Raw genomic sequence first — 72089 nt, forward strand, 5'->3', positions numbered from 1 at the left:
CACACGTTTCATTTCAAAATTTTTCAGTGGCAGAGCTTCAACAGCATGAATTGGTAAGCGAGAGAACAAAAAAAAATTATTTTTTGTAGATTAGTGAGACATAATAATATTTGCATGTACATTTGAGGGTGATTATGGTATCATTTGTGTGCCACGGGGATATTAGTGAATGGTTCTAATTATAGTAATACAGATAATAAGCTGTTAATGTACATGCTGTGCTAGTTGTGAGAAAGGTTCTTATTTCAATGAGCTTTAAAGTTTTAAAAATCTGGGACATCAAAATACAGGAAATAATCTTTAAAGTCTTTCCTTTATCCTTTAACAGGCGAGCCATTGAAGACGGCAGTCGAAGATTGTGTGCTGATCGCAACATCACATTAAATGTTTACACAGGAACACATGGCGTCATTTCAATGGAAAACTCGGAAGGTCTACAACAAAACATTTATCTTGATATGGACAACAAACAGATTCCAGTTCCAAAACTTTTCTACAAGATTCTTATCAATCGGAATGAAAATTCTGGAATTGCTATAGTCTGTGCGAATAATATACACATAACAATTGATGAGATCGAAGATGATTATGTAATTTGTGAGGATGTATCAGACAGAATAAGGTATATTAAATGGAAGAGAAAGGATGTCAGGAGAGGATATTGTTATGCATGTAATGTTAATGAATTTTTGGAAGAAGTTCCACATTTTAAGGAAGTTCAAATAAAGAAGTTGTTGATTTAGGAAGGATATTTGAAGGATATAGAATTCCTGAATATTAAAATTCGATTAGTTGTTCCTTATCCCCCACTCCATCCCCTCCCTCCCTTAATCGCAGTCTAAAATCGTTCAAATTTGAATTTATTTCAAAAATTTTAAATATTTAATTTATTTAAATTAATGCGCTTTTGTAGATAGATGTAAATGACTAAACTAGATTGTAATACATGATTTATAATTATGCTACCCAGGCAACACCAACAAATAATGTAGCACATTATAGATTTTTTGTTAACGGAAAAATAAACTAATTATTTTAATAATACTCGATATAAAATGTAATAAAATTGATGCTTTAATACTACTTCAAACATATACATATATACAGGGGAGTAGCAAGGAGTGGGAAGGGCAGGGGTGGTATTGAAGGCACCCTCCTTAGAAAATAGGATAACCGATTATTATATAACACTTTTTTATTTTTGAATTTTTTGTTTGTATTTAAAAAAGTAAAATTTTCTGGCTACGCCCCTGCATACATCCAAAAGTTAGCAATCCTAATTAGTACCAAAACATATCAACAAACAAAAAAAAAAGTTTGAAACAATTACGAATGTTGTTATTCAATATTTTATCATCATCTAGTTGATCTAATTAATTAGGTTAAACAATAATTTATGTCGATAAGTTTATTAATAAATCACCATATTGAATATTTTTTATTATTGTGTAGCTTAGCAATCAGTTTCTATTGTTATATTAGGATTTATTTTTTGAGTAAACCACAGCATTAAAATTATTTCAACTAATTATTTTAATGAACAGACTTATTGTGGTTGAACTACAGTTGATTATGTTGACATATTAATGCCATTTTCAAAACTAATGAGCATAAATAATCAAATATTTGCTTGATTATTTGAGGAAATTGATTCCTATAAGAATCTTATATCAATTGCATCATCTAATTTTGAGCAAATATTCGGCAATGCAGATCGAATAGATTTTTGAGTAATTGACACTTTTCATTCTCACTCGAGAAAAGTCTTGATTGATACTCTATATAAACAAAAGTGTTGTTGAGCAAAGCTAATTTAAGTGCTGTTATGATATGATAGCTGCATAGCTGTGTATGCATTGATACTTGGAAATGGCTTTTAATAAGAAAGTTCTTTTTATTTTGACAAAATTTATAATCTTGTGCTTTTGGAAATAATGATTGCTTGATGAAGACTGAATTCTTGGTTGAAACTTGGTGAACCTGGTATCTTAAGGGTTAAACACCCCTGGTATCCTCATATCCTAATGTGAGAGTGATCTTCAAGGGGTTTGAAATGATCATCAAACCCCCTTTCCCCTTCTAGGTCCCTGAAATCCTAGCATTTTAATCCTGCTTAAGAAGAAGATTCAGAATTGAATCCGCCTGAAAAAGGATATTCAGGGAGGATGGAGGGTTTTGAGGGTCACCTACTCCTGGTATCCGTGTGTGAAGGGGATAGATTGGAACCACCTAAAGAGGCGTCTTCACAAGAATCAGCTTCTTCCAACTCAAAAAATTGAATATTGTTCATTTTCAGGTGGTAATCTACTCAACATTTACACAAAAGCTAGTTAAGTCTTCTTAAATAGGCATTTAAGCTAGAGTAATCAATTTCCTGCAATTTTCATGTCTTTTAATCCATCTACTCAAAATTCCCAAAAATAAATCGTCATAAAAATCAAAAATCGTCACACTTTATCGCAAATTCCGTTCAACAACCACAACTAACAATAAAGAACTGCCAAGAGGAAATTTTTTGGTTGATAAGATTTCAATTTTAAAATATCATCGACACTAATAATAAAAGTGTGATAATGTAAAACAAAAAACGTGATTTGTTCAAGTGGCACGAGTGATTGATTAAAAGTGGGAAAAAATGTCTTATCGAATATTTTGGGAAGGTAGCACATCTGTGGAGTAAAAGTTTTGATTTTTAAATTTTAGTAGATAAATAGGAATTTATTATTGATTAAAAATGGATGCATTAATACTTTTGTTGACGTTTATTGTGTCTTGAAGTTATTAATTAATAAAGGAGATGATTGATTGGAGAGCTTGCTGGGAAACAAGTAAGGAAGTAGTAGCAGTTGATAGCTAAAGCGCAGTTTCTGGTTTATATTTTTCCAAATTATGAAATTTTAAGGTTTACAGTCATATTTGATATTGCTGACCAGTGTTGAATTGATCAAACCAAGGATTAGGATTGTATGCAGGAAGACGAGGAGAAAGGGTTGACCCCCATTACACCACCTTCATCTCCTCCCAACTGGGATGATCCCTATCAACCCTCAACCCACTTCCCAGCTGGGTCGACCCCCAAATCACTTTCCTTTGGCTACCAACATTGATTCGTATCAAGATCGTACATTGAACTAATGACGCAGCAATTTTTACATCCAGTATTGAATAAACCTTCAACCTAGAAGTGCCAGTTAATTAAATACCTGCTGTTCCACTACTAATCCTCTCATTGTATAATAATGACCCATCCTGAAGCTCAATTCACCTTCAATCCCGATTTGTGTTGCAATTCTAGGGAATAAAGCTTTCAAAGCTTAAATCCATATCCCCAACTTCCATAAAAAATGCTAAAAATTAATCAGCAACTTCAACAGCCTTATCAACTCACCGATAAGACAAAGCACCTGAAAAATCTGATTGGTAATTGATAAAGTCTATAAATAAAGCTTGTAAAAAAAGTTTTCTGTTAATTTTCAGTCATTAACTTGACCGATTCACATCGTTTATTAGTGATAAAAAAATTCCCCACAGCTCCGAGGTAGTTTTTGAGTTTAAACAAATAGCAATCAATATGTGGAATAATAAACTCGTGATAATTGCGGTCGTTCTGTGTCTCTGGAATTGCAATGCAGGTTGGACATACAAAATAAAGGAATTAATTAAAATTCATTAATATTTTTTTGTTTTTTGTTAAGTTCATGCTCAGTGCACAATCAACGTTAATGGTGGTCTCGGTGAGCCTCAGCCAATACTTATTCGACCCGGTACAACCACCTTTTATGAGCCAGTTGATGCCGATGGCATTATACGGTTGGGATTGAACAGTCAAATTGAACTTTACTGTCAAACAGGATTTACGTCGCCATCAACAACTGCAACTTTAATTAGAGTCAATTGCACATCTGGAAATTTATTCTCATGGAGTGGAGTTTCCATGACTTTTAACAATTACCAGTGCCGGGCATATCCTACTCATATCGCAAAAGAGACTGGCGGTCGATGCTTTAACAATGGATATTTGGTTCAAATTGGATATCAAGTTGATGCTTCTCGTTTCATGAAGGTCCTTGAAGTTTGCCATGATAAGGTCACTGAGGAGACTTATTATGCTAAACACAAATTCTCACCAGCAAACTCCAAGTATCAAACAGGTATGTAGTACAAGGTTGACTTATACCTTCCAATAGCCTATCTTGAGTGGGATTAAAGGCCTGTTCTTATCAGTCATTGTTTATAATTTCACATTGGGGTTTAAAAATAGCAAAAATATTGATTAGGCAGAATCTTGAACTTATCTTAAGTTTTGGTCGAGTTAGGAATTCGATGAATGTTAAGAGTTGTTGTCCCGAGTAGCACAATCAGTTGTCATGGTGTTTCAGGGCAACTTCGACTATTATCCTTAATATGACGACGTAACGATGCCTAAGTGAACACACTGTGCTGCTCGGGTTTGTGATAAGATTGAGGACTGAGGGGGTTATCTATAATCTAGTTAGAGAGCAGAGTATATACTGACTGGTTTCAAACGTAAAGTTTACGTGATTCTGTTATATCAAATCCGAAATCAAGTCAGAGTCAAGTCGGCTCACGTTTTGATCCCAGACAACCCCTTTCCCCCAGAAAACGCCATTTCTCTCAGACAACCTCTCTTTCGTCCAAATCCCCCTCAATACGCTACGTTCCTACCTACCACTAGCCATTAAAAGCTGTAAACTAAGACTTCATGTCCCATTCCATTTCCAGGTTTGATCGCACTGGCTGGTACCAAGGAGGCTTCTTCGGCACAAAGAATGTCGACAACTTATACTCAAGAAATACACAACGCACAACAATCGCTAAAATTCTCAACTGCCAAACCTGCGCTGACAATTATATTCATGCTACCAACGACTTCTTTATGGGTCAGTAAAGCACAAAAATTTCATTTCCATTTTGATTGTCTTAAAATTTTTTTATTTTTATATTTACCACTTATCTAGCTCGCGGTCACTTGGCTGCAAAAGCTGATTTCATTTTTGGTAATCAACAATCAGCGACGATGTATTTTATAAACGTAGCACCTCAGGTATGAATAAAATAAGCACATTTTGCGAAAAATGTCTGTGGAAATGAAATAAGACATTTTAAATTTATTATCACAATTTAGTGGCAGAAATTTAATGCACTCAACTGGGTGGCTGTTGAGGATTATACGAGGTAGATAAATTATTTCTTCTACTGACGCAAAAATTGTCGCCATAAAAAAGTTTATTTTTTTTTATTTGTGACCTTGCAGAAGACTCGCTGCAACAAGGCAAATCGATTTGGATGTTTATACTGGAACAACTGGACGATTGAGGTTGAAGGATGGTGGCAATGTACAGCGTGATATCTATTTGTCTGTTAATGGAACTAATCAGATTCCAGCACCTAAACTTTATTATAAAATGCTTGTTAATAATGCTGATAATTCTGGAATTGTGTTGATTGGTGAGTAGGTTGGGGTTCGTTGGCATTCATTTGAGACATTAAGGATTTGTGTACGATGAAGAAGCTTTGGGGGTGCAAAATATGCAACTAATTACAATTTGGGTTAAGAGGCTTCAGGTCTATTGAAATGTTGTCCATATAGCAGTCAAGTGAATAGGATGATAAGAACCAAACAGTGTCTGATTGATAGTTTTTTACTAGGATGCTTGACAGTCACATGGTAGCCTTTTGAAGGTCATCTGCGTGATTTGAAAGCAGCTTGATGATATATGCACGATTATTGATCATAAGTTTCTTGCCTGAATGGCACACATCGTTTAATCGATCAAAATTCCGATTCCAGACCAACGTGACTCTGACGAATTCGATCTAAATCTGGCAATAGTCACGCTAACCGGATTTTGGATCCATTGACCGACCTGTGCTCGACTCGTGTGAACTTACTGCGAAGACCCATGGATCCTAGTATTGCTAAGACTATTTAACAGTGGCATGACAAGAAAGGTTTTAGTTAGGTGCTGACTTGGGATACTAAAGTGAAATCAAAAGTATTAGATGCCTCCATACGGCTTAGTTTCTTTCTTAAAAATTTTAAACACTTACTTTGTCCACTTGCCATGTCCATAAACTCCGATTTGATATCACTAACAAACTTAATTGCACATTTCAACAAATCTTTCCATTTTTTCTACAAATCTCTATCATGATACAAAACTGTATCGATCATTAATATTCCCCAATGCAACATCACGTACACTGATTTTTATTGTCCATCCAATCACTTCGATTCTCTTTCTCAGTTTAGAGCTCATGTTGTGACTCTTTAAATGCATCTCCAAAATTAACAATTTCTTTTCTTTTTTGCAACATCCATTACTTAATGTCTATAAATATTTCAGGTGTCAACAATCCATACTTGACTCTAGCGGAAATCCAAAGTGAATATGTCATTTGTCACGACATCTCAAGCCAAATCACATGGACAATCACATGGCAGAGAGATAATATCGAACGAGGCTATTCATATGCATGTAGTGTAGCTGATTTCCTTCGTGTTGTTCCACACCATTCAATAAGCGTTAGTAGACTGCTCATTTAATGCAGCACTCGCAATGGGACTCGACTAAAGAACAAAGAATTTTTTTTTATACAACAAAAAAAGTAGAAAAGTGAAAAAGGAAGGAAGGAAGTTGAATTGTATGAATGTGTATGTATGGATGGTAGGAGTAAGTGTGTGCAAGTAATGCTGAATTAGAGAATGAAAATGAATTATGTAAGACATAAAAGTGCAGTGCAATAAATTTTATTCAATTGTTCACATTCAATAGCAATGTCATTTTAAATTCATCGTAAATCTCTTCTGTTTTTCTTTCTTATTCCTCTATTTTTTTTTTTCATCCTCAAACTATATCTCTAATACAACCATTGAGCTTTCAAGAAGACCATGGTGAATGTCACATAGAATAGTGACTGTAAGACGATAATTGCATTTTGCTGTGAAATGAGAGAAGATGAGAATGAAGAAAAGATTTCTTTTGTCAGTGTCTATAGATTGTTTAGGTCTTATTACATCTGTGGAATGTGCATATTGCTGTATTTAATGATTGACATTTTGTCTATGGTTGGGAAGTTTTAATTTGAATTTCCAGGAATTGATTATTTGAATCGTTGTGTAAACTTAGTTACTTGCATTACCGTAACAGCCTCAATTTCCATTTTGTAAGGCACACAGAGCTGAGAAGGCTAATAAATTCTCAGAAGGTACAATGCTGCAGACCGAATTTTTGTCATAAAAATGGATCAGCTGTGATGGTGATGTGAAGGTAACATCGTGACCTAACAGCCTTAGAAAATGCCTTGGGCTTTTCGGGTTTGGCATATGCTAAGCGTCAGACTAGCTATATTGTTTGGGATGCTAGGCCTTATTTCAGAACTACTCAGCCTCAACCTCAGAGCCTAAACTCAGCACCTCAATATCAGAATAACCTTTCACCTCAATTTCAGCATCAACTTCAACCTCAGCATCAGCCTCAATCTCAGCATCAGCCTCAACCTCAGCATCAGCCTAAATCTCAGCATCAGCCTCAACCTCAGCAACAGCCTCAATCTTATCCTCAGTCTCAGTCTCAGTCTCAGTCTCAGTCTCAGTCTCAGTCTCAGTCTCAGTCTCAGCCTCAGGCTAAGCCTCAGCCTGATGTAACTTGATCCTGAAGCCATCAAATCACTCGAATCAGAGTCATCAGCCTCATGCCTCAGCAAGTCAGCCTCAATCTTTAGTACCTCAGCCATCAACCTCAGATCATGGGTTTCAGACCTCAGTCCTCAGCCCGACATATGTGATTTGATCCTGAATGCCATAAAATCAAAATTTGTCCCCACTATGATCAGAGTCATTGAGTGCAGTGGTCTCGCAATCACCCAATTAGGCAGCCGGCCTTTAAGTCTGATTAAAGTACGTGCTTATTCCTTTTGCCTACCTTATGCATTCTAGAATGATTGTGGGCAAATGAATTGATAGTTCCTGATCCAATTACAATCACTCTAGTTCCATATTGAATACTCTTTAATTATAAATAGAGTTAAATGTTCACAAAAGCTTGTTTGCATGATATCCAAGCAACAGCTCTAGAATTTGCCATTAATCTTGAATTCTTATCCTATATACACCTTAACAAATAGAAACAAATCCATTTAATTATCCTTCCAAGAAGGACTTTGTTGACAATCGTTTCATTAATCCTTTTCATCCGATTACAAAAGTATTTAAATGCGAGTTGCCTGGCAACTATAATGAATGCTCTTCATTTCTATTTGAATTAAAAGGTTTGATCCTCACTTGTCATACTCAAAGTCTTATTTTTCTGTGTTTCAAATAGTCACGATGGAAGAATAAATAAAATTCAATTAATTCAATTACATTTTTAGCAAGCAACACTTTTTTTGTTAGTTTCTCATGCTTCTACTGATGGACGTGCGATTCATTCCTTTTGTCCACAAAAATTGAAAACTTTTCCATTCCTTTAAAAAACTTTTACATTGTCAAGAAATTAAAATTTTCTCTTTTAATTCCTGTTGATTTGTGGATAGATGCGTTTGGACAGAAGAGAATGAAAATTCAATTAAGTCGTTGGCATCTTTAGGAATCATGCACATCATACTGATGAATAGAAAAATGAAAATAAATGCTAGACCAACTTGATGTCATCCACAGGAAAGGAAAGTCATGCAAAATGATGAAAATAAGAAGACCATCGACTATTCAACAACACTGTGGCAGCAGTGTAAATGAACTTTTGAGATTGGAGCTGGATGTTTGCTTTGGGAAGTGACGTTTAATTTGTGATTGTGGTTGAAGGAGGCATCTTGGTGGCTTTAACATCATATTAAACAGCTGAAGTAATTAAACAACCATTTATAGTTCACGGCACTCTTAGGTATTGAGTCTTAACCGAAACCGCACACGGTTCATGACATTTCCTAGAATTTTGGGCGACATGCTAGGGTACACTGGAACAATTGTTGGGCAACCACTGCAATAGAAGCCAAAATGTGAATTTTTGTTGAGTTTCATGTGACATTCCGAACTGGCAGAAATCAACAAAGGATAGGACCGGCTTAAGACGTTCTCTCTGCTTGACAATGACCCCACGCACGAAAATAAACAGGCATGTCTTGCGACTTAAATGCCATAATGCGTTAAATTCAACATTATCCCTCACTTCAACTTCAAATCAGTTGGGGGCTGAATTCTTGGCTATAATTTTGTCTTCCTATAGTCAATTGTTAGGGTGTTCTAGAGAATGGGAGGTTATAGGTTTCCAACAGAGGATCAATGTAGAGATCCAATTATTTACCCTAACCTAAATGTGGTCTCTTTGCCTGTTAGGGTTACTTACTAAGTTCGCTGACCATACAGATCAATTGTAATTCATGGCCTTCCATAGATGCCGCCTAAAACTTGCTCTATCACTGGCCATCACTTGCCATTTCCCAATTTCAAGTGCAATACTGTCAAGAGCTGCAATTAAGTAGTTAATAATATGATCAATTACTTCCACACATGTCCATGCAAACTGAGCAACACCACAAAAAAGACGTTTCAGTTCTCAAAGCTGACCCACATCCCCAAACTTTTTTTGTGCATACAATTATCATCATTTTATAGTCCATAATTATTTTTTAAAACAGATTAATTTAACTCATATATATTATTTTGTGTGATAATTACACACACACACCATACAAAGTGCAAAAAAGAATAAATATGAAGCGTTGCTCAATTAAATTCAGAAATCGAGCTTAATGAATGCTGGTTGCATAAGCTTTAGGGGTGAGCGTGAATTTAAATTAATTTTATCAAGCCACAAAAAGGTAAAAAATGCTCACAAAGGGAAATAAACGTTTCTGGTGGATAGTTTTGCTTCTGTATATGCTACTGCTGCTCTTTCGTTTCCTTTGTGCTGGCTTAAAACTGAGAAATGTTTACAAAGCTAATTAATTCTCGTGTTTTACTCAATTACAGAAGCATTAAGTTAATTAAAGTGAATATTTAAGTTTTTTGCACGTCTTGCACGTCCTTTGTGCTTCTTTGTTGTCATTTGGTGCTTTTTTGGGTGCATTCGGTTGGAATTATGCATTTATACTGATGGACTAACTTGACTGCTTGAACCAGAAACGACAATTCCTAGAATTCATCCTTAATTAAGTCATTCTTCAAAGTAAGCTCAACTTAATCCATTCCAAAGCATTTAAATCAAATCCATCCACAACAACTCGTCCATAAAAAAATGCAAACTTTTAATAAAGTTGTTAAAAAACAGCATCCGAGAAATAAATAATGACAGAATAATCCTTAAACAGAATAATAGATGGCTAGATAAAGGAGATATCGAGTGGAAGGAAAAAGAAAAGTTGAATTACGAGTACAATGGAAATAAAATCCTAATAAAATAGAGTAATGAAAAGTAAATGAGATGAAATATCGGAATGCAGTTGATCTAAGTACTCTGTGCATTCCTAGTATTTTCCTTGTTAAATCCTTTCTGGCAATAAAAGCTCGAGTTCAGGGAGTGAAAAATTTATTGGAATTTTCATTTTAGTTCTGATTTTGTGCTTAGTGCACATCCTCTATTTAGTGCCAATCCCCTTGTTTAGTGCCAATCCCCCTGCTTAGTGTCAATCCCCCTGCTTAGTGTCAATCCCCTTGTTTAGTGTCAATTCCCCTGTTTAGTGACAGTTCCCTGTTTAGTGCCAATCCCCTTGTTTAGTGTCAATCCCCCTGTTTAGTGCCAATCCCCTTGTTTAGTGTCAATCCCCTGTTTAGTGCCAATCCACATGTTTAGTGACAACTCCCTGTTTAGTACCAATCCCCTTGTTTAGTGTCAATCTCCTTGCTAAGTGCCATTCCCCTTGTTTAATGTCAATCCCCCTGCTTAGTGACAATTTCCTGTTTAGTTCCAATTCCCGTGCTTAGTGCCTATCGCCTTGTTTAGTGTCAATTTCCTTGCTTAGTGTCAATCTCCTACTTAGAGCCAATCCCTCTGCTTAGTGTCAATCCCCTACCTAGTTCCCCTACCTACCGCTTACCTAGTACCCACCCCCATTACCTCTACAATCCTCAGCTCCATGAAAAAATCTTCAATTTGAGCTCATTCTTCCCTTTTTTATTTCTTTTCCTTATTCATTCCTTTCTACTTTACGATTGTCATCGACAAATTCAATAACAACGAATGACATTAAATTTCTCCATTCACTGTGAGTGGCTCTCTTGGACACAAACAGATGAGTAAGAAATATGATGATAGGAAAATGAGAAATGAGATTTTCTGCAAATGCAATGGATTTTTCCTTTTATTTCCTTAAACATAAAACATGTATTTTTTTTTATAGTTTATAATGTGATTTAAGGAACAAGATATGAATGGAACTTTAACTTATGGCTTGACATGATTTTTTTTCTTACTGGTTATACAACATCATGCATTAATTTAATGACATGTCGTTTAACTGAGTAAAATGCTGCTTATTCGTTTGATTTTTGATTAGGGTAATTAAAATTAAAAAGTTTTGATTGTAGCTTTTCTGGAATTGAGTGGGAATGGCCAACATTTGGAGAAGTTTAGAGCGCATTTAGTGATATTTGACTTGCAAAAGTCATCATGAACTTCAATTTAAATTGGTTAAATTTCGAAAATTAATAAAATGATGGACCTTTGTCAGTGGTCAAAATGGTAGAGCGATGGACTTTCGTGTCAATGGTACTAGGTTCGATTCCCGGTCATGTTATGCTGCAACATACTTTCAATTTGTGGCTGATGTCTTTGGTATAACCACATCACTGGAACATTGTAGTTTTACATCTGAACCGTACCCCATACCAGTACCCAGTACTTCTTATTCTACTTTGAATTATAAGGCTGAACCAAATCTGCAAGCAGGTATAGTAGTCGACTGTCTACAAAATTCACTGATGCGAATACCTCAACTACTCTTATACGACTAGACGTAACCTAAAAATCTCGATTTTACAAGTCAATTCGAAGTCCATTAAAGCAAGGAACTTGACTCGACTTCAAGCGCTGCCTGAACTCTTCACAAATCAATACCAACAGCACTAATAGACACGTCATCAATTTTTAAATCATCAACCAACTTCCTACAAATAAATTCCAAACCAAACTGCCTCAATCATCAACTTGTAAGCCTTTCCAGCCCATCCCAACACAAAAAAAAAGTTTTGTGCTATCATTAAAAGTTTAAAAGTTGAAAATCATTGAAACAAGTGCCTCATCATGAGATAATTCTATGTCCCAAGTACAGTCTTGTAAATTTTTGCACCATTCAATTTTTTGAAGCAGGAAGGCACATACGTAGGAAGGGAAGAAAATAAAAAGAAAACTTTTTAATCATCTTCAGACATTTTTTTCACTTCCTTAACTCGGCAGAGCATGTAGGACGGAACAATTTTTTGAAAACTCAAAAATTTGTCATTTTTTTTAAACATCAGCATGAAAGTGGAAACGATTGAATGTAAGATGCTTATGCAAAATACATAGATGCATCATTGCAGCCATGGATTATCAAAAAGAACACAAAAACCAGAGCATTCATTCCCAACATATTCATGAAAAGCTAAAAGTCACGTCGCATGTGAAAATAAGTTTTAACAAAACTCTCAGCATGTCTTCCTACTTATTTTTAGCTTATATTATGGGGATGTTGATTGAGTGATCATTTTGAGCTTTTTATTGGCTAAGAATTTGTTTCTCAAAGGTGCGCATCACTTATCAAGGCTGAGCTTCAGTCATTAAGTCTAAGCGTCAATCATTAAGTCTAAGTGTCAATCATTAAGTCAGAGCATCAGTCATTAAACCTTGAGCGTCAGTCATTAAGACTGAGCGTCAGTCATTAGGTCTGAGTATCAGTCATTAAGTCTGAGCATCAGTCATTAAGTCTGAGCGTCAGTCATTAAGTCTGAGCGTCAATCATTAAGTCTGAGCGTCAATCATTAAGTCTGAGCGTCAATCATTAAGTCTGAGCGTCAATAATTAAGTCTGAGCGTCAATCATTAAGTCTGAGCGTCAGTCATTCATCTAGAATCTCAGTCCTTAAAGGTGAGTGTCTTCTGATGTGGCTGAGCGTCATTTTGTGTCACCATCACTAAATTAAAGCGTGACTTTAAGTCTGAGCGTCCATAATTTGACCACATCCAGTAAAATGCGCCCAAATTCACATTGAATAAAAATTTATCAGCAACACATCCATTTTCTCTCTTTAGTTGGCTTATACTTATGCTTCACTTTCACATTCGCATGCGATTCGATGAAGAAAAAATTCCAGCAGCAAAAAAAAAGGACGAGAATGAGGAAAAAGTTCAGTAATGTCATACATACGAAACATAGTGACGGATTAAGCTTTTCCAAAATGGAAAAGTGTGGTAATAATCATGTAATACTCGAAATACAGCTTTTACTCCTTCCATTTGTCATAAGAGAAAAAAAAACAGTTTAAAGCTTTTTTTATGTGTCTACATGCTGGAAAAAGTTTTAGAAATTTTCGTTATTGCATTCTTTTTATGGCATGGCACATCCAGCAATAAAATTTGTCAAAATTTAATGAAAATATTTTTTAATAAAGTTGATGAACTTTTTTCTGCTTTTACGAACGGGAAATTAACTCTATTCAGTCCTTCCTTAATCATTCTCAATATTTTGTGATGTGCTAATCCAAAAGAAGACATTTAAGCTCTTTCCGACTTTCTCATTTTCTTCTACTTTTTGTGCCATCCTATTGTGATAAATTGTCGTGACTTTCAATGTTCGTTGGAATAAATAAACGTGAAATGTTCATGGATTAGTGACTAAGACGATGAACGGAAGGGATACCGAAGTTCATATGTGACAGTTTTGTTTATTATAAAAGGGAGTGTGATTCATTGAGTTTGGTGACAAAATGTGTCATTTTGGAGATTTGTTGTGGAATTGCTGAATTGATGGGGTTGAGGATGGGAAGTTAGGTTATGAAGTTTCATGTGCAGTTGGGATGGATAGAAGCTAATTTGTGTTTTTTGATATTTGGAGCTATTCTTTAGAGGATTTACCTTTGGAGCCTTATTTTTAGGACCTAGAATTGGACATGAATGATGTCAGATATATCCTACAAGGCACACGACATGGAGAAGGCAAAAATCATGTCCAAAAATGACATTTGCTTGATATTTCCGAATCAGACTCGACGCTGAAGTCATGTGACACTCAAATCTTCAAGGAACACTGCATTTCGTCTTTTCTACATCCCATGCCTGTCAACTAACCCCACTCTAAAGCTATTAACCTTTATGCGACCATAAAATCACCAAATCACTCCAAATCCACCATCTTCTTATTATTTTAAATAAAACTTTACTTAAAGCTCCAAGAATCAAATGAAAATCTCCACAATATGACTCAAAAACTTAATAAATTTCATTCCTTTTTTTATTTTAACTCATAAAACAAAAGAGTGTAAAAAAAAGACATAAAAAAAATCCTAAAGTGTACTTTATTTCATGTCCATGTCATCTAAATGCATCTTCCATATAAATTTCTTCTATTTTTCAAGTACTCACACAAATCAAGTGAACATGCAAGTGTAAAGGAGTTAAAAGAAAGGAGAACAAAAATGTTTTTTAATGCCAAAGCTTATGTCCTTGTGGGGAAATTGGTGAGGATGTTCTTGTAGGCTGGCTATTCGAAAAGGGACACGGTGTAGACAAGGCTGAACATCTCGTTTAGACTGACATGACTCTGGTCTGTAGCCGGATTCGCTATAACCTGGTTTAAGGCCAGAAATTCGGCTACATACTCATAGCCGGATTCGCTATTTTCATATATCTGACCTGCAACCGGATTATAGCGAATCTGGATACAGACCAGAATCATGTCGACCAGGAGCCAGAATTTTTGACTTTCTATGCGATGTGTCTTCCGAGTATGTGTCCAATAGAGCTAAGAGTGCTATACCAAGAAGGAAGGAGAGGGGATTTGAGGACTAAACCCCTAAAATACGCTTATGCCTCTAAATAAGCCTTATATTGGGTTTGTGACATTTGTGTAGATGTATCAACTGTCCAAACAAAGTGTGGTCATGAATGTCTTTACAGCAATAAGCATGCTATCTATACATTAATGACACACAGTAGACAAACATCGGTAGCCCGCACTAGACCACTATATCAACCAAAACTTTCATCTCATCAAGCCAAATCTCAAAAGAAACCTCCCAAAATCACCACAACAACTCAAAGAAGAAGACAAGCACCAAGAGAACGAACAAGAAGCTTCATAGCAGAAAGCTTTTTTATGTTTCCTCAAAGGATTATAAATTAAAGTGTTATGCGTCTTTAATATCAGACGCCATAAAAAAGAATAAACAAAAAATTATGTCCGCATGGGGGGAAGCCTGTCCTCTCCTCCCCGCTACTTACTTTTTTTTTCATTCCTTGCATTGGAGATAACTGGCATGGATATATAAAAAGGGATAAAAAAAACTGTACGTCGTCGACTAAAAAGTGTCTTTAATTGAAGGCAGTAAGGAGAACGAGAATCTAATAAAACTTTATTGTATACTTGACATCTCTCAAGCACTTTTGTACATACATACATATATATATTGTATCTAGAAGGAAGAAGCAGTTCCAACAACATTTGTCGAGTAAATAAATCTCATAGCTTCTTTTTCATCTCCTTTCAGTGGAATTTCAGTGTGAAGCACTTCATAATCGTAAAATGTAATGCTGCAATAGGGCGGAGATTTTTAATTCAATCTCTTTCTTTCTGCCATAGCCTGCCTAACTGTGCTCCGTTATTTTTTTTCTTCCTGAATGATATGAAACACTTTTTTGGGCTCTCACTGATGATGCTTCTCCGAATAAAAATGGATCTTCTTTTTTTTTGGTGCTTTTCCCCCTTTTTTCCAGCTTGTATTACTATAGATGTGTACTTTTTGAGCTCTTACCATCGTAATTTGCAGTACACAAGTTTTTAGCATAAATTTTGTTCCTCTTACTTACTCTTTTGGATTGGTGGGGAAGGTGGATGTGATGGAGTGGTGGAATTTGTGGTTATTTTGTAGGGTTTGGACAAAATTGCAGGAATCAGGCATAAATGGAGGATAACCTCGATCACTGATCTTTTGTAGGGTTCCTTCGTAATTCCAAGTTTGCAGCCTTTGACAAGCTATAGGGTAAAGTCGAAATCTGCAAGCCTACGCATCTAATACGCAGGAAATGCAGGTCTGTGGTTCTTTAACGAACCCAAATTAGAGACTAGGGTACAGAGAGGATACTAAGAGTATCCTGAGACTTGTTGCTCAGTGAATAAAATAACAATATCCAAGATTGAGAGATTTTTGAGATATTATTGAGTTAGGCTCCTTCCTCAAGAGTTACAAACAGCACAAATCGGTTAATCGATCCAAAATTCAACTCCAGGCAGGTCATCGTGACTCAAACTTGACCCCAGCTTTGGTATAAATCCAGTCTGCCCTAGTCCCTGAGTTTTGAATCCATTAACCAACTTGTCCTATTCGGATGAATTCCCTCCAAAATCCCCAAATCATTTCCAACCAATTTCCCAATCCTTTCCCCCCACTTATATCCTTCAAACATGAACTTCTTCTTGTATATCCTGTACAATTTCATACAATAGTAACATTGCTATGGTGAGAACGAAAACAGAATGTTCATGAAGAGAATAAGGAAGAAAAAAAACATCAAAAATGTTTCAAGCCGTCCATCACAAACAGAACATTAAAAGCCATAACTTCCGTAAAGCGTAATAATGGCTGGCATAGTGAGAACGTAAATTCATGACACAAAAAAAAAGGCTTTAAACAACTCTTTTTTTGGATGGGCTTTGGTAGTAAATTTAATTTCTATTTTTAGAAGTGAAATTGGGGCTGCATGGACGTAAAGTTATGGTCATTAAGAGTTCACTTTGTGGCTTCATTAAATCCTTAACAAGGTTCTGATTTTTGTATTTTCGCAGGAGGCTTTAATGCTTAAATTTGATTATTAAGGTAAATTCTCGAGATGCAGGCTGTCAAGCACCCATATTGAGTATCAAAGCCTCAATAAGCCCCTAGAAAATTGGAAGAAATCAATTTATTCATTTTAAAAAGTATCAAGTTTCAAGCTTTATAGCCTAAAATGATTGATTTTCTTCGGTTATCCAAGCCTACATTCATCCACTGCTAACAATGTCTTCCAGCTTCAAAAATAATTTGATCAAATATTTTTACAGCACTTGAAACAATTAGAATGAGATTTTCGAAAAAACTTATCCATCCTACATGCTTATTCTCGGAAATCCCATTGAGAAGTACAAAAATAAACATGAATGTTAAATTTTTCATTTCAAATTTGCAGAAGCCTACATCATATTTATGAGAATTAATGTTAGTCAGATAAAGTATCCTTAAAAAAAATGTAAATCCTTTAGTTTTGTATGCTCATAGTTAAATAAATCTACAAAATGTCTGACTTAATATAATTTTTTGGAAAAATGATTATTATTCATCAAAGAAAATCTACATATTTGTATAGGACAGACTAAGGACATCTATGTAAATTGTATTGTATTTATTGTGGACATTTATGTAAGGCAGGGGTGGGCAACCTTTTGTATTTTGAGGGACATCTTTTTGGTAAGCTCTGGACGAAGGCCCACATGTCATACGGTTCATACTTACTTACTTACTGGAACTATACTCTGACAAAATGCTCCCCATCTGACTCTATTGCTGGATACAATTCATGACATTTCCAAAAAATGTCCCACATCACAAAGCTTGCCCACCCACTGAAGTAAAGAGTTAACAAAACTAAAATTATTATATTTTCTGAATGTTCTCTATAAGGCACGTATGGCATGTCTAGCAATCTAAATGAGAATGTCAATGGCATTTTCACAGAAATATGCGTTAGAAAAGTTTATATGTAGTTTTGGATATGTGTCATTTGTGTATTTGTGGTGTAGTTTTTTGGATATTCCGAAAACTAAGGGACAGCTCGGACTGCTCGGACTACTCATAAATGGGGTTTGGTTAAGGAATATGAATTTAAGTTGTTATTCATTAGAATGCTGAAGAACTCATGGAAGGAGGGTCTTGAAAGTAATATGTAGTATTGTGCATACTTGTGGTCGAACTGTTAGCTTGTGATCCATGATCAACCTAAGATGTATCTGAAGTTGACACTATTGCTGTTTACCGTCCAAAGTAGTGTATAGACTTACATTTGGGAATGGGTAACAAGAAAGGGTAACAAAAAGGGTTCATGATATTGAGATTAGGTGACATTCACGAGATTTGTCGATGACAAGAAATTTTCTTATATTCCCAGTCGCGGTCTCGGTCTTGAGAACTGACCAAATTTGAGACTTGAGGAAACCTTAGTCAGATAGAGATAATTTGTAACAGAAGCACAATTTTATATGAAGTCGAGTCGACTCAGGTCAATCTTTTAATCGACTTCGAACTCTGATTCTAAGGACGTTCGAAAGCATGCTCCTACTTTGCATCCTTAAATGAATTTTCTCGGAATTTTCATTGTCTAACTCAGATTGACTCCCACCTTTTGAACTTAATTAGAGACCCGTCTCAAATACACTGCTTTTCAAAATTTCTACATTCTAGTCTGTAGGTGATTCAAAGCTTCATCTGCTCCAACTTAAATTTCATTGTTAATGTCCTTTTACACAAAAAAAGCTCACTTCACACTCTCCATACCAACCAAAGTTCATCCTAACATCTCTCCATACCCACATCTACAATACATTTTTTAGTTATTTCACAGTGGCTTCTTTATCAACAGCATAAAGAGTTAAACATCATATGAATGTACAATATAATAAAAGTAGCAAAAATATGGCCCCTTTTTCTCCGTCCATAAAATAAAAAAAAGAGTCTCTAAAGCTTCCAAGCTTCCATATTATCATAAGTTCCTCTCCCATACCATAAAACTGCTCTTTTAAGTCAAATAGAGAATGGAAGGGAATTTAAGCGATTTAATAATAAAAAAGTGAAACACAAAAAAAAATTGTTGTAATATTTACACAGCTATAAAGTTTTCTAAGCTTCATAGTCCCTCATACCCAATACACACACAATATGAAGCCCTTTTAAGGATATTGTTTGTAAAGTTTTGTCACATTTTAGTTTTTATTACTTAAATATTTTTATGCACAATTTCATATCAAGTTATGGGGGACATGAATTCATATGTTGTGTCGTAAAATTTGAAATTTAAATGACCGTTAAAATGAGGAGGCCTTTTTTTAATGGAAGGGATGAGCACAGTTGACATTGTTGGTCTTAATTTCTTAATTTTTGAAGGTATATCCTGATGAGATTGCATTGCTCTTGGTTGCTGATGTGTGAAACATGCAGAATTGAGATTTTTAAGGTGGAACTTCTTGAGTTTCAGTTGGAATTTCTGCTTATTTGAGGAGATTCTTTGTATGATTGGATGACTCTTGAGGTTTGTTGTGGTTTACTAAGGAAGCCATCTGCTGTATAATTGCCGGGACAGTGCTATACTTTTGGAAAGAGGCAAATTGATAGCAAAATCCCTTAATCCATCCGTCCATTAAAAAATGTTTAATTTTTCACATAAATTAATTAATTTCCAAACTAATGACTCAAAAGACGAATAATCAACTTAAAAGCACCATAAAGCTTTTTATTAAAACCCCGGAGTGTATTATTTAAGGGTTAAAATTCCATTAAAACCGTCTATAAAAGTCTTGCCTTCTTTCTTAGTTCCAGTCCGAAATTCAAATAAACCTTTTTAAAGTTTTAAGAACTGATTATAAATTTAGTAGCACTTACACAAAAAATTACTTTATCTACTCTAGACATGGCTATAAATTATTGTGATGACTTATTGACTTTACTGCTTGTCAAAGTAATAAACTAGAAATTGATTATTCATGTCGTAACTTTTGAACCAATTTTATAGACTGAAAAAAATGTTAAAAAATTGTGTTTTGGGAGATTTTTTGATGTTTGTAGACACGGATAGAGTCGAAATGTCTCTGAGAGTTAGAACATGTACATTAGACATATTATGACAATTTTTTAGCATCCCACATCCATTTGTAGAGGCACAGAAGCAAGAGAAGCTTAGTTGGCATCTCTATTGCTGACTTTACTGCTAGCTGCTCTTTGCCAATTTAATAAAATATGAAAATTTGAAAATTTAAAAAAAAAAAAATTTATAATTTTTAAAACAAAAAAAATTAAAATTTTGAATTTAAATAAATTTTAAAGTTAATTAAATTCAATAAATGTTAAAAGACTTTAATTTTGAAGAAAAAATACAAAAAAAATTTATTTTTTAACTAATTATATATTTTTCATCTTTATTAACATTATCTACTCTTAAATTCTATACAATAATTTGATTTTACAATTTTCATATAATTTTTTTTATAAAATGAATAAAAAACTTTCTCAATTTTTTTTTATCAAATTAAAATCTCATCCATCAATTCACTTGAATATAAAATAAGATAAACTTTCATAATTAGAACTGACAACATCAGCTCCACATTATTTAATGGCTCATTTCATCATGACCATAAATTGAGATTCACAAAATCCAAAAAAAAAATTATATTTCTTTCTATCTTTTAAATGAAAATAAAAAGTCTGTGGATAAATAGTTTATATTTTTTGTGAAAATGTTTTTAAATTGGAATTAATTTGTGGTTTTTTTGGGGGTTTGTTTTTTTAAATTAATTAATTTTTGTTTTTAAATAATTAAATTTTCATTTAAATTTTTAAAAAATATTCAAATTTTAATTATTTAAAAATTTCAATTTTAAAAATTAATTTTTTAAAAAAAATTTGAATTTTAATTGATTTAAAAATTTGAATTATTTGCTTTAAAAATTTGAATTTTTTAAATTTGAAAATTTGAATTCTTTTAAATTTAAAAAAAAATTTAAAATTTGAATTCTTTTAAATTTAAAAATTTGAATTCTTTTAAATTTAAAAATTTGAATTCTTTAAATTTAAAAATTTGAATTCATTTTTTAAAAATTTTTTTTTAAAATTTAAAAATTTGAATTTAAAAATTTTGAAACTTTTAAATTAAAATTTTAATTTTTTAAATTTAATTTAAAATTTAATTTATTTATTTTTTTAAAATTTAAATTTAAAATTTATTTTAAAAAATTAAAAAATTAAAATTTTTTTAATTTTTAAAATTAAGTCTCATAAATTTTGCATTTAATTAATACAGTCATGTATATCTACCCCAAAAAATTTTTAAAATATTTTCTAAAATTTAATTCATGTTAATTAACCAAAAAGAACCCTCAAAGGTCACAAACCTCCCCAAGTTCATCCCCAAAAGAACTCCATTTTCAAAACATATATTCCACAAAGAATCACAACATGAAAATTTATATGTCTGTATAGTTAATATTATTAACATTATAATCATTATCTTTAATGTATAATTTGCTCAATTAATTTCTACATATATGCTTTTCTCAACAATTTTTTCTTTTCTAAAATAAAATAAAATTAAAAAAAACTTTACAATTTTCCCTTTTTTTTTATTCATTTCACTGATTTCATTTTGTACTCTCGATTTCATCTTGAAACACAAAAAGAAAAGTTTTTCTAGTTTGAAATTTCTTATCTGTCTGTAAATGCGCATGCATGCATGTGTGTTGAATGTCTTTTTGTGAAAAAAAAAATTTTGGTCTTAATTCTTCAGGACAATAATGATAATAAAAAGGTCAAAGGGACCACCATGAGATGGAATGCCCATTTAGGGAGCTTAAAAGAAGTCTCATAAATGTCACATGAAAGTTTTTCCATTCATAGTTAATGTTTGAAGCTGTTTTGTGAAGGATGTTGAGCTGTACATTCGACGGTTTAGGTCAGTTAAGGTGTTACTACTGAAATTGTTCCTAAATTGAGTATTTCTGTGGAAATTCGATCTAAATTCCTCATAAATTCACAATTTAAGGTCACATGGTGCCATCAAAATATTTAAGGTTCCTCATCACATCCCCAAGAAATGCTTCACATCCCACCTTAACCCCCACTCAACTTCTATCAACAGAAACATTTTTTTGTCTCTTAAAACTTTTTTCCTCCTTCAGTCTTTTGCCTTTTTCTTCTTTCATTTAGAAGCCAAGACAACAATAGCAACAAAATTATGAAGAGACCACGAAGAAGAAAGGCAGGCAAGAAGGAAAAATAGAAATAATGAAAATGGCTTCAGCAAAAATATTTCAAAAAACTTTTTTTCTCAAAAAACATAAACAGACAGTAGCTAGCTGTATGTAAGCTGAGGGACAAACAGTGATGAACTAACTTTGTTGAATGACATTTTGAAGAAGAGTTGTTGGATGGAGAGAATGTGTCCCGAGTGGACAAAAGACCGTTAGGACTAATCATTTGCTTGACATTGCCTTGCTTTTGACTGGTTATAACAGATTATTGTCCACTTTGGTGTGAGTAGGATTGGCTCTCTGTGGCGTAGTGGTTTCATACTTGTGAATTTAATATTTATACGCCGATCCAGTGATCGTAGGTTCGAGACTTGTCACAAGAAGTTATTCATTTGTCCTTTTTTGAATCAAATGCACTACAAAATCGCCTATAAGTCTCATTATGCAGACTACAGACAGTAATGTTATCAAAAGAAGAATTCTGAACCTACTATTAAGTGTAAGTCTAGGTTTGAGTATGGTAGCAAGGCCAAGAATCGGGGTAAAGTGTTCTAAAGTGCTTAATAAGGGTTCAAGCTATAAAACTAGCTTTCATGCCCTTTTTTGCCAATTTAGATCAGTTCTTGTATGACCAATATCCTAAGATGTATGCTGGATGCAACCATAAGGCAGTAACTAAGCATAAATCTTAAGATTCATATCTTAAAATCATGAAAAATCGGATGAAATTTTTAATATTGATAATCAGTTTCTGGGGCGTATCCAGAGGGGGTTCCAACTTTTTTGGACTAAATTTTGCAAAATTTTGTTTTTCGAGACAAACCTAAACTCCAAATTCCAATTAGTCCCTCCTCTTGCTCCTCAAAATTGAAACATTAGGTACACCCCTGACCAGTTCCACAGGCACACTTCAAAAAGAAAAGTTTTTCAACATCAATGGCTTACATACAATTTTATTTTTTATGAATAGGACTAAATGAGAGAGTAAGTGAGTCTAAGAAAAAAGTATCTTTAAATATTTCAAGATGATTAAGAAGCCTTAACAATATACACAACAACAGAAATAAAGAATTTCTATTCAACATTTTTTCATCTTCTTCCATCCGCATATCAGTGACCATTAGAATATCCATTTGTGTGTCCATTTACAGCACTTGTGATTTTTCCATTATGGAAGCCATTCACTCCATTTGTGTGGACTTTAGCACAGCCATTGACTTGATGATGATGACGTTTATGATCGTTGTTGACCGTGTGTGCTGTTGTGATGGGAGTTTCGTCATTTCTTGCATTGATACGTTGTGCAATGGATGAAACGAGACCAGCTCCCTTTCCACTGCCATCTTCAGCTAACATCAAATGGAACTAAATGGGAAGGAAGAAGAAAAATTGAAAATAATAAATTTTTATATCTAATAAAAATGTCAATTTAGACAATCTTACTTCCTTCTCAGGTGCCAATTCCTTGATTAATTGCTTCATCCATCTCTTCAATCGTGGATGATGTTTATATACACTTCCATCAACAGCAATTGTTATGTCCTTTTCATTCATACGATTCAATAAGACAGCTGTGCAAATTGAGACGAGCAATGCAGCACGATATGATACCAATGCAGTCGCATATTGAATCAGCTTTATGTCATCCTCATCGTAATCCTCATTAAATTTATAATTGAATTTATCAAATACCTTGACAGTCATCGTATTAGATCCAGTTAATGCATCTCTAGAATGAGTTTTTAAAGGATATTTGAAATAAGAATATCAATTATCGTTTAGAACGGATGTTTCGTCGATGAGCTATTGTCATCAATAATCGATAACATTTTCTATTCTACTCAATGTATCATCATCAGTTGCTGTTGTGGATGTGACAATAATCGGATTGGTGTCATAAGTGTAACAATTGACAGAAAATAGACAAATTAGACAGGTGAAGAATGAATTGAATGGGTGGAGACGATTGTGAGTGACGAAGGCGCTTCCTATGGTCAGGTTGTTAGTCATGGAGTCAGGTCTAATCATTGAGGAAATAGTTTGGTACCCAAATTGTTGTTTTTTGTACCTTTTTAGACCAAAATTGAAAATTTAACTCAATAAGGTCAAATAAGGATCCAGTTCCTACTTCTACTCAATTATATTGGCTATGTCCCTAATATTGGGACCTAATAAATGGACGAACAGATGCTCTGACTATCTAACTTACAGGAAAGTCCCAATTTAACTCAAAACCAACTTCTACCTAGCAATACCATGACTGAACAGCCAACAACATGTCAAACTGCCCACAATCTCATTCTTCGAAACAAAAATCAAGTCAATGAACAAATTGACACCCAATACGACACGGAAGATGCCACTGATGACTTCTTGTTGAGCAATAGATAGAATAAAAAAAGGTCACCGGAAATGAGTGAAGAAAGGACAAATTTCCACTTACTCTTCAATATGTGACACATTGTCAGTGCCAAATTTCCATGGTGCTGGAAACAGTTCCTTTGATGCTTTTGAAAAGAGCAAACCCTTGTCAACTAAATCTCGTAGAACAACACGACATACCTATGATATTAAATATAGAAAAATTGTATGTGAATGGAATCAGAAATTCATGATGTAAATGTGTTCTATTGTTGTGCACTTACCTCACCCAAGTACTTTCCACTGATGTACTTTTCAAATCTATTGTGAATAAGCGTAAAATAGGAATGAAGGAAAAGAAATAAAAATATAATATTAGACATGAATAATAAGAGCTTTTTCATGCAATATTTTTTTTCTGTTTTATCTTCAAATCCGTGTGGGGAAATTGTGCTGGATTTAGGTATAACTGAGGCTTATCCAATGGAAGTGAAGCTGGGAGGGAGGATGGCGAGGCTTGACAGTTTTTTGTATGAAATTCTCCAATTTGCTGACCAAAATCTAAACAATTTGATTCTTCGAATTAGCTGCATATATCCTAGTCATCAGTCATATCCAACAGCTACCTGCAGCTACACTAAACCCAACATCTAATTCTACAATTTCCTACCAAAATCCCCCCAAGGAAATCTCAACATTTTCCAACAGTTAAGTGCAATCATAAGTAATAAGCATGAAAAAAATAGAACTCGAGAACAAGAGGAACTAGAGACGAATATGAAATGAAAGGGGGAATAAAAATTTCCTCTCTTAACCATTGCCTCCATTGTGATACAGCAATAATAACAGTAATGCTAGATGAATGAGAATGTGCTCTCATCTCATGCCTCATTGAGATACTTCTTGCGTGATTTTTTTGAAAGTAATGTTATGAAAAATTGGAGATGATGATTTAATCTTTGGATTAAGATTAGGGATGAGGGCTTAATGCAGCCTTTTATTAAGGATATAACAAGATATGCTTCAGGTTCTAGTCTGAATGTATTTAAATGCTATAAATTACAGCAGGATTCATAGGTTCAATTCCTAATGAAGTCCCTCAAAACTCTGAAGATCCTGAATACAAAGGTTCAAATCCCAATAAATCTAAAAGCAGCTTTGACGACCCTAACAGCCTTAAAATGCACAATTTTGCATCATCTTCCTCAAAATCAGACAATTCACAATCAGCACAACATTCAGTATATGTGCCATCTGATAGAAAATTGTTTGATGCATCCAGCCATCAATTGCACATTCACTTATGGATTTACATTATCCATTATTCCTCTACATTAAATTTTTTTTGAAGACGAACAGAAAACATGAATCAATAAAAATAACATTTACAGCACTTACGTAAAGCTATTCTTCAAAAGTGATCCATTGTCAACTTCTTTATCATATTCTGTACGAATAAAGTCAATTGTGCCTTTATCACCAAATGCACCCCATTCAATATCGATGATGACATGCTTTTCATTGTGTCTTTCACCTTCCCAATGTTGTACGCGCTCAGCACGTTCGAGAAATGCAGCATTTGATCCCGTTCCTAAAATCATACCAATACGTGTCTTTTTATCCAGTCTTGCACCTTCGACCTGTTTGTTTTAGGGGTGAAAATGAGAATGTTTGAGATTATTTGAATTTTTTGGGAGGTTGGTGATGATTTTGACAGGATTTTGGCACTGAATGTGAATATTTTAGGGGTATAGCAAGTGTGTTGCCATGAAAAGGGTATTTGTTCAGTAGACCACATCCTTCTCGTGCCAAAATAGTTCAAGATCATCCAATAATCCACAAAAATCAACAATACTCACCAAAGTTCCAGTTGTGTCATTTAAAATGCACAAAACTTCAATATTCTCCATTCCATGTTTCTTTAATGAATTTTGTAACAGCTCAACAACATCACGACCAACAACTGATGGACAATTGAATGATTTTGTCCATGTAACAAGCTCAGCTGAATGAAGACTATGTTGTTTCATTGGAAATGAGAATGTAAATCCCATTGGCATTTTTGAATCAATTGGTATTTCCTTTAATCCCATAAAGTCTTTAACACAATCAGCCAAATAGTCAAACAATTCAATGCCACAACCTAAACGTGCCTCATCAGAAATGTGATAAAATTTAAATTCTTCCTTTAAAATTTGTCCACGTGCGAGCTCAAGGAGAATAACACGAAAATTCGTTCCACCCAAGTCAAGTGCCAAAAAAGTACCTTCCTCGGTACCATCAGGTAATTCCGGAATATAAGTATTTTCCATTTGAAGTGATGATTTCTGTTCGCCCAATGCTGCTCGCATTTCATCTTTGAATGCCTCACCGACTCGATGAATTTGATCCTTGTTGAGGATTAATTTCCTCAAAAGCTCCTTCACCTGAATTCGTGCGAGAAAACAAAAAGAGCAGATTTTTTAGAGATCAGAAAAAGGTCACAATGGAAATAAAAAAAAAAATTATCGAAATGTCGCGTTTCAACCCTTTTTAATGCCTCAATGATGCCTTGTCAACTGATAAATGGAAATGAAACATCTCTATGTGTAACATTTGCCCTCATCAAAGTGTAATTAAGATAATTCCCATATGAACTTTTGCGATAACATTTTTGTTGGATGTGCCGCACCATATTTACTGCTGTGACTTTTTTTTACATATTTAAAACTTTTTTTTATGGTGAATGGGAATGAATAAAAGTAAAAATTATTAAATTTGCGTGTGTGTGTGTGTGTGTGCGTCTTCATGAATTTTAATGAAATATTGGAACTGAAAAATCAGAGATTTTATCCATCGTGATACGATAATGGATATAAAAGGGTCAGCAATTAAAAACATTTTGTATCATTTTTTGACATTTTGATGGGGATTTAGTCGGAAAGGTATGAAACGAGTTATGGAAATTTATAGATGCTTAGGATTAGGATGAGAATGGGCTTGGCTTGATGGAATTGATTGATATTCTGATTTTTTGATGGGAGTGTGGATTTTTTGGGGATTGTGAGGTTTAAATGGGGGTTGGAGAATTGATGGAATGGGGTTGTCGATAGCCAGTGCTGCATTAGGTATCAACCCAGCTTAAAATACTCTTTTGAGTATGCCTTGTGTTACTTTAGGTTTGTATAAGCGTGACTATGACAAACAGAGCTGTATCTGACCCTGGCAAGCATGTCCCCTTACTCAACAACCCCTAGTCCGAACAGTAAGCCACATCTGCTCTAGAAATTTGAATAATTATCAATCTCAGATCTAGAACTTTATTAATCAGAGATTATAGGCTCTGCCAATCCCTCAACTCAATTAATCCCCAATAAAATCGCATTTAAAAATTGATTACGACAGTATTGAACTCAAAAGACCTTCAAGAAGCGTCAATGCGGACATTTTTACTTATCACTACATCAGCTACATACAAAAAAACACCCGAATACAATGTGTGAAATGAGATTAATTTCGTGAAGCTCACGTTTTTATTGCAGTATCTTTTGCAATTTATTATTTACGCTGCTGAGTCTGAGAGACACAAAAAAATATAAAATCTTGATGACTTTTTTGTTTGTTTCGAAATGTGAATGAACATTTGGGATGAGCTGATGATGAAATGATTTTTGTTTAGCTAATGATTTTGTAAATATGGGGAACTGACAGTTGTTTTTCAGTTGTTTTGATAGGGTTGAATATATAGTAAATAATAAAGTACGTAAATCTATAGTAAGATGCACGTTGATTATTGCGTGAGATTGGCGATTGATTGATGTGAATATAAAGGCTTTTATGGGCGCATTCAGGAGGCTAACTCACTTCCTTTCCTTCCTTCCGAACCAACTCCTACCCTATCCCCTCCACTCTTACCACTCTATATGGAAAAGTCTCCAATTTTCTAGCGGTTTCGTGAAAAATTCCAACAATTTTCAAATGAGATCTGATCCTTGGATGATACAAGAAGGTCTGTAGACCATACCCATAGCTATATTCAGCTAATAATCATGCAATTGCCTTTATATTGTAACCAGACTAATCAGTCAAATAGTCAAAAATCTCAGATTTGTGCCAATTTGAGCCTTAAAGTCAAATAGATCAAAATTTTTTTATATTTTTCAACAACACCTCCATCAATTCCTCAAATTCTCAAAATAAGTTCGAGTAAAAAATCTCAAGCATCCCCCCATCCATTAACAATTCATCAAAAATTGTAACAAAATTTGTCAGCAATTTGTTGGAACAAAAAAAAATTTTTGATTCATTAATAATCGTTTCATTTTCTTCTTTCTTTAATAAAAAATATTGTGAGACAGAAATTGATTTTCTCCCCTTGAATTTCATAGGTATTGATCTGAAATTTGAAACAGCAAAACGACATTCGTGGCTTTATGACAGAAGATTAAATGATTGCAATTTTGTTTTAAAAAAAAAAGACTTTTTAATTTGACTTTGTTAAGGTTCAAATGACATCAAGTGTCAAAGTGGTAGAAAATTGAATTTGAGTGCTAAAGGCTCTGGGTTTGAATCCTAGTTCATGTCCAAAGATGTGAAAAAGATCAAAATACTCAAAAGCTGCTCAAAAATTATTTAAAATCGAGATGAAACTAAGTGTTTAAAATGTGGAGTTTGGTAAACTATTCGCCGACTTGGTGCCAGTTCCTGTCAATGCACATGAAGGAGAAAAGACAAGAAATCCAGTCATATCCGGTTCTAATCTCTAGGACACCGCTTTGTCGCCATATTAACGGAAAGACGAGAAGTTGCCATGATGGCACCAAATGGGCTGTTTTTGACCCATTTTTTACAGTTGTTGTCCTTGGAAAGTCCTCAATAATCCAAAAAACAATCACTTCTCCACCAACACACCCCCAAAAACCTTCCAGTCACCAACTTCCTCCATCAATTCTACCAACAAAAGAAGAAAAATAAAGTTTCCTCAGCAAAAATTCGTAATCATTGAACTTGACTTTCATTTAGACACAATAGAGCCAAACATCAATGGCAGAAGCAATAACGGTATTGAATAGGAAAAAGAAGCCAAAAAAAAAAATATTGTCAACAAACGAAAATGATGAAATGAATAGTGAATTTATGTAGGCATTTACAAGCATTACATAAAGCAATCAATCTGCCATTGGGAAATCAATGGCATATGAAAAAAAGAGAGAGCAAACATGATGATGATGAAAGGCACAAAATATACGAAGAATACTTTAAGCTTTTTAGGAACTGCCATCGTACTCTGTGTATTTGTGAGTGAAATTTAAAAGATTGATGATGTTATTATGGATGGTAAAATTTCGCGCATTGTTGTCGCTCCCACACTCAAAAAATGATGTACATGAACATTATTGATTTTGCATCGAAAATCATAAATAAATTTTGTTTTATGTATCATCAACACTCCCCCAACTGAGGCACAAAACATGTGTTGTCTTCATGTGTGATGTGCCTTTTGATTTTTTTTTATTAAATTTATTATCTGACTGCTTCTGTTTTTATGGCATAACTTTTGTTTATTCTCGTGGTGTGATGGATGAGGGTTGGGGGTAAGGTAATAAACTTCTTGTGTAAATGTGTGAATCTTTGAATTAATTTGAATTTTTTCGAGTGGAAAATTGCAGGAAAAGTTTCAAAATTCTGAAACAACTAGAGCTTTATGGCCTAATATCCTCACATCTTGGTTTGACCTTCAAACTCGAGACACTCCAATCCCAAACCTCCTTTAAATGTTTGGATTATGTCCAAAATATATGCTCTTCTTCTCCTGTTTATGTCCTCACTGTCTCTACACGTCCCCACTTCCTAACTGTACATGCCCTTATCAGTATGCTTTCTCGAAATCCCGGTCCCAATAAATTTTCGGAATCGAGATCGAATTGAAATTTTCGGGATACCGAGATTTTTCAGGATCGGGATATGCCGATAGCGAGAAAGCATACTTATCATCCTCCTCCCCTTTCCTCTTTGTACATGCCCTCACCCCTCCCTCCCTCTCTGTATATGTCTTAGCTGGCCAAATTATCACAAAGCCTTGAACAGATTATGATGATAATGATTGATCTAACTTCCACTGCTTATCTAGTTCTTTATTAGTTACTCAAAATTGCAATCTCAAAGCTAGAAGTCTAGTCAAATTTTATCCCGAGCGGCACAAAAGATGAAAGCTTTATTAACACTAAATGGAAGCAGTTTCCAATTTGACGTCGATATAGCTCCCTTGGCTCAGCCTTCTTCATTTTAGTCGCTCGATTATATTACGTCAATTCGATTATTACAATACAAAATCAAAACAAAATCCGGTTTAAACCCCAAAAAACCCTTCAAAATCATTCAGCATTACTCTATCAATTTTGACTCTATTATTACTCATCAAACCACAAAATATTTAATCTATAACAAAGCAAGACAATATCAATTTTGCGACAATACCCGGACCTCATCTTGACCTCCTCAAGTTATCAGTCTATGTCAAATTATAAAATATTTTTTTAAATCCCCCAATCATAATTATTTCAAGACATATTACGTCTTTACATAAATTTTATTTAAATGTCGCATGGGACAGAAAAAAAATCAAAAAAAAAAGTATCTTTCAAGACATACTTATCATTTTTAATGTTATGGGTATTAGAAGTTGTACTGGAATGTACATCGTAAAAAGCTGTTATCGTCAACTTAATTGTTATTGTTATTAGCAACGATACATTTGTGGGACATAATCATATTTCAATAAATTTGTTTACTGTTACTTTATTATTTGAATGATAGCTTAGGACGTTGGGGATAATGTGGGAAATTATTGGATTGGGATTGAGTGGATGTATGGGGTGTAGTTGGAGATTTGGATAGTGAGGATTACTACTGTTGGGTCAATTCATATTTTGAAGAATTTTCTGGATGTTTGGTACTAAATTTGCAATTTTATTGGATTTTTGAGTCAAAATTCATCAAATTCTAACAAGATTCAACCAAATTGACCTATAGGATGCCTTTAAACTTAAAAAATGACTGATTTCTTACAAAATTTCACAAAAGCCTCACAAACTGCACTCAATTCAACCTTCAAAACCACTCGACCCCTACAAAAATCTTCCAATACCCCCAAAACTGCTCTCAAACCCCACAAAACCCACCTCTGCATTCCCATAAATTAACAACTTCCCTTATCTCCCCAAATAATATGATAAAACATCCAAAAAATTATTAACACGACAATATTGACTTTACGTATCGATAAACGGCTGTTGGCACAACGCGTACATTCCCATTCATGTATATCACAGTATTGACCTTGCTCTTGAAAAAAAGATGTAAAAAATATTATGAAAAAAAAAACTTTTTTTTGCGTCGTTTGATAAAATAAAAAGTGTGACATAGAATAATTAGTCTCGTGTGTGTGTGTGACACGCAAGTGGATTTTATTGACTTTTATACAGCTACGACTCCCATGTGATCTATTTTTAAAGTTTAAGATGTTAATTTTTGTTGATTTTTCTTTTCACGAAGTTTCTAAGCAATATTTTTGAGTATTTTTGGATTTTTCTAGAATTTTCTTGATTGTAGGATGAGTTTGAGGAAGAGACAGTGAGGATGTTGGAAATTTGATGAAGATTTGGGGAGTTTAGGGGGTCATGTATGGGATATGGCAGGGTATTCAGAGATTTATGCAATTTTCTAAATTTCAGGACAGCAAATCTACCAAAATTGTCTAAACTCTCCCAATATTCCATCCTTAAGCCACCAAACCTCCCCAAACCCATCAATCCTTCCTGACGTCAATCTACACCCCTCCACACCCTCAAAACTCAGACCCCCCTAACTATCAATCCTCAAACTATTAATTACAATTCTATTTTTATCATTATTCAAATATTTTGCTATATATTTCGTGTGTGCCTTAACAAACACAACTGTTACCCCATTTGCGTAAGCAAAATTCTTCACTATTTCTAAAATAAATCATAAAACTTTTCAGCTGATAATCAGAATCGAAACAAAGAAAGAGATTGTAATTAGAGGTGACCTTTTCAGGGCTCGTCTGAAAGTCAAAATGTTCTCGTCTTTCGATCCGTTTGAAGACGATTTTTGAGTTCGACCTTCAATGAAGCTTTTTATTATATTTTATTAAGTTCTAAAAATTTACCTTGAATTGAGGACAAAGAAATTTAATTTTTTGTGTTATGTAAGTGAAAATATTCAAGGTTTTGCCTTAATACGGCTGTTGTAATTATGTTTTTTGTTGGGTTGACTGAACAATCTTGAACTGTTCAAAGTACAATTAATATTGATTAATTTTGAGGGTCTCATGAATATGTTGTAACTTAATTGTGATGATAGATTTGTGCTTAATGAAATAATTGAAATTCTTTTTGGATTTGTTTTGAAAGTGAAATTAATGTTGTTTATGTTTTGAAGGGTTTTGGAGCTGATTAGCTGATTTTGCATGGATTTACTGAATGAAAAGAGGGATAGAACATGACAAATTTTAGCATTAGATTGACTCGGTTAATTGATACAAAATCCAGGATCAGATCGACGTATGCAGCTCTGACTTTGAGCCAGTTTCAATTCAAATCCGATCCTACAAGACTTCTGACTTGAGGCCGGATTCAACTTAAATTAAACACCAGAAGTAAGAGTTACACCGGCTTGGTGACATATTTTGGATCAATTACCTGACTTGTGCTAGTCGAGCTAAGATGCTTCATTCTAACTTAGTGCTAGATTCGGTTTAAGAGCTTTTTGGGGAATTTAGGGGTTTAATCTCAAAAAACTTTAGAAAGTTGAAAAATTTCGTACAAAATATCAAATTAGGAATAAGAAGGTGCGGTATTTGAACCTCTAGATGTAACCCTGATTCATTCTAACCTTGAAATCGCAGATGGTCGTAATATCCATTACATTAACAGCCATTTTCAGTCACTGAGGGAGGCCATGGATCACAGTTGAACGGTGCGGCCATCGAAGTAAATAAGTAAAACAGCCACTTTACTTCTGTCTCACAATTCTATATTCCATTTAAATCCATTATCAATATACACATTAATCACATAAACATGGATCAAAATGTCTCAGACATTCTCAGACATTCTTTTATATAGAACTAAAATACCAAAAAAATTTGCATAAGTTCGTCCATAAATCATGCAAACAAGTTACTTTGAACTTCCAACCATGACCTTGAACAATTTTTAGACTCTTTTTAAATACGTCAGATTATTTAACATCTATGAAAATATTTGCGAAAAAAATAGAAATTTTCACATGTGATCACCACATGTAGTCATATCTGATAAACATGCGAAAAATTTATTTTTAAACTTTTTTTTTGATAACTTTTTTTTCTGTGTTTTGTGCCTCTTCCGATTGGCGGCAAATTATGGCCTCACGAGAATCTTTTTTAATTGCATAATAATACAGTCAATAATCATTCACGTTTCAAGTTCGTGATATTAAGGATGAAGAAGTTCATCGGAATGAAAGTGAAATTTTTTTATTCATCACCTGATGATTATTTGAGGAATTTATTGAATTTTTAGAGGTGTGAATTATGTATGGGAGGTGTGAGGCATTTTGATGTAGAATTTTAAGGCTTCTTATCACACCTCGAAGATTCTTTAGATATTAAATTACCGGAAGACACATGATGTAGAAATGGGCAAAAATCTGGTTCCAGGTCATTGTGACTCTGTTCCAGGCTATATTCGATCAAATCCGACCTCAAGCCAGAGTCAAATAAACTTAGGATCGGAGAATCTGGTCACAGGGCAGCTTGACTATTGCTCCAGACAAAATTCGATGAAATCCGACTTCAAGCCAGAGTCAAGTCGATCTATGCTCGGAATATCTAGTCCCAGACTAGTGTGACTATGACTCTAGGCTAGATTCGATGAAATCAGACCTTCATCTTGAGTCAAATCCACCTAGGGTCAGAATATCCGATCTTAGACCACCGTGACTCTAGCTCCATACTAGATTCGATGGAATCCGATCTCAATGCAGAGTAGAGTTGACAAAGAGTCAGATTATCCAGTCTTAGACCACCATGATTCTGTTTTCAGACTAGATTCGATTACATTCGACCTTAACCCTAAGTCAAGTGGATCTAGAGCCGGATTCTCCCCCATTTCCACCCCATATACTTTCCGAGTTAAGCATACCAAATTTTTTGACACATGTACAGCATTAAATTTTAAAGAACAAAACTCTTTGTCAAGAAAGATGACGACTTGTTATAAAAATTTGTTTATTCTCTTAAGTGATATCAAAAAATTGCGTTGGAAAAAAATTGTGATGGAAAAATTTTTTATGAAGGATTTTCTTCTTAATTTCAATTATTTTGTCATCTTCTTGGCTAGATTTTGAGCCTCGTGTACTGTTTTGTGTTGAAAATTGTAAATAGCTGAATGAGAATGGCCATTGCTTTGATCGAAGAACGATCCCTGAGTAAGTACATGAAATACACACCTATCAGATATAGTACTCAGCACCTAGACACAGTACTGAGTAGCCAGACCCAGTACTCAGCACCCAGACACTGTACTTAGTAACTAGACTCAGTATTAAGTGTCCAAATACTGTACTCAATACTCAGACATGGTATTCAGTACCCAGACACGGTAATCAGTATTCGGACGCGATACTCTGTGCCCAGACTCGATATTCAGTTTCTAGACATGGTTCTCAGTTCCTAGACACAGTACTCAGTACCCAGAAGCGGTACTCAGTCCATATAAATATAGATTACAATATTATACCCAAAAAAATTATTAAAAAAAATTTACAGATTTTTAACAAATTTAATTTACGTAATTCCAAAAAAATCTTTTTTTTCATCCACAAAACGAACCCCAACATGAAAATTTTCCATTCAGCTTTTTTTTATTCAACTAATCATCATTAAGTTATCATCAACATCCACAGACCCTCCTCATATTTAGCCCCAAGACACTTTATTCTCTTTATTCATGAAAAAAAAAATCAACAAGCATTCAAAAAATTAAATTAAAAAGATTTTTTTTTTGCGTATATATCTTGAGAACAAAAGATGGATATAAGAAACATTTAAATTTATTATATTTTTTTACATAACCTTTTCATGCTTCCTATAAAGAAGTTTAAAGTAAACAGTTTTCCATTCAAGCAAAATGAAAATTGATCTTTAAAAAATTATTTATATAAACAGAGAAATTTACACACCCATATTTTCTCATCTATTTTTAATAAAGCACACGACTATAGAGTTAACGATAAAGACTGAAGAATGGGAGCGCATTGCTGAATGTTGAAAAAATTCTTTAAACTGCTTTTTATAAGGAAAATTGTTATTGCGTCGCGTTGAATCAATTGAATTTATATCGAGACATTACATTGAGAAATTTGAAAAATTGAAAAGAAATTTTATAAATATTGAAAATTGAAACATAAAGAAAAATTTCAATTTAAAAAAAAATTTAAAAAATAAGAATAAGAAAATTTAAAATGAAGAGAAATTTCAATTTGAAAAGAAAATTTAAAAAAATTTATAAATTGAAAAATTTTAAATTAAATTTGAATATTTTTAAGAATATCTTTATACAAAAATTCAAAAGAAAATTTTAAAATTTGATACGCCAATTTTAAAAATTTTGAAAATTTCAAAAAGTTTAAATTTTTGAAAAATTCAAAAATTTGAAATCTTTAAAAAAATTAGAAAAAATTAAAGTACTTTAATATTAAAATCTTCAAATTCAAATTTCAAACTTAAAATTTAAATTTAAATTTGAAAAATAAATTTTTAAAAACTCTTTAAAATTCAAAATTAAATTTAAAAGTTAGATTCCAAATAAATTTTTAAAATATCTTAAATAAAGTAAATCAACCTTGAATCGTATTTAAAAATCCTACAAATCCACAACATAACAGCTAAGATAATTCAAGAAATCTCAGCAAAATTTACTTATCTTCTTTGCTTTTTTCAAACATAATTTTCATTCTAATGGAGATAATCACATTTTATACGATTTTAATGCTTGAGAAAATTATCCGCCATGAATTTTCATACATATTTCAGATAAAATGAAAGCAATAAATTCTCATAAGTCTTTTTCTTCTTCCTCTCTACAACACTTAGTCTCTTATTCTCTAGCATACTATTATGATAATTGCTTATGTACACCTGTTATAATATTAATGACACAAACTGGTTTTTGCACCTAGTCGCTATCTTATATGTGAATTTATGTTGGTATGTTTATATCTGTGCTAGACAACCAGTTCATTTTACGATGTTATCCGAAAATGAGCTTGAATTAGTGACAATGTGGGGATAATTTGTTTTGATTTTTTAGAGGAACTGCGCAGATTTTTAACAGTTTTTTGTGCTGATTTTTTGGATTTTTTGCTGATTTTTTAGATTTTTAACCGTTTTTGATGCTGATTTTAGAGATTATTTGAGAGGTAGAGTCTAAATTGTCAGCCCAAATGCGTAACTTAAGTGTAATCTGACAGTCAATCAATCAATTCCCAATAATTAGTGTCAAAAATCACTCACAAAATGCTTACAAGGAACAACATTGACAGACGCATTATGAAATTTCAAAAACATCACGCATAAATACTTTATGTCAGATGCATGAATAGGAAATAGAAAGAGAAATGAAAACTGATACAGAAACATGAATACAATCCGGTTCTTGTGACGCATCGATGCAGTTACCTAGTTTATTTTTAAATAACTATGTTGCGTTATCTCGTTTAATGTTTCACTTTTATTTAAAAATTTGAATATTTGAATATTTTGTGTCATTTTGGTTTTGAATTCGTGATTGAATGTCTTTTTGATTTGTTGGAATTGATGGATATGTGAAGAATATTGAGATTGATGAGAATGATTTTTGAATAGATTGACAAACAATTTAAAATGTTGAGTTTTAAAGAAAATTAAACTTTTCATGAATTTTTAAAACTGAAAAATTTTATTAAACTTTTATGAAACTTTAAATAAAAAATTGAAATTTTAAAAATTAAAAATATTTGAAAATTAAAGAAATTGGAAATCACAAAAATTGAAAAATTTAAAATTCAAGTTAAAAATTTGATCATTTAAGTGATGAAAAACTCAATTTAAAATTTCAGTTAATTTAGAATTTCAAAAATTTAATTTAGAATTTGCAAATTTAAATATTGAAAATCTAATTAAAATCATATTTTCAAAAACTTGAAATTGCCATAATTTCGCAATTCTAGCACTTAAACTAACTCAAAATGACTGTAATTTAAACTCCAAACCTACAATTTAAAATACGGACAGTAATAAATATAAATATAACTTTAAACTTAATTCCTCTATATTTATATCACTTACAAAAATTCTTTTCTAATCACACTATAAAGTATGCTGAACATTTACTCACATAAACTATATAAGCTTCCAAATTACAACAATTTAGACGAAAAAAAAGAGAAAATTTACAAATGTGAGGTTTTATGACCGCGAGTCTATTTTCTATTTCATGTATTTACAGTAAATAATCACTTTTATGGATAGAATAATTTTTGTAATGTTTGCATTTTATTAAGAAAATGTTTTATTGTCTAGAAACTCTTTTTTTTGTGCCTTTAATTTTGCTTATTGTTATTTATGACTTTTGTCGTTCTTCATTTTATGGAAAAATTTTCATTTTTTATTACTTTATGTTCCCTTTCAAGTTGATTTCTTGTTCTTTTAAATATTTTCCCAAAATAACATTCTTTTGAGTTTGAGGAAATTTATGTCTGAATAGGGTTGGCAGTAACTACAAGATTGGATAGAAACTAAATTATTGTGGTTTATAACTATCGTCATAAAAAGATGAATTTAATCTTTGTGAATATATGTTAAGGAATTCATGTATGAAATTTTATGGACTTCCTGAAGAGTTTATATGAAATTACATTAAAATTCTTCCTTAAAAGCCTCTTAAAGGATGAAATTGCTGTTTAATGTAATCAAGATATTGTCCGGAAGGGACATATAGTCTATAAAAATTTTTAGAAACTAGATCAGAGCTGTCCATACTTTCTTGTGAACTGGCATGCCCGGATCCATGGAACTAATGGAAGGAAGCTGTCGATAGAGATAGTATTGGACTTGATATTGGTATTTGGCAGACGAAAGTCATCTTTAGGCGACATCTGGTTCACAATTGATCTGCATGACCAACAAAGTAAATCAGTAAGACACTCCCGAATAGCAACGGCATCAAATGGTCTAAAATCTCGTCCAGATCGACGTGACTTTGACCCCCATCCATATTCAAAAGAATTCGTCTTCAGGTCAGATTCAGTCGACCTATGACTGGATTTTCAACCATTTCAACGATTTGTGCTTTCTGTGAGACAGTTGGGACAACACTGATCTAGATTTATAATAATGGGTAAGAAGGAAGAGCAGTGCTGCCCAATAATGCAGCAAAGAGTGGACAATCTGATCCAAGGCCACAAGATTGCAAACTTTACTGACAACTTCTGCTTAAAACTTCTAGAAATTTTAAGAAACTTCATGAAAAATGTCAAATCATCTCCAAAAAACTGTATACTTCTTCATCTTTCATGTCTCCAAGTTCCAATTATCAATTTCAAAATGAATCATTTTGTTATTATTGCAAATCAATTAAGAAGTTTGTTCATTAAAAATTGTTTTTTGGAAGCTTCTTATCAAGCTCAAAATAAAACTCTCGAAAATTCCAATTAAGACAACTTTCAGACATAATAACATCCAATAAGTCTTAATTAAAAATTTCACTAAAGTCAACTCAAATTAATTAACTTATTTCAAATTGAAATTGACTTCCAGCACTGCTTTAAGTTTAAGAAATTCATCGTCATGACTATTCAAATAACTCTACATTCTAACGTCAATAACATGCACTAAACGATTGAGTACACATCATTAAAATGCAAGTCGTACGTGTCTTTAATTGCTAGTTTGTTGACCCTTTTCCTATGCTTTTGTATATTCCCAATAATGAATGTAATCACATTAATCTTAATTGCTCGTTAACCCTTTCAACTTGAAAATGCACTAATTCAATAAAATGAGATGGGATGCATAGAATGAATTGCGACTGCATTATCTTGTGATGGATGTGATGGGATTTATGTCTTGTGGGCAAGATTGTGGGTGAACATTGACAGGTATGGGGTGTGAAGGTGATTTTGAGTGATTTAATGGAACTAAACATTGTCTTAGAATCTAAGTTGATTAAGTCCTGATCAGTTCACTGTTCCTTCAGTCTTTATGACAAAATGAGGGATTTTTTGAACTGAAGGAGGCTCTGAGCCCCAACATGCCCCACCCCAGCCTGAATACTTCTCCATAATCACGCTCCTGGATAGATATGTGCTTGAAATTTGAGTAGGTATCAATTTTGGAACTAGATCTATGAAAATTAGAACTAGATAGTGCCAAACTGAAGGACTTGAACAACGCTGCATCAAAAACGACGTGCATAAGGCCTAAAACTATCAACTTAAGGATTCCTGACCTTTACTACCCAGCAATAACTAGTTAAAGCAATTATCCACTTTATCTCAAGTTTAACCAACTCATTGCTTCTCCAATTCCATCAAAACCCTCAAAGGATATCACAAATCATCTAATAATCATAAAAACTCAAAACATTATGCAACTAGAAATTTCTCAGTCATCATAATCTTCTCCATGAACGAGCCCACTAAGCCTCAATTTAAAGTCGACAATAAATAAATTTAAACCAATTCAAGTCACTTTAAACAAACTTTTTTATTTACCGTCGTGTGTATTTACCACACAATATTTTCTAGAGGCTCGTCCAATTGTCATAAAAGGCAATAAAGAGCTCATCTTTGAACCTTTTAAGCAAATTTAAAGATGATTATCAGTAATTCTTTTGAGTATAGAATGTTCTGTGAAAAGATTGTCTGGATAGAATACACAAATATTGTGAGAAAGTACTTTGATCCTGTTTTGTGTACAAGCAGTGTCGGGTGATTTATTTGATTGACTAAAACGTGTGTTACCGAGCAACAAACTTGTTTAGAAGATTTTTGACTGATTTTTAATGGGAAAATTGATGGAATTTAATGATGTTGATGTTATTTTGGATATAAAGTGGGTGTTGGCTTTATAAGGAGTTGATGTTTTGGTCCAATTAGAGCTTGATGAATAGATTATCCTAACAAGCTCCTTGTTTGTTTGGGTAAGGGAGCATGAGGGCGAAATTTCGAGTTTTAGAGCTCTTAAGTAGCTCAAAAATCCAACTCAGCTTCACCAAACCAGTATCAACTACCCAAAGTTCTAGTTCAAATCTGATTGACACCATAGATTGAGTAACTAACTCAATTTCAAAAATATGCGGCAATAAGATGCTCAATCACACGTAAACAGAGTTCAATTTGCTCTACAAACTATACAGCAATACGTCATGCGACTATTTTCAAGTTTAACTTAATAAATTCCTGATAATCAATGTACATTTTAATTCCTTGACATCTAACAGTATCTGTATCAGTTTCATAAAAAATCTTATTCATATCGCGTATCAAATTACATTAAAGATACATGCATCGACATAGTAAATAGATTGTAAGACGTGGAGGCTTGCTTGCTATTCTCATGCAAACACACAAGTTCTCTCTTTTCTTTTTATTTTTATTTAGTATTGCTACTTCTATTTACAGTGAATGTCTCTTACTGTCTATATTATACATAGCACATAAAAAATGTTGATTTAATGCAATTGCGCCATTCTATTCAATGATCTTTTTGACCTTAAAATAGGTCAGCATTATGCGCGACAGTCAAATGAAGTGAATTTTGTCCAATTAGAAGTGAATTTTTATTGCGCATACATTTTTTTGTGGGAAAATTGATGGGAGATTTAAGACATTAATAAAGAATAATGGGTTTAAGATGCGTCTGGTAATTGATGATACAAGTTTGGTATTGGTAAGTCATAAAAATGTCTGAAAGTTGGTTTAAATGGTCGATTGGAAAATTGTTGATTTAGATGTCAGTATGTGGTCTATAGAGGTGGCTTAAGGCGACATCTGAGGGAGGCTATGGATCATAATTGATATGTACGGCCAGCAAAGTACAGGAAGCAAGTAAGTATTCAAAGTAAGTGTTCGAATCCTATCTGAATTGGGCTTAAGAACAGGTTATATTGACTAGCTTTATCATATGTGCATATGATGCTATGCAGTTAGGTATGTAGCATCTGTTAAGGGTCGATCACTAACTGACAGTATGAGCAACAAACCCTAACATAAAAACGAGATGAACTGCATTTTTGGCCATAAAAGTGGATCAAAATCAGCCGTCACAGATTCATTAGGACAACTTCGCGTCTTACCCTCAAAACGGCTAAGTAGCGTTGCCCTACCAGATACGATGTGCTGCTCTAGGAGCTCAATATATCAAAGCCCATCATCCATCCATAAAGCTACAATAGAACTAATTCATAACCTCAAAAAATCCATCAAAATCCCCTCAAATACCCATTAAAATTAAAAATTGTGAAGATCAACTAAAAAATTTCCTGCCTATACAAAGTTTTAATTGAGTCTTAACTGGAATTAACACAAAATAATAATCACTATCTCTTATCAGATCCGAGCACATATATAGTTTTTAATGAACTTGATTATTCCTATGGAAATAAAACTAAACGTTAGCAATAAGCAAAAAAGGCGAGATAAGGCACGTCTAACAAAGACACTGAAAGCGTAAACAAGTAAATTGAGTTGAGACTGTTTATGTTGAAAAAAACGGGAGGCTCGTCTCAATAATAACAATCCACAAACTACTCGACAACGGAATATTATTTCAATTCATACAAATTGTTGGCAATTACGTAAAAAGGCAAAAACATCATCAGCAACAGCATCTCGTCAACATGAGCCGATTGAGGAACTGCGGCACGTAAATCTCATTTTGAGGTCAGTGAATGTGATCGTCATAATTCACTGTCAAATGATCGGTCAATTGGATATAAAAGTAAGTGACATGGAAAGGAAGGAGATGAGTGTTGTCAACAGTACAACATTATTATGACTGCCGTTTACTATGCATAAATAATATATTAATTCAAGTCATACATATATGATGAATAAGAAGTAGTGGACAGTTCATCATATGATTTACACTCCCATAATTTTTTTATTTATTCATGTGAGGATTAAATTTATATTTTTTTGAGGGTAAATACGGGGATAATTTACGCAGTTTGTCTGTGTTTACAAGTATGGAGATAATTTTTATGTTTATTTAATTTAATGCTTTGTTGATTTGATCTTTGGACTGTAATTAGATGCGGGTAAGTAATTTCTGGAATTAACGTCAATTGTATTGACATCCTGTTATGGATTTAAGCAATATTTAAGGCCATTTAAGGCAAGATTTCACAGATTGTGAACTGATTGGAGTCAAGATTCTGTCAAATGCATGCAGGATGTTTTCTTTAAGCTGCATGCTGATCTAGCTGATAAAGTATAATTTCGAATAACAGATCCTAAGTGGGGTTTGAACCCAATTCCTAAGATTTCCGGTACTATGCTCTTCCTACTGACTTATCGGGGGATTTTCGACTACTGCATCGCTTTTCGGCTACTGACAGGCTACTTGACTACTGATTCCATTACAGGAATCTCATTCCTACTCTACAAGTGGCCTAAAACACCCACAAATGGAGCTAGATGCTGTCTAAACTTTAGGTTTCAATTTCTAGTACCTTAACTGCTATAAAGCTAGTTTTTTAGCAATCTCTAGATAGAGAAAGTATTCTACTTAGTCCTAGCAAGCAGGAGAGAGCGATTAAGCCTGTTTATGTCCGTCAAAACTCTAAATTCTAACTCTATCTACCCAAAAAACCACTAAAATGCTCTCTTACTTATTTACTTCCTTACTGACACCATTCTCCGACTTGGAGCCTAAGTTATTACAAAATACCTTCCATCTGACTCTGTTACTGGCCACAAAGCTTGTACAAATTCTCTATTTTGACATCTAATTGACATTCCCGAAAAAATGCGCTCTAATCACCCTCATCCCATGCATTTCCTACTCATTTATCATTATGATCCGCACATTCATGTATTGAAGACTCGAGATATATTTACTCAATTTAAAAATTTTTTTTGAAAGCATCAAGAAAACGTGCCAGCATAGCAAGATGCTCGCTTCTGTATTTTCATCACGTGTCGTCTGAGAAAGCAACACACAAAATGTAAATAAAAACATCGTGCATGATTTTTTTTTTGTTTCTTCTAGTCAAAAAAAGGAACTAAGAAGAATAAAGGAAGAAAAAAAAATTACTAAAAATTCACTCGATGATTGCTCATCATTAGAGCTTCTACACTGTGCTGATTGTCCATACATGCATGTACATTTTTATAGATAATAATAAATAATCTCATTTACGATAACTATGTCTGTTGGCTATAAAACTTCTCCTTATCATAATTCTCTCTGCCTTCTCTTCACTTTGTTGCTTCTAATAAATGAATGAAAAAAAAATTCTTAAGACGGAGAAGAAGGCAAGAAGAAAACATAAAGTCATTTGTACTATCGCAAAAATCGATAAGCGATTTAGGTAATTGAGCTGTTATCACTAAAATATTTTTTTTATATTCATATTCACACCGTTTTTTGCTTGAGTCATCATAACATTGAATTAAGGCGCAAAATATGGATTGAAATTAGGACAAAAGTGAAGCTTCCCCTATCCGCGAGATTCCAAAATTTGTGTATTATTCAAGTCTACCCACGAGAGTAGTGGTTAAGACACTGTTGTTCAAACATTTTTGGGAAACGGCAAATCTTGGTAGTAAGCCACGATCAAAACCGAACACAGCATGCGGCAAATGACAGTTTGGGCAGCACTGATTAGAGTATCAGCTGCCAACATTAACAAGCCGAGTTCAATTTAAGGAAATTTAGTCAGATTCAAGTGTAAGGCAATAGAGCCCAAACTCAGGAAATTGCACGGCTCAGGGTATATCAATTCAGGAAGCCCAACAAACTTGGATGTGTTGAAAAGGACGCTAGAGTCCTCAATATCCCGAACTGGCAGAAGGTTTCGAAGGATAGAGCTTTCTTCAGACATTCCCTTTGCGGGGCAATGGGCCCTCGTGTGCCCCAGCCAAGGAAGTAAGTAAGTAAGCCCATCCACAATTTCTATGTCTCTTATCACAAGAAACCAAGTTAACCTGACTAAAACAGCGAAAAATTTACCATATACGACTTTACGTTCCCTTTGATAGACACGGAGTCGTTCTGTTGTTTTCTATTAGCAAGTTCACTGAACCCTAACTTAGGCTCGATTGGCATTCTACGATTGCTTTTGATAATTAAATTATTGTTTATGAAAATTTAATTTTTAAAGACATTCAACAAATCCAACCTAATTTCCATTGGTCATGAAGATCGTGATCCAAGTCATTAATAATATTTTATATAAAAAGCTCAATTGCTGTATAAAAGCTCAAAACATTGGCTTTCTTCTGTTGTTTAAAAAAGTTAATTGACAAAATAGCAAGCTTAAAGAATGAAAGTATCAAAATTATTCATATTATTGTGCTCAATAAGTGCTGTGTATTGTGGTGGTCCATCACGTTGCGAGCCATTCGTTAGTAATTTTCATGCATTTCAACAAGTTTGGACACATATGACTGAACTCTTTGAAAATCTAGTTTTAAGTAAGGATACATTTATATTCTGAAAAGGACAAGTCGGTTAATCGATCCATCCTGATTTATATCGAATCCGATACCTAATCAGCGTCATGTCGACCTGTGCCGGATTTTTGATGGGTTAACCGATTATTGTATTTTTTTTTTTTGAACGAAACCTCAAAACTTCTTGACTAAACATTTTTTAAATCAATTATTCACAGACGTTGCATCATCATATCCTATATTTACACCTGCCATCATCGGAGGTTTGGAATGCCGACTAAGCAGTGCCATTGAATTCCCTGCAGATGTAATAAGTCGTCTGTCTGGAGTCAATGCTAAAGAAGTAGTTGACATTATTAATGGAACTTCAACTCCTGATTTTGGATCAACACTTGACTGTGTTGGTGATGATCTTAATGACATGCAAAGGCGTATTTTTGCTATTTTTGAGCATCTGATTCCATATATGTGGGCTTCTCCTGAATGTAAGTTTTGGGGATATTTATGATGAAATCTTCTTTAATATTGGAATACTTTTAGCCACTCCAAATGACTGCGATGAAGTCTTTTCAAGAATCAAACCATTATTCTTATTTGGACCTGCTTTCAGCAAGCAATTAGGGGAAGTATTGAGATGTAAGTTTTTTGATCTTTTTGTTGAAATTTTGATTAATTTCTATTAATTTTCAGACAACAGAGAAAGCTATTCGTCCCTTGGAATTGAAGATTTATACCTTAATAACTTAATTCCACAAGCTCCATGTCTATTGTCATCTGTTAGCGAAGCATTTGGTGCTTTTTTGAACTGCAATGGCAGCATAGTTGCACAATATTTTTATGATGAAAGCATTGACCTTCCATTTCCATTCAGCTGTCTTGAGCCTGGCCTTAATGTTGTAAGGAGGAATGCTATTCAATGGTTTATTGATCTTTATAGCGGTAAAATTACATCATTTGATTTTCAAATTCCTAGCTAAATAATGATTTTGGTCGACATAAATGAAGAAGGTATTGCTATAGCTCCTTTAATTAACTAGAATCTGGCCTCTGTATTACTGCCTTTATTGGAGTCTTAAAAGTTTCATGGCTAATCCTTCTTCATTTGTGTCCTTTGGTAAATTAACTACTTTAAGCCAGTCAGACTAAAGTCGCTACCCTACTTTTTAGAAATTAACTGTTCCTTTACAAAAAATGTACATAATTCTCAAAATATTGAATAAAAATAAAAGTGAGAAAAACAAAATAAAATATTCAACACCTTATAAACTTATTGTTTATGGGACATAAATGGTCACGAGTATTGGAAAGTCGTGATTGGGTTAAATTCCAATTTTATGAAGTTTGAAGAATTTTTTAGAATTTTTGTCTTTAGGGCTTATCGCTCCCAAACAGACAAAGAGCATTCTAATGAGTATAGTCACATAATTGAGTATGCTTATTATCTGTTAAGGTCCGAGACTTCGTAAGTTTCAAATTACGTCAATCGAAGTTCGACATAATCGCCAGACTTTCTATTGCACGGTGTGAATATATCCACATCGGCATTCTAGCCCTTACACTACTTTTTACCAGAAATTGAAATAAAATGAAAATTCTTTCTTGTCTGAGCGGTACCACACAAAGACAGTTGATACCAACAAAACCTCAAATTGAGATTTTAAAGTGGAAAATTCTAGAGAAATTCTCAAGTATATGATAACAATTAAGAAGATTAGAGGTAAACTATGCTGTTTTGAATTACCAATTTGATTGATAAAGCATAATCAATCTCAAGTCAGAAGTAATGAAAAATTTATTGTCAATTTAATGACGAAATTTATAGAGGAACTGACACAATTTTCAGTGATATCGCGAATATTTACTGATAATCCATTGAATTTTGCCAGACTAAACTTGATTATTTGAGAAATTTTTACAGCACTTGAAGATACTGTTTAAAAATAGCTGCTTTATTGAACTATAAAAGAGAAATATTCAGACTTAATTGGGGATAATTGATAATCCTCTACCATTATCTTGGTAATTAGTTTATTGACAGGTGATACTTAGTGTAAGAGTTGATTGATTCTTTATTAGAAACGACCTTGCAATGACATTGAAGTGATCTGATGTTTTGGGGTAAAGTGTAAGGTCAAAGATAAGGATGTAAAATGTTGAATTGATGCATTTATAGCAAGGGACCATTCGGAAATTATGTAGATCTATAAGGAGGAAGGGGTTGCTAAACCCATAATAAGTAATGAAGGAGTGCTCTATACACATTTCTGAACAATCCCTAATGAATGTGATTTCAATCAGAATCCCAATCAATTGAGAAACATCAATTTGTAGCCCTGAGTACCCCTGAGTACCCCTGTGATCATGTGTCGTGTACCCTATCCGCAATTCTACCCCATCACTGCATAAGAAGTTTGATTCAAATTAAGTTACTTAATTCACCCAAAGCTTTCAAGCTCAATAAAATTGCATTTCACTGAATCTCGTCCATCTGATTATATTTAATCAAAAACTCAATTGCTGATCATCAAATCCCCTTCTCAGAAGATTAAAATAAAGCATCCCAAGTCGAATTATTGCTGAAAATTCACAATTCTATGAAATATTTTTCTCACAAAACATCTTCAAAATAGCTCCGAACCCTTTTATGTCTGTTGTTCAAATACTTCTACATAAGTACCTACATATGTTCATCCCCATACCGAAAGTACATCTCACATTACCCATCATGTTATGTACAAATTTTTGTTTAAAAATAAGAAGAAATAAGACTTTTTTTTTGATAAAAATTTCTTTTCATTATTAACATCATCTGTATTAAATAAAAGAAGGGGAACCGAGTGACATACATGGAGAAGTTGCCGACATGGAGCATTTGAGGCTTCGCTAAGCCTCTACTAATACCAAATCCGTCTGGCATCCATAAGACTGCCATAAACAGGCGATTCCCATTTGGTAACATTAAAAGAGGTTAAAGAAGCCTTAAAAGCTCCGTGGACACTTTAAGACACAACTCGACCCCTAGACGGACCACCCTTTAAAGTTCCTAGACGGACCACCCTTTAAAGTTCCTTAGCTGAGCCTTCTTTACTTATGTCCCTCGGGAGGAGATGAAAAAGTACGAGATATGACCTTCAAGTAACGAAAAGAATGGATGAGAAAAAAAGATGTGCTGGTTATGGATGATGAAAAGAAAAAAATACGAAGGATATAAACTCACTTATGTGATATGATAAGATGATGAAACTTTCATCGTTTTTTTCTTTTTTCGAGGATAATATGGACATTGTAATGATGATGATGATGATTAAGGTACTTTTTTCTACCTTTTCAGTTTCCACTTCTATAACTTCAATTTCCCACACTTGAGAGTCAATTTTATTTTTATGAAATAAAATGAAAATTTTTTTGCAGTGTCGGAATTTATAAAATTTTGCAGCAATCTCGCCTGATTACATTAATTATCGCAACATCAGATGTTTAAAAGTAATTTAATCAAATAAAAAAAAATGAGAAGTCACGTTTCTTGTCAGACTTTATTTTGATTTGTATAGTGTGTCGAGATAGACATGACGCTTAATGTGTTATGACAACAAGTTCAGTCCTGTCCTTAAAAAAAATTATATATAAAGTCTTGTAAGACATGATTATATTCTTTCTTTTTTTGTTAATGTAGATGGATACTATGATGAAATTTGCACAATTTATTGCTAAGAATGTTTTTGAGGATATACTGTGGAATTTTGTTATCAATTTCTACTATTACTCGACCATTTCATTCGAATTTACTATCATAGTATATTTCAGACACCACATTGCGACGGTGACAAGTGATAAAGAGCTAGACATCTATTGACGTGCCAGCGTGGTGCCAAGAGTCAGATATTATCGTAAAAATTGCAATTTTCTTCCAATTCTTTGAATTTTAAAAGGTTGAATAGTGTCTGAACCAGAATTGGCAATAATCTGTTTTGGACTGGAGTCTGCAGTTCAGGAGAGATACCCTGGCATTTTTTTCAGAGGGGCCTCCAAAGTAGAGGCGCTTTCTTGAACAAATGGAGTGTAGACTTGGTGTAGACTTCCCAGAGAGTTCCGAATTTAGATCTAAACCTTGCAGCATAGGAACGTCACACCTTCAATTTTTAACAATATTGATATTTTATGAGGAACTGACTTAATTCTGACTCTGAATCTGACCAAATGCCAAGTATATGTCTCTTTTAGCACTTTCTGATACCGCTTAATACACCTCTAACGACCAAGCTGTCTATGTTATATTAAAGGATAGATCAAAAGGTTATCTACACAACCTTGCCGTCTGAAAGACAGTCTTACAATCAGTCTAGGTACAAAAAACATCCAATTAAGGATTAAATATGATAAGCCACCCAGTCAACTGACAACTCACATATTCACCAAAATGAGCGCCAATAAAATTGGGCATGCTCATTTTTGTGGGCATGCTGAGGATACTCTTAAACATACTCCTTATCTGCTCAGGTCAATCTCAATTAATTCCCAACAAATCAACAAACAGCTAGATCTGTGCTAATAATTTGATTAGCTTTCAATTTAAGATCCAGATTTTTGTGGATTAAAGCAAGACTCAGAACAACAATATCAAATTGATTAGATCGCATTTTTAGATTCATGAAAATTGCCTTATTAACAAGTTTCGAACAGCTGAATTAATGCGTAGAAAAACTTGAGAATTTGCCATATGATATTGATATATTGGCTATTTTGCGTGATAAATTAACTGGTTTGAACTGGTTTACACTAGATATAGGAAATACAGCAAATTTCACTCATAAAAAGGCAATCTACATCACAAATTGCAGTTTTCAGTGCTACATATTCCAGTCTATACCTCTATGATCTAACTAAGCGAGCCCCTTTCTAATCAAATCATCACAAATCTCAATTAATTTACATTTAAACATCTATTTCCTCTCAATTCCTTTAGAATATGACATAAAATAGTTAAGTAATCAATAAATCTTAACTAGACTGTCGTCTGTCATTATTTCCCATCCATAAAAATCATAAATTCCCGCCAACAGCATCAAATGTTCACAAAACTTCACACAAAAGTCACAGCACTAAAGGGAGGATGAACTTCTTCATGTGTCCCATGTCATGATACACAATATAATTCCTATCCGGCATTAGAAGTAAGAGGCCAAAAAAAAATTCTAAACATCATGATTAAGCATTGTATTCTTTATGTCCTTATAATAAAAGGGATATTTTAAGGCTTTAAACGCCCACAATGAATGGATATGCCTAATAACTTCTTATGGGAATTAATTTTTTTTTTTTCTTGTCTTACGTCCCTTAGCGGAATTTTTCCTTTTTTTGTTGGATATAAAGCAGTTGTGGGCAACCTTTATTGTGCTGCGGCACATCTTAGTGATAAGCATTGACGGCTTATGGTTCATGGGATATTCAAGAATTTTTGGCAGTTCGCGGCATTTAAGGTTGTCGACTACTGAATATTAAGGCATAAATTGTACTTACAAGTGTCGCTCTTTGTGCATCTTTTAACTTCAAGTCCTCAACTTTATAATTTCCTTCTTGATTGTTGATCGTAATCCCACACATTTTAATGCTTTGCCTTAATTGTTCACTTCCTTTCTTTATTTTTCACTAATTGTTTCGCGTAGTCACTTGTAGCTTAATTGTGCATAAAAAAAAGTTTCCTTCAATTTTTCAACGACTTTTTAAGGTTCCTAACTATTGCGGCGTATTATGTAAATTTGAGTAATTTTTAAGTTCAACAGGTTTTTTCTTGTCAATAATCTTTAGACACAGTCCACTCCCGGATTGAAAAAATTTTTTTCTACTTCCACTAAAATATATAAATTGAAATTCTACTTGTTGAATCGCCGAAGGCTTGAATGAAACTGAATTAAATAGTTTCTTTGCAGTGTTGTCTTATTAAACTAGTCACTCCGTTTTTTTCGTTTGTCGTAACTCTCTACGCTCTCACGCTCACTCTGTTACTCATGTCTCAATGTGTATATTTAATCTAATACCGCATTCGTAGTGTGTATTGATACATAAGTTCAATACTTACTGACTTTTTTTATTTTATTTCTTTTCTTTTCGTTTGTCAACGATATGATTATGTTGTGAGGTATGGTAAGTTGGGGAGTTGGATGGCAGTTTGTCTGGGCTGTTGTTGACTTAAAATAGAGTATGTCTACTTAATTGCGGCCCTACTCAAATTTAGCCTCAAAATTTTCAGAATGAATCTTAAAATTGTCAAAAATCTCAGATTTGACCTTAAAAATCTCAAGATAAATCTCAAAATTGTCAGATTTGAGATCAAAATTCTCAGATCAAATCTCAAAATTCTCGGATCAAATCTCGAAATTCTCAGATTTGACCTCAAAATTCTCAGTTCAAATCTCAAAATTCTCAAATTTGACCTCAAAATTCTCAGTTCAAATCTCACAATTCTCAGTTCAAATCTCAAAATTCTCAGATTTGACCTTAAAATTCTCAGATTTGATATCAGAATTCTCATTAATTTTGTCATTTCCTACCTCAAAATTCTCAAATGCGCCTTATCTCCATCAACCAAGTCCCATCATTTTACCCACATTTCTTCTATCCTATCATTCAAAAATACAGTAAAAATGTAAAGAAAGAAGAGAGAAAAAAATAAGAAAAAAAAGTATATAGGCAGTGATCTATGTGTGGTGTTGCATAAAAAAGTTACCAAAAAAATGTACGACACAAAGATACGACAATAAAAAAAAATACACGATGATAAGTTCGACGCAGATGTTTTATGTATTTATAGAGCCATTTAAATCACATGTTGTTGTGACTCTCAACTCGACCGGTGAATGATAAGTTTATGTATTTCTCTTTCTCAGTTTTCTATTTTATGGATAAATCTAGAATAATTTGTCTAATGTGAATTGTGCATAGCTAACGACTCAAGAGCATGCTTTTCGATGACATGTACATAAGGTTGATGCAGTGGTGGGCAACCTGTGTGTCGTGGCACATCTTGATCACCGAAACTGCACACGACATACGGTTCATGGAAGTTCCTAGCAATTTTGGGCAACACATCAGTGTGCCGCATCACACAGGTTGCCCACCACTGCCTTAATAGAAGAGAATTTGTGATTCATTTCCAAAATGCTTCTACTTTTATCTATGTACTCAGACACTTTTGGAACCGGGAAGTTTGTTCAATGTTTACTTAAACTTTTCTTGATATGTATATGCTTAGTAAATTTTTTGAGTGACTGCTTAGAAATATTTTACATAAAAAATTGCTGCGCATAGCTGAATTTTTCTTCTAATCAACATTTTTGAGGTGTAGGTGAATGAAGTGAGCAATATTATTGTTTATTTTGGCTCATAATTCACATGTGAAGCATACAGCAGTATTGTTTCCGTACAAATAGTTAAAGATATATAAATATCTAAGAGAAGATAATAAATAACAAGATTTGGGCTAAATATAGCACATCTAACAGAAAAGTAATTAAAATTGGAAATTGAAGGTCATCTGCTCAAGTTACGGGTGATATTAAGAGTATATACTCATTTTGGGATGTAAATTGATCAGTTTATCAATAATTGATGAGTTAATTTTGTGGTGTGATTAAGATTATGTTGAATTTTATGCAGGCACTCACATCTGATCGCCATAAATCATGAAAAGTATATATCAATATGATTAATTTCTTATTATTTGCCCTGATGTTTAGTATGGCTTATTGTGTCTTTTTATAGAATCAATAGGATTTCTTGGGTAATTGGGGAAAACGAAGTCTGAGTCCGAAGCTGACAAAATGTCAAGTGTATACTTTCTCGTGGTATTTCCTGATACCGCTACTGTCGACCGAGATATGTGCCAGGATAAGTGCACTAAAGAATAGAGTAAAAAACTATCTAAAGCACATTGTCTGAAGGGTGGAACCCCTATAATCATACTAAGAATGGTAAGGCTTACAACTGACCAAATCCGAAATCAAGTTGTTCAAAGAAAGCAACTTATAGACTTCGTGGTGAAAGATTAGAGCATAAATACTTATATACTTATTAGTCTGGCATTAAAAATCCATTGGGATCAATAGCATCCCGCAGATGTTGCATAAAGTTGGCTCTTTATTTGCCATTCGTCTGCGAATTTAAAATACCAAGTTCAATACTGATCCAATCTATCAATACCAAGACCACACATTAACTGACAAAATACATACCTTATTGCTTGAATAAACAAATGTAGATGTATTTTTTCAAAAACATCTTTGACAGCTTCAGCTTCACACAACATTCCTTAATTTGTCATGTATTGAAATAAAGTTCAGGTAGGTACAAAAATTTGAACATATTTGTTGTTCTATAAATTGAAAAAATACCTAATTGTGTAAAAAATATTTCCAAGCATACTGTGACAAATTTAAAGAATTTAAGTAAATAAACAAAAAAGTAGAAAAGTGAAGACAAAATATTTACAAAATTGTTGGTCAAAATTGGGAATAATTCACAAATGACGTCTACTGTCAAGTATGCTTTCTCGCTATCGGGATCTTAATCGGGATATCCCGGGAAATAACGATCCCGAAAATTTATCGGAGCCGGGATTTAGAGAAAGCATACTGTCAAGTTCTCTAGGATAACACAAATTGATTAATCGATCGAAAATCCAACCCGAGGTTGGTGTGACTCTGACCTTGGCCCTGATCGACGTGATTCCGGATTTTATTTAAACCCGACATGATGCCAGAGTCACACCGGCTTAGTGCTACTTGGATCTTATTGTGTTTAGGAACCTTTTAACGTACGGAAACAAAATTCAACAGCAATTGCCAAAAAGTTTGCCTTTAGAAAAGCCTTAAGAAAGTACATGTGATATCAACTTAGCTGCCCTAGGGTATAATATTGTTCAAAACTATCAATTCCATGGTCTGGATACTGAAATAAAATGTTTAAATCCAAGTACACCCAAATATTCATCATTTATCAAAATCCTCAAAGCTGTTGCTTAAATTGCTCAACTTGTGCTCAACCTAATCAATTACCATAATTCACACTCATCCAGCCATCAAATTACATTTCAATTCTTCAAAACAAATTCACCAAAAAAAGCCTCCCCGAAAGAAGCTAAAAAAAAGTTCTTAATCTTAACATCATGTGTTAATGTTTGCATATCTATACGCACATTACCATAATCATCATTATCATTCGCATTTTACAAATCTTATGCTCCATACGATGCCGTTTTTCTATTCAATTTTTCATCGTACATAGGAAAAAAAAATCATAAATTAATTCAACAGAGATTGTGATTTATTGCTGCTCGTGTTCGTCATAAAAAAAAGAAATCATATCATCTGAGTTTTTCATAAAATATCATCGCATTATCATCATAAATGAGGATTTACGATGAGAAATTTTCCAGAAGTTTCATATTTAATTATGAATGCTAGAAATTCGATATATATTTTCATACTTGTTGTATGCTCTTTTCCGACATGAGTGTTGAGGACATCAACATTGAGTGGCAGGAAGTTGAATGGATATGTGATAGTTTCAGTTTTGTTGCATGACATGTTGACTGTGATTTGATAGTTGCTGGTTAATGTTTATGATTGAACTAGTTTTGTTATCAAGACAATCCTTTGACACAACGCAAGTAGGCTAGAATCTCACGTTTTTTTCAACGCTGTGTACTGTACTGAGCGGGGCACTGAATGACTTTACAGTAGTAACGCCTCAAATTTGCAATTAGCGCGCTAGTTTTGAGACACGTGAGTTAAGCTTATGTTTATTCTGAATTTTATTACTATTGTCATTAAATGATAGATTAAGATTTACTGATATGGATTCACTAGAGTGTAGACGGGATGGAAATCGAGGTATCCCAGGATTGCATCAACCTCGAGAATTTGCCAAAGTCTACTGATCACTGTTGAAGAATCAGAAGCGAAATGTTTTTAATTATTAATCAATCTACGAATTGCATCAATTCTGACCTGTATGAGACTCGAACCTAGACTACACGAGTTTCAGGTGGACTGTACTATCTTTTCCATATGACGTAGTACTGTAGAATGCTAAATATTAATCAAACGTAACCAGACATACGTAATTCTGAAGTTAGGACGGATTCAATAATTTCCGGTCTGGAACCTACAACTAGCCATATCTTTAAAGCTTGAATCGTCAATCCTAGTTCACTGATTCATAAAACTCATCATACATCCATGCTTTAATAAATCCTATGACGAACTAGTCACAAACTTCATGTTTACCACAAAATGCTCTTTATTCCCTAAACGTGGACTAATGTTTACCTTATCATCAAATTAAATTGTGCCTTATTCACTTGGCGTCAATACAACGTAGGTTAATTAAACCGTAAAAGAACATCGCAATTAATCTGTTAATAATTGTTGTTTATTACTTTCCAATTAAGTGGAATTGAAGTCAACGTCAACGTTATAGTTTCGCAATTAAAAAGAGATCAAATATTATTTTGTAAATAGTCAGCTGCGTTACGTAAAGGAAAGTGTTTTATTTTTGATGTGCATATTGAAAATATTGCGATTTTTAATATGAAAAAAAGTAAATAATTAAAGCTGCAATTATATTTTTTATAGGAAGTGCCAGTTTAAAATAATATTTATAGAGAATTGGAAAATTTCCTGTGATATTGAGAGGATTAAGTGGATTATGCACTTAATTTTTGATGCACAATTTTAAAATTGAAAGCTTTAAATGATGAATTAATTATGTATGGCTAGGGATGGTCACTTGTTTGAAAATAAGTGCTGGGATTGTTCAAATATTGGCTCTATATTCGAATAGAACAAGTTGGGTTATTGATCCGAAATCTGACAACAAGTCGGCGTGACTCTGGCATGTTAAACTGGATTAGAGACTAAGCCTGAGTACAGAAAGTCACGATTTTTTAATTATCACTACAAAATGCCTGTCTACGCCTCTAGATTGTAGTGAATCTGCTTTGTAGGACTCCCTCAAGCCTCCTTCTCGTCCCTTGATGACGTAGTAATCATAGTAATGCTTTTGAGAACTAGAACACATCAAACATGACAACATCCTTACACCCCTAATAACCCCACAAAATGTTTAAAAATTAATAAAATTAATATAATAATATTTTTAGTAATGACAAACACTTTTTCATGACTGTCAATGAAATGCGTCACGAACAATATGAAAAATATTTACCGTCATAAGCTAATCATTATCACAGCAGTTTCATGTTTATGGAGATCGATGAGTTCAAAGTATGTAGCTTTGGTGACGTTGTGTCAATGGATTATTCCAATTATTAGCCGGATTGACTATTAATTTGATGAAATTTGTCATTTATTGTTGGGTATGGATTTATTTTTTGAATGTGTTGCTGGAATGAAAATACTGATATGATTTAACTGTACAGAATAAAATTCCCTTTCTGGGGTAGGGGAGTATGTAAATTTTTTCGTACAGATCACTAGAAAGGACTTCCTATCTCTAGATTCCTCACTTAATTACTTGATTCGTTGCCAATATGGATTAATTATGATTCATGACTGATAGATGACAGGTGATATCTATGGGAGGTCTATTTTCCATTTGCCAATTCTCGATTCCAAACGAAATACTCTCTCAATCGACAGACTTTACACTTACTAAGAGTAAATTCCAATTAGTTGCCAACACTGGCAAATTAAGGGTAATTTACAATATTCTTTAAATTCATTCATTTCAGCAAGACACTCCAAAAATTAAAAAAATTTTTAACAGTTGCTTCCAAAAACTTTTCATTGAAGCACTTAACAAAATAAATAACAGCAGTTTGTGGAACCATATTTGTTGTTGAAAATTATGATTTCAATTAAAGTGAAAATCTCACAACAAAAAAAAATTTTAATCATAAAAAAAATTTGTGGAAGCATAAAAAGCACTTAAAGCCATTCAAAAGATGAGCAGCATGAGCATAAAGTTACAGAAAAAAATATTTTTTTCCATCGCACAACAAAAAAATAAATCCGAAAAACTGTTTACATTTTGAATGTGTTTGTTGCTTCCGCCATCCCCTTCATCAAATGCGCGTACGAGATGAAACAATGTTGTGAAGCTTTTTTTTCATTAAATTTTATTTCCTGAAAGGGAGTTTATGGTACGTTTGGGTATTTTCAATACGGAAGTATGAATAGAATATTATTTTTTAAAAAATACATATTTGTTCTTTTTAAATATTAAGGCACGAGATATTTTTTTTAATAATTTTTCATGAACTTTTCGATGTCAGAATATTCAGATATAGAATGTAAAGCGATTAATAGAAGAAGTTTGGATATAGGAGGAAACTTCTGTGTTTATCACAGATTTATTTAGTTCCTTATGATGAATTTTAGGTCTAATAACACTGTCGGACAGATTTAGGGACAAGTAGTTGGACAGACTGATGAAAAAAACGACAAATAGATTGATGGACATGCTGTCGGACAGTTTGACTGACGGACAGATTGACGGACAGACTAACGGACAAACTGACGAACAAGCTGTCGGACATACTGACGAACAAGCTGTCGGACAAACGGACGGACAGATTGACGACAAGACTGACGGACAGACTGACGGACAAGCTGTCGGACAGACTGACTGACAAACAGACAGACAGATTGACGTACAGACTGACGGACAAGACTGAGGGACAAACTATCGGACACATTTACGGACTAACTGACGGACAGACTGGCAGGCAGACTGATGGATAATACATAATACACTAATACATAGACTGTCGGACAAATTGATGGACAAATTAACGGACAGACTGACGGACAAGCAGTCGGAAAAATTGAATGATAGACAGACTGACGGACAAAAGATGACGGACAGACTAATGACGGACAATTGTAGTCGGACAGACTGACGGACTTTTGGACTACAGACTGACAATTCGAACAGACTTAACAGATACAAAAATTGACATAGAGCTGCATAACAAGCCCTAATTGCCATAATCTCGCACAAATTCCATCTAAGGACCAAAAAAATAATTCAGTTTTGTATCTGGCATGTATAAAAAATCCTCGAAAAAGCTCAAATGACGACAACAACAACTGCTCGCACATTAAAAAGAAGCAAAAATATCTCTAATGAGCATCCTCATATCATTTGAATGGAGAAATAAAAAATAAGAATATGAATGAAAATGTAAAAAAAAGAAGGAAGAGCGGGAAATTTTTTTTAATCTACATTATAATGTTACATGCTGTACTCAAAAGATGAGAAAAATGTCAAAAAGTTTTTCATTCCTTCGCTTCTTTGTAGATTAATTTTATAGTACGAATACGACGTAATTTTGTATGTAACTTTTTATTTTTCGCTTTACATGACTGTATGTCCTTGAGTTATAATGATGTTGAGTGAATTTGGAGATGTTTTTGGATTAGAGGCTTAGAAAGGTGTGCCTGGAATTGAATTTAACGGCTAAATTGCTGAATCAACAGTCAAGGCACTTTAAAGGAACAATCAAGTCTATTTCGCTAATATTCAATAAGCATACTCATCTAAATGAATGTGTCCATTAGTATGCTCAACCTATACAATTCAGCATGTGAAATAAATCCTACTCATGAGTATCGAATAGCACAAATCGGTTGATCGATCAAAAATCCGGTTCCAGGCCAGTGTGACTCTGGCTTAGTACCGAATTCGACTTAAATCCGACACCAGACCATCATGACTCTGCCATGGTGCCAGATTTTGGATCGATTAACCGATTTGTGCTATTTAAGAGCCATGCATGTTCTGATTAAGGGCTCGAATTTGAGTTTGGCTTACTAGGTAGCCTAAAGTCCAGAGCCTGAAGTCAAGCCGTCAATTAACAACCCTATATTAACTCAAAACTAAGAATTAATCCCTAACTTGCTCCAAATTTTCATACTCGTACATCCTCAATCTCATTCAACCCCTCTTCCATCTCATCATCAACAGCAACAGCCACTACAATGCGAGAAAAAATAGAACAAAAGAGAAGTAAAAAAAAATAAAAAAATTCTCGTTCTGTTCTAATGAATGTAAATGTAATTAAAGGAAATGCTTGTTCCATAGAACAATTTATAGCGAAAATTTCAAGATCAGATGACATAGAACGAGTAAATGAACGCGAGATATGAACAAATGATAATGAGTAAATGAGTAAGTAACAATAATTAGAATTGCTGGCATGAATGAAAATGTTTTTTAATGCATAATTCATCTACACATATTTCTTTATCCATAATTGTTTCTTGTATGCTTGACATACACGTGTGATATATGTAGCAGCAGCGAGGGAGGAAATTAGAAAGTAAATGAGAATGAACAAGAGCTTCTTGACTTATATTTACTGAATATCTTGAATTCACCTTTAATTTTTAGGGGATTGAAAAGGGTTGGTTGGAAAAATTGGGTATTGGGGATATAACTGGTAAAATTAATCAGAGGATCTAAGGAACAACAGTTGGAATTACCCAAAACTAATCAGGGTACGATGTCTTTGATGAAAGGTACTGTATAGGAACACCTCAGGCACGGTAAAGAGGTTCACTTGGTATAGGTAAGTAGTATACCTGTACCGTACCAATATTACATAAATGATGCGTTATTAGTGTCCCAATGGCGCAATGCATGTATACTCCTATACCATACCAGGTGTCACACCCTTATGCCATACCAGAAGTGTACCTGTCCTGAACCGTACCCTAAAATACCATACCACTACCGGAAAAACACCCCCAATATCCATACCAACTTGATAACAACCTTATACCTCAACAAACCCAATCTATTCCCTCCCCTTCCTCAACATCAACCTCAAACCAATCTAGTTACTGCAAATATCCATTCATTCCTTCATAATAAAAACTGCAAGAAAAAAACGAAAACGTGCTTAAAATGTTACAAATTTTTACAACTTACAATAAACAACTTTGATGAAAAACAAAATATTATTGAGCAATAAACATCCAGTTGATGTTGCTGTAAAATTTATTATTTTGAACATAATCGTCAACAGAAATCATTACAAGATAATAACTTTCTAATAACAGCATTTTTGCTTGATGGTTTTTTATAGACGGGTTGTAATGTGGACGGAAGTTTTCGTTTGATGTTGATTGCTACTGTGATTATGTTTGGATGGGGAAAAGGGGTGCAAACCCTTGATTCATTGATTCTGAAACTTGGATGGCACGTGTGGTAGTTTTGTCACACACGGTGTTGTCATGTCACACACACAGTGTTGTCTTGTCAAACACAGTTTTGTCTTGTCACACCCGGTGTTGCTATGTCACACACGATGTTTTCATGTCACACACGGTTTTGTCATGTCACACTCGGTGTTGTCCATAGCAAGAGTGATTCTGTCGTGAAGCCGGATTTCACGTGAGTCACTTCGTCCTGTGTCTTGCCTATGTCGTGTTCCTTTCGAGTCACTTTTTAACTAGAATCGCAAAATTTTGCATCACTTAACTTTGTGCGCCACATTTGAGATTGCATTGCATGTCACGTACCACATTGCATACTTTGAGCATCAATGCCTTTACTCCAAGTCAAGCAACATCCAAAATCATGTTAAATGTCCTGAAAAACATTATATCAACTGAAATTAAACATCAAATTCAGCACTAAATTTACCATAATTTTCCCACATTTAATCCAATTGTACTAACTTCCTACCAAACCGTTTAATCCTCAAGCACATATTAATTCCCCTCAATGATGCCAAAATCCCCATAAATATCAACAAGTTCAAGTATATCAAGTTCCACTTCCATAATTTCCCATTAAATCTAATCTGATAAAATTCAAAAGAATGCGTGAAATTCAACCATTACTTTCGGACATTACAGAACCTAAAAAAATTATTTTGTGTAAATTTTATATCATAAAAATGAAATTTTGTATTATAAATAATCTGCGGTGCTGTCGAGTTTCCTCCTTCTATTTTTGGTCCTTAAGATTATTATCGTTATTATGCGAAATGAATAAATCTGTTACGTTTTCTTGATTTCATTTTGTATATTTTAATGCTTAAAGCATTAGAATCAAATAAACATGCGATGAAAAAAAATAAAAAATATTAATAAACATCAAGTAAGGAAGGCATGGTGGGGTGAAGTGTTTAGAGCGCATTTTTTGGGTTAATAGTCTGTTTACTTATTATGTAACGCTCTTAGTGGGGAGGATGTTGAGAATTTGATCCGAAGAAGGAGGAAGTTTGTTCTTTATTGATCAAGCAGTCCACATAGAGTAGGTCAGTGTAATGGTTTCCCAGAGGCAAAGCCAGGAAGTCAAGGCTCCCAAGATGGAGAGAGAAGGGGTACCAAACACCGACTTAGAGCCTTGATTACTACAAAATGACTTCCACCTTACTCTATTGCTACCCACATCACAAAGCTTGAAGAAAATTTCTGTTCTTACATGACGTGGGATGGGGTGTGAGCAGGATAGGAGGGAGCACAGATTGCCCTTAAGCATCAAATCAGAAGAAACCAGCACATCTCATTAAGAACCTTCCTCCACCATCCATTATCCGAAAAAAAGTCTAAATTTAATTTAATCCACAACAAACATTTGAAAAATCCAGCTCAAAATATTTGTCAAGAATACTCGTCTAACTAAGCGTAAATTTACACGAGGCTATTTACATCTTATGTACAAACAAGACAACACAAGCGTACCTTTTACAATAAAAAAAAGTTTTTGCTAAAAACGGAACTGAAGGCCAACATTTATCCCCTCATACAAAATGATCTACGTAACGAATCATAATAATGTGAAATTTTTTACTCTAATGTTAAGCCATACATATGATTATTATTGTTATGATGATGATGTCGGCTATTGTAATACTTTTATTTTGCTGCTTTATTCCTTCCCATTTTGAACATAAATTCTCGGATCATAAAAAGAAAATTTGTTGATGCTTAAAATTTAAATACAAAGTACTTAATTATTTTTTTTCGAGGATGGTCAAGAGTAAGTCCTTAATGGGACCGTATCATGGGAGTGTACAAGTTCTATGGGATGTAGACATTTAGGTTTGATTATGAATAAAAGTCATGGGACAGTGGTTTGAGCAACGATGTAAGTTTGAGATTGACATTGAAAACTGACGGAAGTTGTCTAAAGATAGAAGCAGTTTTACATGAACTTCCAGGTGTAACTAGGCATACATGTAGTTTTTCAGATGAACTTCCACGTGTAACAAGATATTCATCTAGACTTTGCATGAACTTCCACGTGTAACTAGGTACTTATCTAGTTTTTGCATGAACTTCCACGTGTAACTAGGTACTCATCTAGCTTTTGCATGAACTTCCACGTGTTACTAGGTACTTATCTAGCTTTTGCATCAACTTCCACGTGTTCCTAGGTACTCATCTAGCTTTTGCATGAACTTCCACGTGTAACTAGGTACTCATCTAGCTTATTCATCAACTTCCACGTGTAACTAGGTATTCATCTAACCTTTCCATTTGGGCATACTGTAAGGTAGGTACAGAGCGCTGATAAGGAAGTCATTCATAAATACATCATGGCAACAGTCAACAAAACAGACAATAAGATCGTTGCTGCACTCAAAATTAATTGGAAATGACATGATTATTGACCTAGCCGAATTAAATTAAATGTAATTCAATAACAAGCAATTACTTGGTTCTTAGAATCACACTTACCAATATCAAGCACAAATCAAATTATTTTCAGAAATCACAGACCAGCACAAAGACGACATTGATGATATATATTGAACCAAACATCGTGTCTCGACATTAAAGTCACAATTTAATATTTATAAAGCACATGCAACTGACTCATTTTCCTTATTGATAAGATCACTCACATTATATAGCTTCACATGTTTTGATTTGATTGGTGCTTGCCTTCAAAATCTCCATTAATATCAGCTTAAAGCTAGATTAATTTCCGTTTATTTCGACTGGCAAGCACATAAGCTAGACGAGCTTGATAAACAGTCTATTGATGTGAACTTGGGAGGTGAATTGAGGGAAGGGATGTGGGGTTTGGATTGGGGATGCTTCTTTGTTCACTAATGATGTCTTTAGGAGGTACATGGAGTACAAAAGGCAAGCTATACCGGCATGAGACCGGCTTTTCTGCACTATGTGCATTTCGAGGACTTCTGACCACACTCCTAATGTAAATACTACAGGAAGCTGGCTCATCCACTCCAAAATAGGAAGTAATAATACCCAACTCATGTGAGATGCAGCTATGAATAGAAAATTATAGGAAAAAGGTATTAAAAACTTTCAGCGTCGAACAGCTTAAAAGGTGAAAATTGCTTCTACTTCGCAGAAAATCAGCTTAAAAATTTTGCACTGCCGAACGCTTGACATTCGTGCTTCATAATACCTATTGCTACTCAACACATAGAATGAATTGTTATGCTCTAAGCTTAATGAACTTTATATTTGCATTAATGAGTGGTATATGCATGTTCGTGGGGTTATTGACTGCTTCACAGTAGTCAAACATCCATAAATCCTCAATCAACATACAGCATAACCTAAAAAGAGCAAATTTACATTCATCAAAATGATTGTAAGGTCCGAAGCGATGATGAACTTTATCATGCAGTAAAATAGATACAAAACTTTTTATTAGTGTCGCTTTACATAGATCTGAGCATTTAGATGAGCATTCATTTCCATTAAGTAAGAGGTAGAATGACACACACACAAAAAAAGTCAGTAAACATGCAAGATAAAGTAAATGAAATGTGCAGAAAGCTTCAAAAGGATGTAAAATAAAACTAAAAAGTACACAATTAAGGATCGTAATTAGTAATCTTGCATATGCAAGCTTATTTAATTTCATCCCTTTAAACTTTTAAATGAACAGTTTTACAGCAAAAAGTAAACACAATTGACAAATAAAACTTTGTGTTTGGTGTTTCAAGAGCAACTCATGGATGAGCATGTGGGTGGACTGAGCAGCAATAAAAAGTGATTCGGGTTATTTTGTTGCAATGTAAAATGGAAGTTTGGCTTCATAAAATTTTTGTAAAACTTTTTGTAATAAAAGAATTTTATGAATTTTTCGAACAAATTCAATAGCTGATTCAGTGGATATTTAATTAATGTTTCAACAATTTTAAACTTTACTTTTGTGGGAAGAGATTATTTATTAAAGATAGAGTAGCATTACCGAGCGACACATTGCGGCAATGACAGTCTTGTGGTAGTCACATGGCTGCTGTCCTATGAACATGGCATGGCAATTTTTAGCAACTGTCACATGGTAAACGTGTCGCAACTACATGACACTGATACATCGCAACTACATGGCAACCACATGAGTGCCACATTGACGTCCTATCACAACTACATGACACTGCAACATGTTTGCCATGTCACAACCACATAGTTTCCATATCACAACCACATGGTTTCCATGTCACATCCACATGGTTGCCATGTCACAACTACATGGTTGACACTGCCACATGGTTGCCATGTCACAACTACATGACACTGCCACATCGATGTCACATCACAACCACATGACACTTATAGCCTTATAGAACTGTCACATAGAAACTTCATGATTCTGTAACATGGCACACATACGACTGCTTCCTGACACTAATGTGCCGCTCGAGATTTACACTTTATACAGGAGTTGTTGAAGCTTTAAATAATGAGGTTCCAAAATAAAGATCAGTTATTATTTGAACAATATTGCTCTTAAGAAAATCTAGACTATCTTGAACGCAACTGAATGGATATGGAAGAACAATGCTCTCATCATAAAAATATTGTGTGACTATACTGCCATCGCTGTTTAGAATAGAACCTAATCCAGTTCCGACAACATTATGTATACAGGGAATTTGTGTGATTAGGTCTTGAATGAATATATCCTCTATTCCACTTTGTATGAAGCTTAGTTTGTTGCCTGAAATGTGGTAAATTGACAGATATGGTCAATAAGAGGAATATCAAGATACTTACGTTGTAGTAGCTCCCCAACTAGATTAAGGACAGTATTGTAGTATCCGAATAAGGGTTCGATTCTTGAAATTACTTCTGTGCAGTTATTTGGAGTAGCTTAAAGTAGACAAACATTGTAAAATTTGATGTTTAACATGATGATGACTTAGGGAATGGTCGAAAGTTACGTAATGACACAAATAGATCGTTGCGTAACTTCCAACTGTTCCCCAACAGACAGCCATACAATCATCTTCCACACTTACTTTCTGGCTGTATTGAACTCTCCAAAAACGGAAGTACATCATCAAATAAAGTCAAAATACGTTGCTCTATGTAAGCTATTTCAGTTTTAACACAGTCAAATTCAGGAACTGAGGCTAATGAACCGTTAAGCGTATTATAATTAACTTGAAAAATACGGCTTATTGCATCTGTAGCATATTGAATTGCTCCTTTTTGCTGACATTCCAAACTTAACTCGAGAGCAGGTGTGAGTATTGGATATACTGATAAGATTTCTGTAGAATATTAAGGGAATTAGATGATTGATCATTGACCTTGAAGGCAAAGACCTAAGACGACCAAGTCAAGTCCACTTTAAGGTCTACTAAAGCACTAAATGTCAAGTCACAAAATTCCACGTATCCTTACTTATAACAAAATCTTCATAGTCGTCAACATAGTTAAACCATGCTTGTTGAAATGCATGAAAATTACTAACGTATGGCTCACAAGGTGACGGTCCACCACAAAACACAGTCCTTATTGAAAACAATAAAATGATTTTTAATACTTCCATTTTTTTAAGCTTATTCTTTTGTCAACTATATTCGGCAAGTAACTCAAGATATCAGCTTGATAGGTGTCTTTTATTTAAAATATAAATAATGACTTTATCACGAATATGTCAGCAAATAGAAAAATAAAACAGGTCCAACTATATCAATAAGGGGAAGACAACTTGGTTACCCGAAAAGGGAAGATTTTATCAATAACTGGCAAACTTAGTAATTCAAATGTAGTTTAATGAGGGTTCAGACCTTAAGATCTCATATGATTTAGTAGACCTACCGTTAATTCTTAGTGAAAAAAGAACTACTCATTTGACGACATTATTGTCTGTAGCCTACAAAGTGAAGCTGTGAGCTCCATTTCCAGTTCTTATGATTCGAAAAAGGACAATTAATGAATTTCTCCTGCCGAGACTCGAACTCACGATAGCTGAGTCGATGTGCAATGATTAAAGACCGGATAATGGAGCCACTAAGCCACCAACTCATAGCAACTTACTCTAAATTATTATAATTTAAGTAATTTTCCCCCTGCTGGTTAAATGTCAATAAAAACTTAATATTTTAGTATTAAATCGTTGAAAGTAATAAATGTGTTTTTAAAATTATAATTCACAGTAGCGTATCCAGGGGACAAAAACCATAATTCAACAATTTATTTAAGATTCAATATTGCAACTTGACATTGCCTAATACCAACCAGAGACGCTAGAGACCTAAATATCTCAAACTGACAGAATTTATCGAAAGATAGAGCTGTCTACAGACGCTCTCCAAACACGGCAATGAGCCTCTGTGCCTAAAAACCAAGGAAGTAAGAAGTATGTCAGCACCAACCCAATTCTAGCCTGAAAACGGAATTTTACTACTGCTGCTTTCCGGGATATTGTATCCTTATCGCATCGTGTTTATTAAAAAGAGCTTTAAGTGCATTGCTAGATACTTTTAAAAACACAGTCGAAATAGTCAATAAAACTTCAAATAAATATTTTATTTGCCTAGTCATTCAAGTCATTCAATTCACAATAATTACACGTATATACGAAATATTCAGAATATTTAAAAAATGTTCATTTAAAGCCTCAAATTGATGTGTTTATAAATAAAAAGTAATTCGTATTAAAGTTTTTGACGCCAATGTCTTATCACGAGTTTTAAATAAAAAAAAGAAGGCAAATGATAATAAAAATATAAATCAAGTCTAGGTTGAGTCTGGAAAATGATTATTTATTTACTATTAAATTGAACCATGTAAAATTGGCAATTTCAGCATCTTTAATACTATTTAATTGGGGCAGGGGGTATGGATAGAGAAGGCAATTCTTATATGTGCTAGAGCAGTAATGGACAACCTTGTATTTTTTGCGGCACAACTTGGTTGAAAGCCTTGACCGAAACCACACACAACATACAGTTCATGGCATTTCTAAAAATAATTGGCAGCACATACATTGCTCAGTGGTGAGCTTTCATTTGTTAATTACATACCGATCCCATCCCCATCTTCCTCTATTCCTCTGAGAACAACCTCCAAGTAGCTTCTGATCCAAACCCCCAAAAACCTCTTCTAACTCCTCCCCTGTCCAATCTACTAATCCATATCAAATAATCAAATAATACTACAATTCATTGTCACGACTCCTCATTTTGCACATAAACTTGACCCATATTCATATTCAGTTGCGAATTTCAGAGCTGTAAAAAAAATCAAACACAACGTGACCTTATTTATTGACAGGAAAAAAATAAATCAAAATACGAAAAAAAGTGTATGTAAATTGGAAGTAAATTGTAAAAAAATTTCCAGGCCTTTTGAGTCTGTTTTGACTAAGGGGCTGTAGCTGGCGGAGTGTCTGGTGGAAAAATTCAGATTTTTGATGGATGAAACTGGGAATTTTAAGTAAGGAGGGGACTCGGAACTTCAATGAAGCCATTGATAGAACTAAGTTACATTGTCGAATGGCCCAAATCAGTTAGTCGATCTAAAATCCAGCCTCAGACCTGGCTAAGTGTTGAAATCGATCTGAATTCGATATCATAACAGAGTCTTTCCACCTAGAGTAGGCCAGGGTGGCCTAGGGTGGCCTAAGATTGACCTAAAGTGGACGGAGGTAGCATGACTCTGGCATGGTGCTGGATTTCGAATCGATTAATTGATTCTTGGTATTCTTGATTATAATAGTGTAAAATACAATTAAATCGAGGTAAGGAAGTTGGTTTTTGTCTCGTATAGCCCTAGGAAATTGGAAATTTCATCCAGTACGGGACCCCCCGGCTGGATACTCCCTGAATTTCACTAATTGACCTCCTAAAAGTAGTTTTTTAAATTATTCTACTTCAATTCATATAAAGAAGATCCCCAAAAAACAGCGATTCAACCCCAAAATTCCTCTCATACTCAAAATAGTGACTTAATCATCTCATACCTTAACCTACAAGGTAAAACAGCAAAAAAAAATTGATCACAACATAAAACAATGATTTATTTTTATTGCAAACACAAACTTTTATTCTCCTTCCGATGTAGGAAGTTACAGTTTTTTTATATACGTTCTAGGGTAGGTCAAGTACATAAAATTTTTCCACAGTTATTGATGTCGCTTTGGGGGAAAATACAGCACGCAAAAAAAAGTAGCTTTTCCACAAAACAAAACACCAAAAAATCAATAAAAGAATTGCAATCAGCATTTGTCATTCTCACAAAATCCGCTTTAATAATTCACGATGATGACAATCGACATTAAATGCTATGGATTATCGCTAAAACATTGTCATACCAGATGTTTCTGGTCAGTTTAAAGTTGACTCATATTGCCTAAAATTATCACCGGTCGTGTGTGTACGACTGATTAGGTTATCAGTCGCGTTCATTCAATAAAGGCGTGATTGGCTCATTGAGCAAAAAATAGAAAATATTTAAAATCATGTTGCATGTCGCGTACTTCTTCCATCGTCTGATTATGATGTAACTTTATTCGAGTCAGGTCATTAACTCGACCCATTGAAATATAAATTTATTAAAATTATCACCTTAAAATGGGGAAAAATTAATTAAATCAGGCGAGATTTTAAGTAACACGTACACAAAAAAAATGTGCCGTCGAGAGAAGTCAAAGTTTTAAGTTATGAGCTGCCGTTGGCAACTTTTTTAAGGCTTTTTTTGTGCACGTTAATCAGGATTGAGTTTGGGGAATTGTTTGGGATGAGTGTGGGTTTGAGAAGCATAAGAGGATGTAATTAGTTGAGTTTGAGAATTTAAGATCTAGAATTAACGGGTTAGGTTCAAATTTTGAACTTTAAATTCAATTTTTGAACCTCAAGTTCAATTTTTGATCCTCAAGTTCAATTTTTCATTTTCAAGTTCAATTTGTTGAACTTCAAGTTCAATTTTTGATCTTCAATTTCAATTTTTTATCTTAAAGTTTAATTTTCTGATCTTCAAGTTCAATTTTTGACCTTCAAGTTCAATTTTTTGGACTTCAAGTTCAATTTTTGATCTTCAAGTTCAATTTTTGATCTTCAAGTTCAATTTTTGATCTTCAAATTCAATTTTTTGATCTTCAAGTTCAATTTTTTGATCTTCAAGTTCAATTTTTGGACTTCAACTTCAGTTTTTGATCTTCAAGTTCAATTTTTGATCTTCAAGTTCAATTTTTTGAACCAAAATTAAGTTTTTGAGACTTTTATTTCAATTTTTAATTTAAATTCAATTTATGATCTAATATTTCAATTTCTAAGACACTCAGCCATTCCAAACAGCCCAAATTCCTCCCAAACCATAAAAAAGTCAACGAAAATTATTTTTGTGCTTACAAAAAGTCCTTGGAATTATAATTTCCTACTAAAAGACGGAATTTTTCATTTTCTCAATAATTCTATGGCACTATATAGATTATAAATGAAAATTTATTGACTATGCTTGCAGAAAAGTACTTTGTAAGTGCTTTTTTGTTCTGATTTCTCGCTCTATCTCTATCTCACTCTCCCCATCTCTGCATAGTTTTATTGAAAACTTTCATACAATGCTTTTGGCCTAGGATGAGAATTTTTCTGAGAAATTATGGGCTGTTGACTGTGTTATGGAAGTTATAAGGATAAATGAAAGGTTATGATGACTAAAGATGGTATAAATTATGCAATTTTCATGTTGCTGTGCAGCATCAGTTAATCCCTAAAATTCTAAAACTCAATTTAATCCTAAAATAATTTTACGGCAGTTCCGCATCACTTCATAAAAATGCCCTAAAGTCGTTAACTTTTTGGAACAATTTTTTACTGTTTTTTGGCACATTGGGATTTTTTACGGTACATCCAATATTCGTTATTGAATCAACTATACATTTTAGATATAAATCTAGGTCATATAGCTTTGGTGCTGATAGAATCACCAATAAAATCAACAAAAACTAAGCAAAAATTCATCTTTATCCACAACAGTAAATGCCTAAAATCTGTTGCAAGTAAACAGCAATGGAGGAAGTTGTGTTTACGCAAAGCATCAAATCTTGATTAACGTACGGCAATCAACAGCTGCTTTAGTCAGAATCTGAATAAAAAAAAGTGTTTGCTGTTGGAAACAAAATTAATTCGAGGAATAAAAGCTGCAGGATTTGATAGATTAAATTTTGTTGGTTCTGTTTCTTTTTTGGGGATCCTTGTGAAGGAATTGGATGAATTTGGCTAAATTGTTGAATTTGCTCAAAATTGTTGAATTTGTCCAAAATTGTTGAATTTGCTCAAAATTGTTGAATTTGCCCAAAATTGTTGAATTTGTCCAAAATTGTTGAATTTGCCCAAAATTGTTGAATTTGCCCAAAATTGTTGAATTTGCCCAAAACTGTTGAATTTGAACAAAATCGTTGAATTTGTCCAAAATTGTTGAATTTGCCCAAAATTGTTGAATTTGCCCAAAATTATTGAATTTGCACAAAATTGTTGAATTTGAACAAAATCGTTGAATTTGTCTGAAATTATCAAATTAGTCCAAAATCGTTGAATTTGCCCAAAATTGTTGAATTTGCCCAAAATCCTTAAATTTGCCCAAAATCCTTAAAAATTCATCATAATGACAAATTTCCTTTTAAAAAGCCAGCAATGAAAGGCAAGGCTTATTCTGTAATCACAAGACGAAAATTACATTCTGTGACTTATCTCTATCTCTCGTGCATCTCATTTAAATTGTAATTGCTATATGTGTACATAGAATGTATCTATTTATGAGCAAAAGTATCGTGCATGAAGAATCTAAATAGCTTAATTAACATCCATTTAACGTCAATGTAAACACATACACACATACACACATACACGCACGCACGTTCTGTAATTTTGTCGCATAGGAATTTGAGTCTTGTAATTAGGATTTATACTAGAATTGAAGTATTCTTTGTTGTTGTTGTTGTAGGGGTTCTTGAGTTTCTGGGAAATTGTGCTTGGGGACTGTTCACTTGTTACGTCACAGTCTTAGAGGGTGGATGGGGTGAGTCAAGGCTCTGTTACCAAGGGGGGGAGGGGGTCCAAAAGTCGATTATTTGCGGACAGGGATCATAAGTGACCTAACCCTTTGTACAGTTAAGTTTCTGTACCTTAAATCCAAAATTTCCACAAATATCCCCAAAACATCTCTCAACCTTCCACTTTCTAATTAAAAATTCCCCCTAAATCCAATTCCGACCCTCTCACATCTCCTTCTAATTCCAAAATAAAATTAGATAATACAGCATATTCAAATGACATTGCCTGAATGTTGTACCATTTGTCGCACTTATGCAACATGTGTGTACGTCATATTGTGTCAAAAAAAAAAATATTCACAAAAGCTTTCCCTCCTCATAAAAAATTTATTTTCACATAAATATTCATCCTTAACCTACATACCGTTCTCTCCAATTTATGTGTGTGTTTATTCAAGGTTGTCAAAAAAATTAAATTAATGTGAAAATAATCGGATTTTTTTTTTGTTTCGTTCATGCTGAGATGCATAAGGATGTTTGGGGGGGATGATGATGATGTGGAATTAGTGAAAGGGCACACAGAAA

The 72089-nt window shown here is 33.7% G+C and overlaps 3 protein-coding genes across 3 annotated transcripts; 2 read left to right on the forward strand and 1 right to left on the reverse strand.

The window, feature by feature from the left end:
* Nucleotides 1-3458: 3458 nt before the first annotated feature.
* Nucleotides 3459-6794, forward strand: LOC139093332 (uncharacterized). Its single transcript, XM_070644014.1, has 8 exons — nucleotides 3459-3632; nucleotides 3696-4158; nucleotides 4354-4380; nucleotides 4744-4901; nucleotides 4980-5065; nucleotides 5147-5196; nucleotides 5276-5469; nucleotides 6369-6794. The coding sequence occupies exons 1-8, from the start codon at nucleotides 3572-3574 to the stop codon at nucleotides 6566-6568; spliced, it is 1239 nt and encodes a 412-aa protein (XP_070500115.1). The 5' UTR covers nucleotides 3459-3571; the 3' UTR covers nucleotides 6569-6794.
* Nucleotides 6795-22437: 15643 nt separating this feature from the next.
* LOC139093183 (hexokinase-like) lies at nucleotides 22438-51180 on the reverse strand. The gene is made up of 7 exons (XM_070643793.1): nucleotides 50781-51180; nucleotides 26420-26986; nucleotides 25959-26200; nucleotides 24845-24881; nucleotides 24643-24761; nucleotides 23643-23928; nucleotides 22438-23564 (listed from the first exon to the last, which is right to left on the reverse strand). Exons 1-7 carry the CDS (start codon nucleotides 50862-50864, stop codon nucleotides 23310-23312), a joined length of 1590 nt encoding a protein of 529 aa, XP_070499894.1. The 5' UTR covers nucleotides 50865-51180; the 3' UTR covers nucleotides 22438-23309.
* LOC139093296 (uncharacterized) lies at nucleotides 45134-46240 on the forward strand. The gene is made up of 4 exons (XM_070643976.1): nucleotides 45134-45284; nucleotides 45482-45748; nucleotides 45804-45899; nucleotides 45954-46240. The coding sequence occupies exons 1-4, from the start codon at nucleotides 45134-45136 to the stop codon at nucleotides 46238-46240; spliced, it is 801 nt and encodes a 266-aa protein (XP_070500077.1).
* Nucleotides 51181-72089: the final 20909 nt, after the last annotated feature.

Source organism: Chironomus tepperi, unplaced genomic scaffold, assembly GCF_022539635.2.
Source record: "Chironomus tepperi strain 1889 unplaced genomic scaffold, CSIRO-AGI_Ctep_v1 contig_335, whole genome shotgun sequence".
Taxonomy (NCBI): domain Eukaryota; kingdom Metazoa; phylum Arthropoda; class Insecta; order Diptera; family Chironomidae; genus Chironomus; species Chironomus tepperi.

Bases quoted from the DNA above. Each gene is read 5' to 3' on its own strand.
- LOC139093332 (XM_070644014.1), top strand. From the start codon at position 3,572: ATGTGGAATAATAAACTCGTGATAATTGCGGTCGTTCTGTGTCTCTGG. The intron at 3,633-3,695 runs GTTGGACATACA...TTTTTTGTTAAG, and splicing joins TCTCTGGAATTGCAATGCAG to TTCATGCTCAGTGCACAATC. The intron at 5,470-6,368 runs GTGAGTAGGTTG...TAAATATTTCAG, and splicing joins TTCTGGAATTGTGTTGATTG to GTGTCAACAATCCATACTTG.
- LOC139093296 (XM_070643976.1), top strand. From the start codon at position 45,134: ATGAAAGTATCAAAATTATTCATATTATTGTGCTCAATAAGTGCTGTG. The intron at 45,285-45,481 runs GTAAGGATACAT...AATTATTCACAG, and splicing joins CTTTGAAAATCTAGTTTTAA to ACGTTGCATCATCATATCCT. The intron at 45,900-45,953 runs GTAAGTTTTTTG...ATTAATTTTCAG, and splicing joins ATTAGGGGAAGTATTGAGAT to ACAACAGAGAAAGCTATTCG.
- LOC139093183 (XM_070643793.1), bottom strand. From the start codon at position 50,864: ATGTGTGGGATTACGATCAACAATCAAGAAGGAAATTATAAAGTTGAG. The intron at 26,987-50,780 runs GTAAGTACAATT...GCACGAATTCAG, and splicing joins ATGCACAAAGAGCGACACTT to GTGAAGGAGCTTTTGAGGAA. The intron at 24,762-24,844 runs GTAAGTGCACAA...TTAATATCATAG, and splicing joins GTGGAAAGTACTTGGGTGAG to GTATGTCGTGTTGTTCTACG.